Source organism: Lissotriton vulgaris, chromosome 3_2 (assembly GCF_964263255.1).
Source record: "Lissotriton vulgaris chromosome 3_2, aLisVul1.2, whole genome shotgun sequence".
Lineage (NCBI taxonomy): Eukaryota > Metazoa > Chordata > Amphibia > Caudata > Salamandridae > Lissotriton > Lissotriton vulgaris.
Window position 1 is genome coordinate 249,961,706 of NC_141690.1, and position 72,089 is coordinate 250,033,794.

The 72,089-nt window shown below is 47.5% G+C and overlaps 1 pseudogene; it reads right to left on the reverse strand.

Moving 5' to 3' along the window:
* Positions 1 to 41,445: 41,445 nt before the first annotated feature.
* On the reverse strand, positions 41,446 to 42,277 carry LOC147725605 (uncharacterized; annotated as a pseudogene).
* Positions 42,278 to 72,089: the final 29,812 nt, after the last annotated feature.

Consider the following 72,089-nt stretch of genomic DNA (forward strand, 5'->3'; position numbering starts at 1 on the left):
TATAGTTAAGGCTGTTTTTCACTTGGAGAGAACCGGTCTGGGCCAGCCCTTATCGGTAGGCTGTATTATTCTCTGTGTTGAAGACACCACAAAAGGCTGGCCAGCTGGGTGTGTGTCTTTGATGCGAAGTGGTGCAGAGATCTGGTGGGCGGCAAGCTGCTGGCTGGAACTTTCCATGAGGAAACAGCATTCTATATTTGTGAAGTGCAGAGGCGGAGTCAGTCAGTCAAGCAGAGGAGAGTCGAGGAGACAGTCAAGCAGAGGGTCAGTCCAGCAGAGAGGCGAGCAGTGGAGTGGAGTTGGCAGAGAGAGAGAGAGGGTTCAATCTGGAGAAGAGCTGAGTTGAATAGTGAGCTGGAACTGAAGGAAGCAGCCAGAAGATCAGGAGGAGGTGTGAATAGCTGGAGTCTGAAGTAATGCCTTTTAGAAGAGATAGAGGAGAGCTCGTGGATTAACCTATGGGAGCAGATGGAATTGGACATTGGCGCAGAGACAGAGTGAATAAGCTAGTGGAATGAACGGTGATCAGAGCGGCAGGAACCATTAAGATTGAAGACGGAAGGTGGAGAGACAGTTCGTGTGGGGGAGAGGAGTCCAGAGACAGAGTGATCAGCGCAGAGGTGTACCCAAGAGTGCAGGAGAGAGAGAGAGCATGAGATGAGCCAAGGCACAGACGAGAGAGGAACCCAGATGACAGCTAGAACAAGACTTCACACTAATCAGGTGATATTGTTTTCATCACATTAGCTACACTTACACTTTATGCCTAATATTTTCCCTTTCAGCGGAGTGTTCCTGTTATGTGTAATCCTTCTCTTTCAAGCGGTGTGTTCTACCTATAGTCTTTGTCAGATCTGTGTTGTGCTAATAATAAAATAACCCCAGTTTATAACAAACTGATGTGTAGCCCCTATTCTTGTTCACTGAAGGTAAATGTATCTCCTAGGTGAGTACTAGGTATGTGAATGGATGAGTAATCCCAATCAGGTAAGTGGTGATCACATAAATAGGGAGTGAGTGGACCTTTGATACCAAGAGCAGGGAGTACACGATAATCTGGAACTATATTCAAAGTTATTATTGTAGTTTCATCCCGAGTAGACAGCTGGGATAATATCCCAATATATATATATATATGTATAGGTGTTCATAGGAATGTGGTCGTCGTTGATATGCGGCGTTAGTGAGAACACTGGGGGGTCGAACCAGTGCCGATACCCACAGGATTGTGGCTTGAATAAGTGAGAACGCCAGGGAGGATACTGGCGCTTAGTTTCGCAGGATCGCGAACAGTTTGGAAAAGGGAGCATTGGGTTCTGCAGGCCCGTGTGTAGACGCACCAGATTGTGTGTCAGATCTGCCCTAGGGTAGAACGGTCTGGGTCAGGGTGGCCGCGAGACCAACTGATGTGAATAAGTGTGGTGTAGGGTATGGATATCCCTAGTAATCAGTGAGTATTCTTAGTATCCCTATAGATTTAGTGGTGTTTTTAATAATATGAGCTTGTATAATGCGAGTTCCCCATCCTCAGGTAGGTACCAGGTGCCTGGATATAGGTGGTCCTGGGGAGGGAAGGTGAGTACGTTCTGGCTGGGTTGGAGGGGCCCCTGGGGGCTGATCCCACCTACTCAGAAAATCCAGCCATTACACCTGTCCAGCCGGTATTCCCTGCAGCCGATTAGGTGCTGCCACGGGATGCCGATAGGGTAGCCGCCATCTTGCTAGAGGCGCCGGGTTGCGGACCAGTTGTTTTCATCCGCCCACCCTCTTCCTGTATTTATGGCAGGTATTTCCCGTCCGCGCAGCGGGCGGGCGCAGCGGGCCCGCCGACGGCGCGCCAAAGGCATGCCCGTCTGCGATTCTCCGCGCTTGAACGGGCCCAGGGGCCATATCCCCTGGTCCAAACCCTAACTCACTTAAAAAACTTTCCTACAGGGCCGACCAACTGAAAGCATACAGACCTCCATTAAATATGGGCTGCTGTATCTTCGAACTGTCCAGCAATTTCTCCCAGTCCTGCCTGTGCTGTTCACTTTCTCTGGAAGCTCCTCAGATGTGTCGTAGTTGTACACCTCATACCACGACCTCTCACCATATCTCTTTTAAAATTCTTAGCCTGAATTGTCGTTCTGTGCCCAAGCACAGACGTGAGATTTTCGATCTTTTGGGTGAGGAGCAACCTGAGGCTCTTTTTATTACCGAATCATGGCTCCATGATGGTTCTGGACCTGAGATTGCGGAAGCCCTTCCCTCCAACTATGTCATTGCCAGGCGTGACAGGGTCACTAAAGTAGGTGGCAGCATTGCCATCGTATTCAAGAACATGCACCAATGCCTTTTCGATCATACCACCCTAAACAACTGTGAGGCTGGGGCCTTTAAACTTGCCCTTCATCCTAAAATAACACTCACAGGCCTGTTAGTTTACCTCCCCCCTGGGCCTGCTAATGCCTGGGCTTCCCAATTGACCGATTTTATTGCCTCCATTCTCACAAATTCTAACACTCGATTGGTCGTAGACGATTTTAATATACACCTGGATGACCCTGGTAACACTACTGGCAAAACTCTGATCGCCGACCTTGAGGCCATGAACATTACTCTACATAATCACGGCCCTACCCACAAAGGTGGTCACCTCCTTGATCCCATTTTTTCTAACATGCCGCTTTTACATTGTCCCCCTGCCTCCCCTGTTCTTTGGACCGACCATTACTTAGGCAGCTTCACAGTCACCATCGCGGACGTGTCGCGCCATCATAGAACCACTCACGCTGTAAGCAGTAGGGAACAGAAAAAGCTAGACATTACCTCTCCAAATAACGTGCTTGCCACTCACCTTCCCATTGACCGACTTACGTTGGCTGACGTTGAAACAACAGCGGAGATAACTAACTCCTGGCTTCTAGATGCCATCAACACCTGCCTTCCCGCCTCTCTTAAAAAGGATGCACCCCGTAAGACTCCAGCCCCCTGGTACACCGAGGCGCTAAAAACTGACAAGTCCCACTGCAAAAAGCTTGAACGCATTTGGCGTAAAGACTATTCCCTTTCAGCAGTGTGCGCTTATAAAAGTGCCTTAAAGAGCTATCATAAAGCCTGTGCCTTGACCCGGGCCTGCTTTGTCACCAAAACTATAACAGATGCAGTTGACAAATCGAAAGTACTATTTGGCCTGGTCAAAAATCTCGCTGGCTCTTCCACCACAGCAAAACCCCCTCCTTTGTCCAGCAGCAGGTGCGATGAAATTGCTCAGTTCTTTATTAGCAACATTGACAAGATTTACCAAGATATTTCCCTGCAAAAGTGGCAGAAACAATTTTCTAGCTCTTTCCACCAATTTAGTGGGCACCGACTTCTGCTCTGTTTCCACTTCTGGTCCTTTACTTGTTTGGCCTGAATTGCTGCCTGCCGCCCTCCATGAAACCTTGGGAAAGGTCAAATCTGGCTCCCCTACTGACCCCCTGCCCATCTCTACACTCCGGTCATTAGACTCCCCCCAGCTTTCTTTGATTTGCACCACTCTGAATCTTTCTCTCAGGACTGCTACTGTTCCGGCTAGGTGGAAGCATGCTATGGTTACGCCATTGCTGAAAAAGCCTACTGCGGACCCTAAGGTCCTTTCTAATTACCGCCCCATCTCCTTGCTGCCAGCTTTCTCCAAAGTCCTAGAAAGACACATTGACCACCATCTGTCTCAGTTTGTCATTACCAATAATTTATTGCATCCCTCTCAGTCCGGATTCCGCCCAGGTTTCTCTACAGAAACTACGCTTCTGGGCATCACGGACCACCTACGGGCCATGCTAGACAGAGGCGAGACTGCCGCGCTGATACTTCTTGATCTCAGCGCGGCATTTGATACGGTCTCTCATAAAATTCTTCTCGAATATCTAGCCGCTATTGGCATTGGAGGTTTAGCCCTCGATTGGTTAGCTTCATTTCTAACTGGTCGTACGTTTCAAATTTTCTCCCACACAGCAATCACCAATATCTATCCCCAACCTCACGGTGTTCCCCAGGGTTCTATTCTTAGTCCTTTACTTTTTAACCTTTATGTTACTCCACTGGCCCACATCGCTGACAGCGTCGGACTAACCTTGTTCACGTACGCCGGCGACTCGCAGGTTGTCTTCTCTCTTTCAAAATCTGACAAGGCTTCCACTTCCCTCTTCAGTTTGGTCTGGGGGAAATCGCCAGGTGGATGAACCAAAATTTTCCCAAACTGAATGGTGGGAAGACGGAAGTCCTTGTCCTCGGGCACAAGCAGGACCTATGGACCTCTAGGCATTGGCCTTCGGAGTTGGACTCGCTTCCATCTCCATTTGAGCATGTGCGCAACCTGGGGGTGCTCATTGACAGTGGCCTGACAATGCATTGTCAGGCTAATAAAGTCTCGTCCACCTGCTCTGGCTGAAGAAGATTCTATGGATGCTGCCAGCTGACACTCAGAGATCTGTGGTGAACGCCTTGGTTACCTCCGAGTTGGACTATGGTAACATTCTCTACCTGGGGGCGACCAAGGCAGTCACTCGACTCCTCCAACTTGTGCAGAATGCCGCGGCACACCTGCTTAGTGGCTGTCGCAAAACTGATCATATAACGGGACGTCTCCGTGACCTTCACTGATTGAAGGTGGACAGTCAAGTGAAATTTAGGGCGCTCAGCTACATGTTTAAGATCAGGAAGAATATTGCTCTTAGTTATCTTCAAACACTTGTAAACATCTATTCTCCTTCTCGTTTCCTCCGTTCCTCCTCCCAAAATCTTTTTACTGTTCCTAAGTTCAGACTGTCCAGAATGGGCAGTAGGTCGTTTGCTTTTCTAGGGCCCAAATTATGGAACTCCCTTCCTCTGGATATTCGGTCCGAGGACTGCTATGCTCGTTTTCGCAAAGCCGTTAAGACCTGGCTTTTTAATCAATAACTGAGTTCCCTCTTTTGCCTTTCTGCTAGTTGCAATTTCTCAGCGCCGGGAAACCCTTTTGGGTAGCTGTCGCGCTTTAAAAGCTTAATAAATAAATAAATTCTCTTTCCTTCCTCTTTGTCGTGTGAACTTTTTTGGCTTACATTTCTATCTCTTCCCAGATGCATACACTGAAGGACAGCTGTGGTTTCTATGGTCACTGTCACCATTATGAATGTGGAATGATTACTTTTGAAAATTACGCTGGTTAAAAAAAAAGCTGTGTTCTACAGTTTGACAATATCAAGATAATACTATGCAGGATTGTAGACTTAAAACAGCACTGTGATGATTTAAGGATGAAACGTGGATATTTCTGAGAGAATTTGGAGCAAAAGGAAAGTTTTGGATCATTTACAAATTACTAGAGTCTGTGTTGATTCTTTTGTTTTTCACGTATTGAAAATTTGCCGTTACCTAGTGAGGCCCCCAGACAGGCGCATACGTGGCAACTTCTTCAAAAAGGTTGTGAATGTGCACACACCAGGCACTGTGCAATCCCAGCCTTGGTTCTGTGCCTGTTTAATATGTTGTGGGCTGCCAGGGATCTGTTGTATATCTCCAGTGATGATCCCTGGTGAGTTATTATCACGTAGACGTCTCTGCTTTGAGGAGTGAAATTTGTTCATATAAAAAAAAATCTCCTTTCCTTTTACTTTGCACTGCCCACAATCATAGTATTAATCGAAACTTTGGCTTCTGACCTTCCTGTCCTTTGTTCTGTGCTGAGGATTCCACATTGTATAATGTTTGTCTAAAATATGTAATGAGCCGGTTTCATGCCCTGATGCTATCACCCTTCCAAAGAAAGTGGTCTTTATTAGGCCTGGGCGGTAAATTCCGTTCCGTTTGCGGAATTTGGGTAATTTTGCGTTCGTGGAAAACACCAAATTGCCCAAAATACTGCGTTCCATGACTTCACTACATTTTTTGCTTGTTCGCGTTCTCAAAACGCGTGTTCGCAAGATATTTCCCCCGAGCAATTAAACAGCGATCGCGAACAGTAAAAAAGCAACACGAACAAGCAATTCCGCCTGTTCGCAGTTTCTGCATATCCGCAGAGATTTTTTACAGCTTCGCAGAGATTTGCGTAACGCGATTACGTAAATTCCACCCACTCCTAATTGCCAGTACAGCGCAACACAACCAACAAAACTGACTTGCAGAATTTCCAAGCTAAAGAAATAGTGCGATCTTTTTATTCGAAGCCTTTATATCAACCTATTTCAAAAAGCTCTCAAATTTGGGGATTAGTGTTAGGAAATTATATTTTCTTGATCATTCACCGTTAGTCATGTGTGAATGTTGGAATCAGAGACACAGTCAACATTCTAAAAGCAACAAATAGGAGGCTAGACACCTTCAGTTGCATTGAAAATGCAACAGAGAGTTCATGAAAGTGCGAATTTCATGGTCTGGCTTAATAGTTTGGCTGTCACCAATTATGATAGCACCACTAGAGAGGGACTTTGGCTCCACCCACATGTTGGGAGCCAGGAGTACATGTTTTGATTCGGCAAAAGTTGTGTTCTTCCACAAACAAGTGCTTGCCCTCCATACAGCTGCGCTCATTTTCCTTATTTATCCAGCTGTCTAAGCTTGAACTTTCAGGGGCACGCACATGACATTGGGATGCTATTAAAGTGTCTTAGATAACTAAATACATCATGTATGTTGTTTTCCTCTGGCAGCAGCACAGATGAGAGGAGGGAGGTCATTAACATACTTGAATTTTTAGGTCTAGCTGGCAATGCAACTGTCACCTGACGTTTTAATCCACCCCAATATTATTCTACAGTTCTTTGCTTCCACACACATGCTTTACATTAACATACAACATTCCTTTAAAGCCAGACCTATTGACATTGCCAATGCTTGTTGACTTTTGTGAGTGATATGAGTGTGTTATGGAATGCGAAACAGAACCACATCTACAATCCCCTACCCAATGTATATCACAACTTCGCTGATTTACCTGGCCCCACATACACCTCACTCCCAAACTGCACCCATCGCAACATCTCAATACAGGCTGAAATTTAAACGATCGCCTCTGACATCTGCTGTGATGGGCGAGTCATGAGCTCAAATGCCAACAAGGACATCTCAGACTTCGAATCCTGCTGAGGTTGGTTTAGTGATAAAGCCAATTGTTTGCTATTTAAAGCGCCTAGAAACGGCAGAGGCGCACTATAAAAAGACCTTGTTGGAACCTACTATTTTCATCTGTAATCTGTATTTCGTGTGCTTCGGGTATCAAACTCTGCAGTCAGCTGGTACATACATTTTTTTAGCACATCGCGCGCCCAAGGGACTCTTTTCCCTTCATGTGATGCAATTTTCCCGGGCAGCATCCACGGCCCCAGCAGGTGCCTCCCCGGGAGGGGTGATTGACGGCCCTCGGGTGTGGTCTGCTCTCGTCGGACATCCTCCTATCTCTGTGATTTACTGCAAAAAATCCATCTCGCTGATGAGAGGCAGGAGCCGGAAACAATCTCTTAGCCCCCTCGCCCGCCCCCTCCTGCCGGGCGGTGAGCTGGGCTGCGCGGGGGTGACTGATGGCTCCGGGGGGGATACATGCTCGTGTGGATCAGATTCCACGGCGGGGTTCAGGGGGTGACGGTGCAGCTTCAAGTGTATTTTATCGTCCCAGCTGGCTGCCTGTTTCTCTAACATCTGACGTTGCTTCATCTATAGAAAGGGTAAGTGAAAGTGTATCCATTAGGGCGCCCTGGGGGTCGGAGGGGGCTGAGCAGCAGGGCGTCCTTGGGGACAGATTCAGTATACACCCTCTCCGGGCGCCTTTATAGCCGGCTCTCCATTCACAGTGCTTTCTTCTGTATGAGGGCGCGACCAGGCAGAGTTTCCCCCTGCACCTGGCACAAGTGCCACCGAGTGGGCACAATTCAGACCCTTTGCGCAGAACTTTGTGGACAAAGAAGGCCTAACAATTCTAGCCCTAAAATCTTGGCAGTCATTCAGCTTTTTGGAAAGTCGACAAACCTTAATGACAAGGTTTTTAGAAATAAAATATTTCCACAGCATGGAGAAAAAAAACTAGTAGTTAGGTGACGACGTGATGTGCCAGGCAATCTCCTGCTGCCTTCTGTTTTTTTATTCTAAGAGCAAAGTTGAACTTGACAATCGTCTGAATTTGTAAGATACACTTTCTATGCACAGGGAATAGAAGCAGGGTCCTAGGAGATGCAGAAGTGTGAAAAACTGGGCATCAAAAGTAATTAAGAGAACTTTCGAGGATGCAAGTTAGAAAATCACACCCAGCTCATATTTGTGTGGGATCTATGGATTTTCCTAAAGTTAATTCAAAAGGCGCCTGACTGGGCTGGGATGAGATATAAGTCTGCTTGGATCACTTCTTCAGGCTTGGGAGTTGTATTTCATCTACAAACTAAAAGCTGCACTTTAACGACCCCCAACACGACAGCTACTTCCTGTTAAAGACGGGCAACAACTCAGAAACGTGTGTCCAGGGATGCAACCAGCATTGACTGTGACCGCATGATGCCAAAAATACTTGTAAATGGAAAACATGAACTACATTTACCATAATGCTTTGGGGCAATGTGTGCTGATGTCCTGGCAGTGCCCCCCCCTTTACTGATCAATGCCTGAAGGGGTGGTATTGTGGTACCATTCTGATGGAGTACATTTACAGGACAGCAATACCGCTGAGGTTGAGTGGAAAAGTACAAATCCTAGTGGAATCCATTATCCACTCTCACTGTTAGTGGAATGACTTTGAGACTTTGGGCCAGGGGCAGGTGAAATGAAATGAAATGAATCTTGTAACGTGCAACTAAGCTCGAAGGCATCAAGGTGCCTAACAGCAAAATCATAAAAATAAACACACAGTCCCTACGGGTATGCCCTTGCAAACAGCCATGTTTTCAATGCTTTTCGAAAAAGCAGAACGGAAGATTGAGATTTGATTTCATAGGGAAGGGTATTCCATAGCCTAGGGGCAATTGAAGAAAAAGCCCTACCGCCCCATTTATTCCTACGGAAGCGGGGGACCACCAACAGGTTCTTGAAGAGGAGCGTAAGTCTCTGCCCGATACATAGGGTAGTAGCAGCTTCCTGACACCCCCCCGCCCCTTTACCAGACAGAGCACTATAGGTCAAGGAGAGCGTTTTAAAGGTGATCCTCGATTCAATCGGAAGCCAGTGTAAGGCCTTCCTGGCTGCCGTTGCCGACGCTAATCTGGGAGCGTCCAGAACAAATTTGGCGGCCGCGTTTTGGGCAGTCTGAAGACGCTGTAACAGGTTCTTATTCATGCCGGTGTATAAAGCGTTACAGTAGTCAAGTCGCGAAGCGACAAGTGCTACCACCACTTGCTTCCGCGCCTGAGGGGACAGGTAATGTTTTATTTTTCGGAGTATTTTAATAATACCCCAGCAGGTAGCAACAGTTCTGTTAACCTGCAGAGTCATAGAGAGGGCGGGATCAATCAAAACTCCCAAGTTCGGTGCCGACTCCATAGTAGTAGGACAGGTCCCCAAAGAGGGCGGCCACCAATCAGGTGGCCAGATGTTATTATTAGGGCCAAACACCAAGATCTCAGTCTTCTCACCGTTCAACTTTAGTGAATTGTAGATCATCCACTGGGACACTGCTTCCATGCAGCTCCTAAAGTTGAACGGTGACAAGTTACCCAGATGGGAGAGGGACACCAAAATCTGTGTGTAGTCAGCATAAGAGACTACCTCCATCCCAAAAGATCTAACTAGCCTGGCAAGCGGGGTCACATAGATGTTGAACAGGGTCGGGCTTAATGCCGACCCCTGTGGGACCCCGCATTGCACAGGTAGGGATGGAGATCGGAACTCTCCCGGCTTGACCCTCTTTTCCCTCTGGTCCAGAAAGGAGGCCAGCAGACTCAGAGCCGCCCCTTCCACTCCTATCTCCCTCAGGCGAGATGTTAAAACCGAAGGGGATAGGGTATCGAAGGCGGCTGTTAGGTCCAAAAGGACTAGGACGGTGGTATGTCCCTGGTCTGCCTCCAAGCGGATGTTATTCAGGACGACCGTAAGGGCTGACTCGGTGCTATGATGCCTCCTGAATCCGTGTTGGGATTGATCCAAGAGACCCGAGGAGTCAAGAAAAGCCGCCAGATGTTGATTGAGGTGAGTCTCCATCATCTTTGCCGGAGCTGGAAGCAAAGAGATGGGGTGATAATTCTTGAGCACCTCAGGATCAAGTGTAGGCTTCTTTAGGAGGGGCTTGACCACCGCACTCTTCCATTGGGACGGAAAAGTGCCCTCTCTCATGGCCCTACTCATAATGTCCAGCAGTAAGGGCAGTAAGGAATCTCTGCACTCCTTCAGGACTTTAAGGGGGCATGGGTCCAATGGGGATCCCGACCTTGTCTTATTTAGGAGCAGGTCAAGTTCCTGATACGATAGGGGCGGAAACTCTGACAGAGTCATAGAGGTGGTAGATGAAATCTCCTTCGAGAGCGGAACAGAGGGGACGGGCGGAGGGGGGGTGACGGATCTTTGTAATTCAAGATTCGCATAGATGTACGCAATCTTCGAGTGGAAAAATCCTGCTATATTATCGCAAAACTCCTGGGTGCTTATTACAGGATCAGGCATCTGTAACGTACAGAGCGAATCCACTATTTTGAAGAGATCCCTAGGAGAGGAAAGGGCCATTGTCAGGTTAGCAAAGTACTCTTGCTTCACTCTGATGATCTCCAGCTTGTACTCCTTAAGGAGTTTCTTGTGTTTATCCCTCTCCAAATTCCAGCTCGTCCGCCAAACCCTTTCCTGCTTCCTGCACCCCTGTCTCATGAGCCTAAGAGGCTCCGAAAACCAGGGTGCAGAGGGTTTCTTTCTCGTAGAGTAGCAGGAAGAGAGAGGAGCCAGCACATCTACTGCTGCACTTATGGCTTTGGACAATTCCGAAGCGGCTAGATTAACATCCTAAAAAAGTTCCGCTCTGTGATTTTCAGTGGGGCCAACGAGGCGCTCGTGATTTTCCTGAGGTTCCTCCTAGATTTGGTTTGACTAGGGGCACCGATCTTTACAGGCAACGTAGCGACCCGAAGCTCCAAAGGAACGGCAAAATGATCAGACCAGGCCAGGGGGATGGGAACGTCTATTTTGGTGAGTAAAGTCATAATAGGAGTTGCTACTGGGAGTTCACTCAGTATGCCTGAAAGGGAAAAAAACAGGCCACGAGAGGGGTAATGACACTAAGAGACGGCCTGCAGGGTCCAAGATGCAGTAGAGCAGGAGGCCGAGTGAAGAAAAGGCAAAAGTAAGAGTATGGATAAGTGCAAACAGAAAACAGGGATTTAGGCTTGTTATGGGCAGGGTTAGGGCCCGGCACAAGGAAAGGATCAGGGAGCGAAGGGAAAAGACAGACTGGAAAGGGCCAAGCCCATATGGGCTGAGTGGGGTACAAGCAACATGGCAGACCACACAAGCAAGGGGTGTGAAGAGGTGCAGAAGGGTGGACTGCAGGGGAAGAGGCCTGCTGGCGCTGAGGTGATGAAATAGTATAAGAAAAGGGGTACAACAAAGGCATAAACACAATGTAGAATGCCCTAATACCTAGGCTAAGGAAAGGGGATGGCCAGCAGGGAAAGTGGGGGGTGGAGAGGAACAAGTTACAGGGGAGATAGGATTGAAGGTATCATATGGGTCATTGGTAACTGTGGGAGAAGTAGAGTGCTTGGGTATGGTTGAAGGGGTCAGTCCACCAGGCAGTGATAGTCAATGCTTCAATTGATAATTAGTCTCATGTGACTTTGTGCTGAACCTCAGTGTGATACAAAACAGAAAGTTCAGATTCAAGCACTCATTGTCGAGTCACATGCCTGTCAACGGTAACACTGTCGCTCTCCAATTGACGAAGCTGAATCGATACGTTCAGGCAATGAAGAAGGAAAAGCAGTGCAAACAAACTCATCCTTAATCTATTTATTCCATAATGAAATCATGTGGGTTCTTAGAACTTGTCAGTGGGTGAAAATAAAAACATAGGTCAATCATCTACCCCACCTTGCTGGATGTCACATAATGCGTCCTCAGCAGAATGCCATGAATCAGGGGTTTCAAGCATATTCTCAATGTAAACAAGAAGTTATCACACTCAAGCAAGGATCCAACACTGACACTAAAGGAGTAGGCCCTGCTAATACCAGTCCAGTGAGGCAACTAATGAACCATAAGAATGTCTATGGTCCAAAGGCAATGGACCACAACCACTGTTCACTGAATCCTACAAGGTAAGGTCTAACCGTGAGCCACACCCAGTACCTCATACTTCCCAGCCCCACAATCACACCCAGACTTAGATGACCAAAACACTCACACAGCTTTACCACAACATATACACAAACCTTCTGCACATCCCACACAGCCTCTGACTACAGACCACACATTCCAACTCATGATCATTAACGCTTGCTTTGTAGGACTCCACTTACCAGATATCCCAAACCTCATCAACTTTCCCAAGTTTGACCTCCTCTTCATCACAGAAACATGGTGGACACCAGCATCCTTTTATATCCCACAGGCTACAGCATTCATTATGTGGACCATGCGCCTAAGAAGGGAGGTGGCCTTGCTGTTATCCTTAAATCCTCCTGGTCCTGTGCCCTAGGCAAGCGAATCGCAACTCCATGGATCTGTTGATCTTCTTAAGTACCACTTCCCATTCTGTGCAACTCAGACAGCCACCTTCCATCTCATCTACAGGCCTTCTGGGCAGAACAAGGACTTCACTGATGAAATCTCAGATCTCATTGCCACCTCATTCATCTGACATGCCCACACCACCCTCTTAGGTGACTTCAACATCTCAGACAACACAATCTCAAAATAAACAAGAGACACCCTTTTCCTTCTCATTGACCCAGTCAACCTAATAGAGCATGTCACATAACCAAAACAATTCAAAAGACATATCTATGATCGGGTCTTCTCTACATCACCGACAAAACATTGCAAACCACCCATACCCAAGGAGTGGACTGACCTCTTCTCCATCCCTAACTCTGTGCTCATCGTCCTATCAGCAAATCAAGAACAACACAAAAGACATGACCAAACCTTCACATCCTTCAAAGATTCCACCATAGACAACCTAATGCTTGAACTCATCGCTCACCCTATCAACTCCACGTCTGTTGCCAATAACCTTCTAAACCAGTGGTCTTCAAACTGTGGGGTGCGATCCCTAGGGTGGCCTTGGAATGATGCAAAGGGGGTCGCGCCTTCACAGTGTCACTTCTGCCTCCAGGGCTTCAGCCCCCCTCCTCCCCCATCCTGTATCTCTGCCCGGGCTGCTGCAGTGCAGCTCGCGCTCCTGGGGCCTCGGCTGGGCAGTGTCTGGAGTCTAATCTCCGCTGAGTTTTCACAAGTCTTTAAGGACCATTAGCATATTTACATGCCTTTGTTAACTGAATACTAAAGATTCGTTTTTTTATGGTTCCAGTTCCCCCTGGGCCCCCACTCTGCCTATTTCTTACATTTGTCTTTTTACACTTACTGCTGTAGTGTGAGAATGCATTTAATGAAAAGAAATATAAAGTTGGGTTGCCAAAAGAAACATGCCTGGTATGTGTTGTTTAAAGATCCTGAAGAGGCGTACTCTTGACACTAAATTGAGTTATAAATAAAAAAGTATGTATTAATTAGGTATGTGACTGTTCTGTCTTTATTCTCTTTAATTATTAGTCATGGATCATTAAGGCATCCCTAGAACACAATTAAAAGTGCTTTCTATTTATATTTGCTGTTCTAAGTATTCACAGATAAGTGCAAAAATGCAGCTGTAGGTGACTGCTTATTTCTGGGCCATCAAAATAATGAGCTGGTAACCCTAATCATTAGACTGGAAGTTTGTTGCAGGATCAGCACATTATTTATTTCCTCCACCCTCGAACCCTGATTAATGCCATTATTGCAATAATTTAACTTATATCTGATACCCTACGCTTCAAGTTTTTGGGAATGCACCCTGCTTTCAGACTACTCACTTCCCATTCTCGCCTTCACTTTCACGTTCACCCTGCACTCCCAACGATCACAATGCACTCACACTGATCACCATGCACTCATAGCGATTACCATGCACTCATAGCGATCACCATGCACTCACACTGATCACAATGCACTCACACTGATCAAAATGCACTCACACTGATCACCATGCACTCACACTATTCACCCGCTCACCCTGCACTCACACTATTCACCCGCTCACCCTGCACTCACACAATTCACCCGCTCCCCCTGCACTCACACTGATCACCATGCACTCACACTGATCACCATGCACTCACACTGATCATCATGCACTCACACTGATCACCATGCACTCACACCAATCACCATGCACTCACACCAATCACCATGCACTCACACCAATCACCATGTACTCACACAATTCACCCGCTCACCCTGCACTCACACTGATTACCATGCACTCACACTGATCACCATGCACTCACCCTTGCTGCTGCCGGCCATGGCCAGGTGAGCTTCTAATGTGGCAGCGCGTATTCCTGTGGATTGGGAGGCCCTTCACAGAGGTTGACTAGACATCTTTCTGATGTTAATTGCTGTATTTTGGGTATAAACTGGTACTGATGAGGTGAAATCTTTCCTCAGTATTACTGTGTTTAAAAAAATTCTAAATAATAAAGCAATGCTATCCCAAAATACGCAGCATCACAGAACATTATTTACATTTTCTACTCACACAATTTAGTCAAGCCTGTCGCATAATTTGGTCCTCACTTTCCTCATAACCTAGAGGTTTAGAAATTTTTGTCAGGAGGGGGTCCTTACGCTTGAAAATGTTGACAGGGGGGTCTCGGCATCCAAAAGTTTGAAGACCTCTGTTCTAAACAAATCCAGTATTTTATTGGAAAACTATGTGAACATGAATGACCTAATTAAACATGCATGGGCAGGCCAAAGGCATCATTACCTTGGCATTCTGAAGACTTTGCTGTCAAGAAACGATTTTTCCACAGACAGGAACGAAAATGAAAGAAAAATAGAACTCCAGGTGGCCTAATGATACCAACGTCCCTCCGTGTAACACGCTGGCAGCTCATCACATCGGCCAAAGAAATGTACTATACCGACAGAATCAATGAAGCCATGAAAAGCTGCAAAATGCTTTTTAAGACAATCAAGCACTGCATCAATCGCCTGCTGGGCCCACCTCTCCTTAACCGCTTCGACGCTCATGACGAGCTCAGCTCGTCATGAGTTACGGATCTCGTACGCTCATGACGAGCTGAGCTCGTCATGTAACGCGGGTTTTTTAAAAAGTCAGCGCGCAGCGGGAAAAGCCACCGCATGCATGGTGTTAAGCCATAGAAAATGGCAATGTCATCCTCCTCCTCCTCAATAGGAAATACCGAATATCTGACAGTACACCGATAACATGATGACTGCTTCATACCCCTTCCTTTGGAATCCTGCAATGGTCAGTCTTCAAATTTCTATCTCTCAAAGATCTCACTAACATACTGAACTTCCACAAAGCCGCTTTTTATGAAGATGATGTACTACATTTATCCTCCATCAAACTTCTCTCAAGGAGGCTCTCTCAAACCTGCTCACCATTGTAGTGTAGTTCCTATAGTACCCATGCAGGACCTGCACGTTTGGATAACATAAACTGTAGGGTTGGTGGCAGATTAACTCTGAGCACCTGCACCAAGTATGTTAGCCTGTTTGCATTAGCTAGCTCACAGTGTCACTATAATCTCCTCTTATCGGGGAGAGAATAGTTTCTGGCAGCCTTAGAACATGACAACCCTTATCCGCCAGGATCGTGGAAATAATGTACTACCTTTCGCTCAGTCACTCGTGCTCACTTACTTTCTTTCAGAGAGTTACACAGAAGAAACACTCGGGCGTGGTTACAATAAGTATTTTTGGCACAGTTGTTCTTCTAGTGTATAATATATGTGCTGCGACAACCATTAGACAGTAGCAGAGATATATGAACAGCAGTACAGTGAATATAAAGGGATAGTCATGAACACATACATGGATATAAAATGCATGACTGCCTTGACTTCCCCAGTGGCGGTCTGTTTTTTTGTGGACGTTACATTGTTGTGTCCTGGATTCAAGATCCCAAACAGGACTTCCTACGGAGGGACACTCCCTAGAGAGCTTCTTGGCTGGTTGTTGAGAGCTCTCTGTACCCCATATACGTGATTGACCCAACTACCGCCCTTGCCTAATATCCTAGCTGTTAAATATTGCTTTAAGTTCCGTTTGTTTCTCTCCACAACCAAATTTCCCTCAGGATGGTATGGAGAGGAGTACCACAATGCTACGCCCATACTTTCCAAGCCCTCTTTGAAAGCCCGAGAGCTAAACGCCAGGCCATGGTCAGAAAGTGACATGCCAGCTGCGTATGTCCCCATAAAGACTTGCAAATCTTTGATAACAGTTTGAACGCAAGCCGAGTGCTGAGGCCAGACCCATAGGAATCTTGAGCATAAATCCACTGCCACCAACATATACTTATAAGCCCCATCAGATTGTAAGGGGCCGCAGTGGTCCAAATACACACATGCAAGAGGTTTGTCTGATTTTAATAATTGTGTCTGTGCCGGGCATGTTATATTGGATCCTTTCATCTGCTGACAGATGTCACATTTCAAGACATAGGGGCCCATTAGGATGTGTAGTATGTACTTCATATGGTTATATCATTTTGTTATACTTGCTCTTTAAGGAATGTTGTTCTTAGGTTCCTGTTCCATGTTCTTAGAATGCTATGTGTATGTCATGACCATTGCATACCTGTTAGCGAGAAAATCTGGAACTATAATTGTACCCCACACAGTACGACAGGAGTGTCCCCTTTTGTTTTACTGCGGGGTAGAATTCCCACTTCTAGATTGAACCCGTCTTGGTTGATGAAAAGTTCTCTTGTCAACGTGGATTTAGCTAAAATTCGTGAACATGTCAAGAGCAAACAGGAGAGTTACAAAAATAATTATGACAAACGCATGCATGTCACAGAAAAACCTCTTATTTCCGGTGATTGGGTCATCATTAAGAAACCTGTTAAAATAACTAAGGGGCAATCCAAATTTTCTGCTCCTGTTAAAGTTTTAAAAGTTTCTCGTTCTGCAGCTCTTTTATTTGAAAGGGGTTGGTGGAACAAGAATGCTCTCATTAAGATCTCTGATCAACAAGCTAAGATCATTTCTTCCAACAAGCAGTCCTCGGATTTGTCTGAGGATCGTGGTTCTGACTGGTTCGGTGTTGGAGAATCCTCTATGTCTCCATCTGTTCCTTCAGTTCCTATTAATCGCCCTGGCCTTGATTCTTCCCTGTTAGCACATGGTGATTCAAACGATCTTACGCCTCCTCCCAATTTACAGCCTGTTTCCAATTCCATTGGTGCAGGGGATGGTAGGGATCTCAGTCGCAGAATCAGATCTGTTCCTGTGAGACTCCATGATTATGTTTTGAATTAATCTTGTTTTTTTTTCGTGTATGCATTTTTGTTACATTACTGTTACATTACTGTGTTTTCTTTTATCTGTTATTCTTCTTTATTTATTAGGGGAAGGATGTGTAGTATGTACTTCATATGGTTATATCATTTTGTTATACTTGCTCTTTAAGGAATGTTGTTCTTAGGTTCCTGTTCCATGTTCTTAGAATGCTATGTGTATGTCATGACCATTGCATACCTGTTATTCTACTTTACTGGTCGTGGGTTGATTTACTCTAACCATTAAATCTTAATGGTGAAACCACAACTCGGACTTCATCTCTTATTTACATTACAAAGCTATACCACAGGATGGCGGGCGGATTTCCTCCGCCAGGGTAGCGGTGGCCACCGCCACCCTGGCGGAGGCAATCCGCCCGCCATCCTTCCCTGCATTCCCCCCCGCCATATTACGATGGCGGAGGGGAGCGCAGCGGTCGGAAAGACCGCCCGCCTGTTTTCCGCCCCGGTCGCATAGCGGCCGGGGCGGAAAAGGGATAACATGGTGGCGGTGTCTATCAGACACCGCCATCCATATTAGAATAGGCATTTCTCAATGCCTTTCCGTGGCGGCAATGCCGCCACGGAAAGGCATGCGGTCTTCACTCTGGGGGGCCCCTATGGGCCCCCAGAGTGACGGGCAAAGGGGGGTGGCACACGGGGGGGTACCTGTGGTACCCCCCTGCATTTGCATAATCGCAGCGGCAGGCACCGCGCGGTGCCTGCCGCTTCGAGTATGCAAATGCGTGCATTTGTTTTTCACATTGTGGCGGGCGGTGCAGTGAGCACCGCCCGCCACAATGTTACTTTGGGGAATGCGCCCGCCACAGTGGCGGGCGCATCCTAATGCCAATGTCGGGACCCCCGCCCTTTAGGCGGGCGGTCCCAATCTCCGTTAGGGTGGCGGGCGGAATTTTCCGCCCGTTATCCTAATGGACCCCATAGTCTTAAGTTTGCCTTCTTAGACCTGGCCACCAATAGCGCACTTTCAATACAAAATAGTCACTGTAACGCCTGTGTGCGCAGAGCCCAAACCTTTGTGTGCTGCAACAATCAAACCTTGTCTGGTATCCATATTTGGTATTACTCTAGCCCCCACTCCAGGAATCTGAGCATATGGAATGTTGCTTGCATCTTACTTGGAGGAGTATTTGAATGGAAATTTCTTTGGTACTGCTGTGCTGCCTATGCATGAAACAATGACAGCAACCATAATCCTACAGTCTATCCTCGGTTTTGAATGAGTGATTGCAGCTAAGGAAGCCAACTGAAGAAGACCCACAGGCCGAGGTCCCAACCACCTTTGAGCCCTATCAGGGTCGAAACGTCGACGCCATTTCCACCTTGCACCTGGACCACCCCTTGTTCATTTTACTTACCAACTTGTGACTCAGGAATTCATTTCTAGTTTTTACTGTTGTAAATCAATGATATTGAATTGATATTGCAAACACTTGCGGACAGGTGCCTACAGAGCTGGAATTGTATGACCAGTTTTTCATAAGCCATTGAAATATTTTCTCTGTGTCACCATTTTGATGCTTTCAATTCACCCTTTCTTATCACCCAAGCGCACTCCTTCCTTGCACGTTCTTGGACACACTATGTTCCTTTGTACCGATATTTGTTGAAAAAATCAAATAGTAAAACATACATCTGAAGGTAATATGATGGAGTGACTAATTAAACTCCACTTCTAAAAACTTTTGTCTTTTGGTCGGTTGTTGCATACATCTAATATTAGAGAGGTGGATTGATTCAACATGAGCCAATTGACTAGAGGCTCCCAAAAATGTAAATAATGATTGCAAGTATATATTTATTTCATGTATGATCGTTAGTCTTGGACCATTGTTTTTGATACCATATAGAACCCAGGCCCACAACCAGATATTGGGTCACCCCATTTTGATAATGGCAGTAAGAGAATTTGCCCATTGTAGCCATCTTGGATGTAAGACTTTTGCATTTGGAATTCTAGCCTTTGTAACAGCTTCTAAAGCTGGTACCGGGGTTACGACTGTTATGCGTTTCCCCTGAGCCAGTGCTCTTTCTCTTGCTACAGCGGTCTGAACTGCTGTCAGGATGTTGAAGTGAAACTCATTTCTGCATGTGTGTTCATGTGTGATTTGAATGCGATTGGTACTGTTTCACGTTCATTAAAGCGTAAGTAGGTGTACCCGCATTGACCACATGGCGTACATTTACGCGTGTTTGTAAGTGTAAGATATCATGTCTTCCTGTCGTGAACAGAGGATATTTGTGTGCACCTGTGTCCAATGTTTAACTGAGAAGAAAGGTTTTATTGAATCGTAGAAAGGTTTTACTCTTTCTGCGTAATCCAAAATGTATGTTCTGCCGAATTTAGGAATCCCAGTATTGATTGTAGGTCTTTAAATGTTTTTGGAGCCTGGAGCAGTGCACACTTTTCTAAAAAAGTTAGCTGGCAGACTTTTCCCTTCACGTGACAGCTCATATCCCAAAAATAGGACGTTGAGGTTGGCTATTTGTTTATTTTTTAAACTTACATTTGTAGCCCTCAGAGGCGAATCCCATAATAATGGTGCTCACCCTGATCAAGTGCCTCTCTAAGTCAACGTCTGTCAGATAAATGTCATCAACATAGGACAATGCTTCCTCATCAAATTTTTGGAGTAACTCAGTTACCTTTGCGAAAATACCCCGAGTTGTTCTTATACCCCTGAGGGAGACAACAAAATTGTCGCTGGGACTCCGATACTGAGAATGCGGTCAAATACCTGCTTTCAGGCACTATATTTTGGCAGAAAAATCCATTTGAGAAATCAAGTGTTGTTTTGTATTTTTTCCCCACAATGTTATTCATTAATGCGGTACTGTGTGCATTTTGGACAGCGACTGTCTTTGTGCAATCGTTTAAATGTCTGTAATCTAAACCTAGACGTTATGTATTGTCCGGTTTCAATACTGGAAACAAAGGATTGTTCATTGGTGAGGTGCATGTTTCAATGATCCCTTGATATTCAAGTTGATCTAAGATCTCCCTGACCTGTTTGTTAGCTTCTTGCATTAAAGGATATTGCCCCTGAGCATTTGGTGAAACTTTTAACGGGATCACGTGGTGGGTTGAATTTTCATCCCATCCGGCATGATTTTTGTATAATGCTGGAGCTAGGGCTACTGGCCACTCCCATGCATATGTTGCATATGTGTATTTAAGGTGAATAGGAACGTGGTCGGAGAGAGATGGAAAAATGATATCTTCTCCCCTCGGGCACTACATAACGAGTGCTGGGGACCAATCTTGTTTAGCTAAGAGGATGTCATAACAAGATGATAGGTTCTTCCAAAAGAGACCTTTTGTCTTTCTAGGCTTGTCCCCCTCCATCCAGAGTGTTATTTCATGTAACTTATGTGGGACGCTCTCCCTTTTATCTGGTGATTCCACCGTGATGTAAACATTCAAGTCCGCTGTCATCAGAAATTCCTTCAGGTTCTGGCGAGCTATTGTTACTACTGCTGCACTGTCTAGCATCATCTGAGCCCATTCCCTGTTCAGAAGTTGTGTCCACAGAATTCTGGGCATGTCTGATTTTCAGGCCTGCAACTTTCTTCTTTTTAAACTGAGGTTTAGATTTTGGCTTTTCTTCTTTTTTGGAAGTATAATCTTGAGCTTGCTGCTTGTCTTTGGTCTTTGTATGCTCTTCTTTGTGTTCTGACCGTCCTTCTCTCTCTGAGTTTTTCGATGAACCCTGAAAGGAATGAGAGGAACATGTATCAGTATCCTGATACCTGTCCGGTTTCCTAATGTTATCCATATTTCTAAGGTTGTACCTCTTTTCAGAGTGCTCCTGTGCAGGAGATCTACCTCGGGATTGAGATCTTTTTTCTGTATAGTTTTGTTGTTTTTTGTTTTCCCACTTCTTTTTGAGAAGAACAAGCAGGTGTCAGCTTAGAAGTGTCCTTTTCTGGACTGTCCATCAGTTGTGGCTTTAAAGCTTTCCCACTCAAACTGTCTCTGCCGAATTCTGTATACGCAGTTTCAATTATTTTGGGTAGTTCGTGTAGTTGATCTAACGGACTGAACACCCTTAGGCGTTGGCAGATTGCCACTGAAGCTGCTTCCTCTTTAAGATTAGCTAGTATTATAGCTGATACCTGTTCATAGTTAATTAATAACTTCATCCCTAAGTTCAGAGCAGTCTCTGCTCCATAATCGTTCTATATTTGTCTTAATACATCGGGAATCCCCTCTAAAGAAGGAATACCATGAGTTCTGGTATATATGGCAGCAAATACCGTAACCCAAGTGGTACAATCCTCTAATTGTGGTGTTATCCCTATGGGCAAGCAGATTGTTAGCATTCCGTGTTTTTCAAATGGGGCACTATCTGGGAATACTGCCTCAAGCTGAGTTATTTTCGGAGCTACCCAGAATGGCATTTGTTCGCATTTTGTGGGTATTTTGCCCCTTACTGTGTGTAATTTTAGTTGCTGTACCCTGAGATTGAGTTTCATTTGTTGCAACTGTTGCTGGTTGGACTCTGACAGTCCTCATGATGAATTGTGTAATTTTTCTGTAGAGTTTAATTAAATCTTTGTGTTGAGTGAGTGAGTCTCCGTGTGGCATTGTTTCAATGTCAGGATGAGGTGCGTAGCCTGCTAATACAGGCAATTTTGCTCCTGGTCTTCCTAACCGACCAAGTCTCACTCCTCCTCTTAAGTGGGGTAGTGTGCCTTTGAACCAGTATTGGTGTTCCTGGTAAGTGAGTGGAATCTCTATGTCTTTGAACGGACAATATTCCTGTTGTGCATCTATCTCTGTGTACGAGTGAAATGTGTGTTATTGCATCTGTTGCTGGGTATGTAACCCACGAGTTGAATACCTCTGTTTTGTTTGATTTGTGTGAATCAATCACGAAAGCTACTTTGACACCCCTAGCTTGTAAGAGATTTTCTAATAGTTTTAGGGTGATTGTACGTCTGTATTTAGGTGGAATTAGAATTTCAGTCAAATCTTCTTCTCCTTAGAGGTGCAGATCCACTACTGGGTTATAATTTTGCCATCAGTCATTTTGAAACAAAAAAGTTTGTTCAAGGGAACTAAGATAAGGTTTTCATTGCACAATTTTAGGAACACGGTGTCCTGTCAAGCTTGATCAACCGGCAGCCAGTAAATAGGATATTTTGCCTACTCAGCTGTGGCGGAGTTTGTGCCCACCCACTCCAGACGTCTCTGGTGTTTTGTGAGTAGGGGTCTCTGAGAATAAGCACAACTGAACTACTCTGATTCTACTGTTAAATAAGTACCCAACCAACCCATGGTGGTGCCATGTAATGTAGTTCCTATAGTACCCATGCAGGACCTGCGCGTTTGAATTACATGAACTGTAGGATTGGTGGCAGACTAACTCTGAGCACCCCCACCAAGTATGTTAGCCCGTTTGCATTAGCTAGCTCACACTGCCACTATAATCTCCTCTTATGGGGAGAGAATAGTTTCTGGCAACCTTAGAACATGACAAACCTGATCCCCCAGCTTCGTGGAATCAACGTACTACCTTTTGCTCAGTCACTCGTGCTCACTTAGTTTCTCTCATAGAGTTACACAGAAGAAACAGCCGGACGTGGTTACAATAAGTATTTATTGCACAGTTGTTCTTCTAGGGTATAATATATGTGCTGCGACAACCATTAGACAGTAGCAGAGATATATGATCAGCAATACAGTGAATATAAAAGGATAGTCATGAACACATACATGGATATAAAATGCATGATAAAAGAAAGAACTTGTACTCCTTCGATGCCTATCTAGATGTACCTAAGTGTACCTAGCATGTGAGTAGGTGTGAAGCCAAGAATCCCTCTAGGTTTAGTCTAACCCCATTACCTGAAACAAGAGAGTGTGGGACCTCGTCCGGGTCTCGAATTAAACACCCCGCAAGGGATGTTTAAACCTCTGTCAGCTGGAGAGTCTACATGCAGGAGCCTCAGCGTCTCTGGTCAGTGTGTCTGCCTGGAAGTCTCGGTTCCCTCTAGCTAACACTAGCAAGAGGTGCCATATTTATACAGAAAGTATCTAAGGTTCCTTTGTCCATTGTTTCTTGTATTAGCCATTGTTGGATTTGAGGATGACGTATGGGATGAACCTTCTACGTAGATATTATGCAGGTGGATGTAGCCCCAGGCTGGTTTCAAAGAACCCTTCTGAATATTCATTCATACTATGTCAGTCTAAAGATGAAGTCATAGAACGCCATTGTTCGGGAGAAACCCTCCTTCTGCGCCCAGGGCTAGAACTAGCAGGGCTAGATCTAGCCCTGGGCGTAGTGGGCGTAGTGGGGCTTAGCGGAGCTACGCGAAGTGGGCGAGAAACTACGCCCACCTCCGCACTCCGCGTAGCCCCACTACGCACCACAGGCCTCCCTCCCGCCCTCCCTAAATACGTTAAATTAAAAGTATAAAATAATTAAAAAGGCACTTACCTTGCCCGCCGCTGCCCGCCGCTGCCCGCCGCGTCCCCGGAGCTCGCTATCTTCTTTGCGGCCGTCTTGTTTACTAATGCGCATGCGCGGGCGGCCGCGCATGCGCATTAGTAAACAAGATGGCAGCAAAGAAGATAGCGAGCCCCGGGGACGCGGTGGGCAGCGGCAGGCAAGGTAAGTGCCTTTTAATCAATTTAAACGTTTAATTTAAAGTATTTAGGGAGGGCGGGAGGGAGGCGGGTGGCGGCCAGCTACGCTCCGTCTGCGGAGCGTGCGTAGTGCCGCCTGGCTACGCCCGCTACGCAAAATGCGGAGTAGACGCCACTACGCACACTCCGTGCACGGAGCGTAGCTGGCCGCCCACCCCTAGCTAGAACTAGGTAAAGGTTCAATCCTTAAAGGCTCGTTACTTTTTAGTGTAGGGGAGTTGATGTAGGTGAAATAGTATGATGTTATCCTGGCCTGTATTAGGGGGCGTTTCCATAGTTCAGTCTGCTTGTTATGAGTGCGTGGATGACGATCTTTCTGGCCTTGGGGGGGATCCACTTGAAGGCCTCGTGGAGGATGAGGAGGTGTAGAAGCAGGTGGAGGCGACCACGTTGATCTGTTCGGTCATGGTATGGGAGGAGTTGAGTATGGTAATGAGGTTTTGGGCGTGATCCGTGGGAATGTGGGGGGGGTGCTGAAGGCGGAGTGTCACCAGGAGTTGTCCCACTCAGAGGTGGATGGTCTGAGGACTAGAACTTCTGTCTTCTCCGAGTTGAGTTTCAGACAGCTGCTGCTCATCCAACCTGCAACGCCTTTCATTGCTTCATTGAAGCTGAGTCTGGTGGCCTCCGTGTCCTTCCCGAGGGAAAGGATGAGCTGGGTATCGTTGGCATAGGATACAATGGTGAGTCCATGCAGTCTGACGATAACGGCGAGGGGGCCATGTAGATGTTGAAGAGCATTTGACTGAGAGAAGATCCTTGTGGTACTTCACTGTTGATCTCTGTGGGTTCGGAGAGGAAGGGTGGGAGTCTGATCCTTTGGATTCTGCCAGCGAGGAAGGAGTGGAGCCAGTCAAAGGCAGTTTCCTGTATTCCAGGGTCATTGACTCTGGCAGCGAGGTTGCGATGGGAGATGGTGTCGAAGGCTGCGGAGAGTTGGAGTAGGATGAGGGTCGTGATGTGACATTGGTCGAGAAGCGTGGGGATGTTGTCAGTGGTGGCGAGGAGGGCAGTCTCTGTGCTATGGTTGCTGTGGAATCCCGATTGGGAGGGGTCAAGGATGGATTTCTCTTCGGTGATGTTAGTCAGCTGGGCGTTGGCGATCTTCTGGGTGACTTCGACTTCGAAGGGAAGGAAAGAGATAGTTCAGTAGTTCTTCAGGTCTGTCGGGTCTGTGGAGGGTTTCTTGAGGAGAGGCTTGACTTCTGCGTGTTTCCAGTCGTCTGGGAAAGTGGCGTTGATGGTGCACCATAGCTGGGGCACAATGGTGGGGACAGCTCCTTGGAAGATGTACGGTGGGGAGGGGTGCATGGGGGCCATTGAGTGGGTGCTCTTCATGATAGTGGTGGTATGTTTGGAGGTGACCGGGGTCCAGACGGTGATGGTGGGCCAGCTGTTGTTGCTGGAGGGAAGGGTTGTTTCTGGAGTCTGTTCGCTGAAGTTGTCATAGAGGGCTTTGAATTTCAGGTGGAAGTAGGAGCCCAGCTTGTTGCAGCGGTCTTGGGAGGGAGTGTCGTCTGTGGCTTTGCTGTGGGGCTTGATGAATTACTGGATGATGTTGAAGAATTCCTTTGAGTTGCTGGAGATGGTGAGGATTTTGTTCTGAATGACTGTCTTCTATGTAGATCTTATGCGTTGGTGGTATTCTGTCATGGCGTTCTTGTAGGTGGTCAGGTCTTCCGTGGGTTTGCTGTTTCTCCATCGTTTTTTGAGACGTCTACAGGAACGTCTGGCTTCTTGGAGATCGGTGGTGAACCAGGTTGCCTTCAGGGGGCATTGTCTGTCAGTGGTGCAGAGGCGTGCAAGCTTGTCTGCGTAGTTGTTGATCCAGTGGAGTACTTACTTGGCTGCAGAGTTGGTGTCTGTTGAGGCGGGGGTGCAGCTGAGGGTGGAGTTGAGGTGCTTCTTAGTGACCTTTCTCCAGTTCCTTCGTGGAATGTGAGGAGTGAGTTTGGGAGAGGTGGTGGTGTTGAAAGAGAAGTATATGCAGTCTTGGTCCGTCCAGAGGGACTGCGTGGTGTGGCTGAAGTGGATGTTGTTCCCACCTGTGAAGATGGGGTTGAGGGTGTGTCCTGCCTTGTGGGAAGGGGTGGTGCCGAGCTGTTTCAGTCTGATGTTGGCAAGGTTGTCCAGGAGGGCCGTGGAGTGGTCACTGAAGTTGTCAAGGTGAAAGTTCAAGTCTCTGATGAGTATGTAGTCTGTGGAGGCAATGGCGTGGGGTGGGGCGAGGTCAGCAATAGTATTGGCAAACAAAGCACAGGGTCTGGGGAGTCTGTAGGCGAGTGTGCCATGAAGAGTGGTTCTAGGGTTGGTCTGGATCTGGAAGGGAAGGTGTTCGGTGGTGGCAGAGGGGTTGCTGGTGGTGGGGGTGGAGAGTCGGAGGAAGCTCTTGTGGGCCATGGCACATCCTCCTCCTGGCTGGTTAAGGCAGTCCTTCCTCTGGATCTTGTAGCCATCTGGAATGGCAGTGGCGATGTCGGGGTGGAGAAGGCATTGGTCAAGGAACCCATGAAGAAAGCGATGATTGGTGAGAGAGTGTCGAGGAGGTCCCAGATCTCTATGGCATGCCTGTGCTGGGAGCGCACATTGAGAAGGATGAAGCATCAAGGGCTTCGGTGGTGTTGGAATCTGGTGCGGGGGCAGTGGCCGAAATGGTGCGGAGGGTGGGGAAGTTTTGACAGCAGTGGTGGCAGAAGAACTATCCGTGGGTGTAGTTTGGTGTGGACAGCTGGCAGTTATTGATCCTTCTGGGTTGAGTGTGAGGAGGGCAGCAGAGTCGTAGCGGTGGGTGGCCGGAGAACCAGGGTCCCTGGGACTGGTTTCGGACGGGCACAGACAGGCTTGCCTTTGGCGCGCCTGCTGCAAGCGTCCGTCATTAAATAGGGAAGGGAAGCGCAGCTGGGAGGTGGGAAGCAACAGGGGGGAGGGGCCGTGGGGGCAGCAGCGGCGGTAAAGGGCAAACGGGCAGAAAATAGCAGGACATACAGAGAGAGACAAGGCAACAAAAATACAAACAATACAGAGGCAAAAGACAGGAAAACAGGAAGACAGAAAAATGAAACCAAAGACAGGAAAATGACTGAAAAATGGGCACAATACAACGCAGACAGTAGTGGAAGCAGTAGAAAAGCAAGGCTCTCCTGCTGGACCACTAGGGATGAGGCGCAGCCAGGAGTCTGCGGGTGGAGGAGGGCCTTGACAAGGCAGTGCACAGGGCAGCGGCATTTAACAACGGAGCTGCAGGGGGCAGAGCAGGTCTCTGACCAGGTCAGAGGTCTTGCTAACCATCTCCTGCACGTCTACCTGCCTGGCTCCAGATGACTCTGCTGCATGAAGACTGCAACCTTACACATTGTAGACATTATCCTGGGGCCGCAGGCGAAGAATACCTCTGCCTCCTGAAATTGCTGGACCTCCCATTGGCTTTTGATATAGCCGACTATCCCACCCTCATATGCACTCAGGTGTCTTGAATGGGATTCAACAGCTGCAAGGCTGGTTCGGAGCTTGCACCTAGCGCTGTACAGACTGGACAGCGGACTGGGGTGGGACTCGGTCCCCCAGCACCGGGGCACTTCCTGTTTCAGTGTGGGAGGCGGAGCCAGCCCTCCTAGCACCACAAAAGGACGCACTCTTTCCCGCTGCCCGGGACTCATGCAGGCGCATCCGGGCCGCGCCAAGGCGAAGCCTGGAACAAGGGCGGGCCCGTCCACGCCTGGAAGAGGCTAGGCTGGGCCACCCCCCTGAAACCTTCCCTGGGAGGAAGATCCCTTAGAGACTGGGGACTGGAACAGGATATACAAGGTACAGCATTTTGCACAGTGCTACTATATGCCGTAATAAACAAAGGGGTCACCAAGTAACCAGGTTCCAGTTTGGCCCTAACATTTGGGGTGGCATCACCAAGGGTTATAATCTGGTATTGTTTCGACTTAGAGGCCACATCCAAATACCTGATACTTGCTACAATGGGAAAAAAGACATGCCTCCCCAAATAGCCAGTCCTGCCCCAGCAGCTCGCCTCCTCAGTGCCTCCAACCTCAATTGATAAGATGTTACAGAGGGCCATTGGTTTTGTGGCAACAGAAATTGAACTCACTGAGAGGCAGCTGTCCTTAACCCCCAACCTTCATTTCCCTGTGTCTGGTATGGTCTCAGAATCCACTTCTCAAACTCCACAGTCTGTTGACAATGTAAAGGTGAGAGAACTACCAACAGTTTGTCGCGCAAAGGGGTTATCGACTCCGGACCTGCCAAAAATGTGAAGTCTAAACAAACAAGTAGAACGGAGGCAAAGAGAAAGAAGCTCAATGATGGGACTCCCGATATTGGAGGAAACCTGGAGGACCCGGGTCTGAATATGGGCAATACGACAATGTACTAGTGCCTGTGGATTACCCATTATGGGTAAATAACCTGGTGGTGTACCTGCAGGCTTAATTTAGATCTATTGTAAAAGAAGAGCTTAGTTCCTTAGTAGCACGGGTAGATAAACTGACTGAATCATTTGAATCCTTGGTGGGAAGGTCACTCTCAACCACAGGGAAAGGAACAGATGTTAGCTGCAAGGCTGATGTTGATGCCCAAGCACCGGGAACCTGGTCAGAACCCCCATATCCCTCAAATGTTATCTCTACCTCTGACCTAATTAGGGCTTTATGCGAAACCAGGAGTAGAGCCATAGTACATCTTAGCACGGCAACCAAGCAAAATTATGTGAACCAGATCGTGCCTAGGCAAAGAGGGGAGAGGGCCAGAAAAGAGTCCAGTAACGAGGCTAGGGAAGAGAGTAGCGATTTGCCTTCTATTGTCCTACCCCCACCTCATCCCTGTACATTATTGTTTTAGTAGGTGTACCTGAGCTCAAACAAGATCAGAGGGAAATGCATCTTGAATTGAAGAACAAATGCATCTTTTGGTTGGCAAGGTAGAGGCAATTTACTTATGAGAATGCTGGGGAGATTCTCGTGACTCGTAGGGTTAAGTGGGTGGGTAACAGATCTAAAGATGTGCAAGGGGATTGCATAGTGCTCAATTGTCCATAGCCTTCTATGTTCAAAACGTCATAGTCAAGATGAGGGAATTAGGTTTCTGGGGTACTTCTATATTTCACACCAACTACCAGTAACTAGTGCGGATAAGAGCCATGGACAGGGGCTGTGGAAACAGATTCACCAGAATATAAGACAGTGGCACCATCCTCCCAGACCTCTATTTTAAAATATACCCACAGTAAATAGATATGGGGTCTTAGAAGAGGTTGATTGACTTACAGCAATGCAGTACCCTGAACAGGCTACCAAATACCAGGCGGAATCCAGGGAGTGGGTTATTTTAAACAAGAAATTGTACTACACAGGCACAAAATGTGGGCATGGGGTAGGTGGTTTGAAGCTGTCCCTTGTCATATTCCTACCAGGTGAGACAGGCAGGCAAGTTGTGCAGGCCTACTGCTGTTGGGTTGTCGCACAATGATGCTTTAATGAGCCCAACTACAGGATCGTTACAGACTGGGCCTCAGGCCAAAGCCCTTGTATTCTCTGTAGACTCCAACTCTCCAGTGTTCGTAGCTGAAAGTAGCAAGGTCCCTATCAAAACTCTGGTGATTAGACAAAGTGACAAACAGATGTAAGATACACCACTCAACTTCAATCCTAGGTTACCAACGCCTGTTAATCACACAGACCTAACAAAGTTAAGAGTCTTATCCTGGAATGTTGCGGGTCTTAGAAACAAACTGGAAAATCTTGACTGAGGGACCTTTGTGGACCAATCTGATATTTGTACGTTCCAGGAAACCTGGGATAAGGAGGAGGCACAGTGGAGCCACAACAACAAGTGGTAAGGGTAGGCCCTCTGGCGGTCTTAGTATCTGGGTCTGTCCCATCTGGGCTGTTTAGCTAGTCAGCTGGAGTGCATTCTCCTGACATTTACATCTAAGGTCAGAATTGCCCTGGTCAATGTCTACTCCAGACCTATAAGAAGTTTGAGAACTCTTTTGTTGGGCAGCTATTGGGTCTCTCCCTCAGCTCTCCCCTCACTTCGCTTTACCCGGATCAGGGAATAAGGCCAAATGCTGACGAAATTGCTTTTAGACCCCTAATCTTCTTGCGCCGACTAAGGGTAACCCCGGCATTGGTTGTGTATAGGGATGAGCTGAAGGTGATCTTGGACCTGCATGGTGCCGGGAAGCTGCGGTTGCTGCAAATGTTAGGGACTCATTTCTGAACATGGGCAGTGCAAGTCTATGGCACTATCCTTAGGAAGCTTGCTCTACAGTTTCCAGAGAGGAACTGGTTCAGAGCTACAGGGGGGACACATTTTCCCGTATACAAGGGTGTTCAGCAACAGGTCCATTAACAGTTGCGTTTTTGAGAATAAAAGATCGGTACAGCCTAGAGTCTACCCTGGATGAGTTACAACCTGCGTTAGAAAGGAAATTGTATATCCAATTTAGGCACGGGGTTCTCCCACTGCACGCTTTCTCCAACAAATTGGCAGGTACACTCTCTCTAGGCTGTCTGGGCTGTAACCATGGATTGGAATTAGAGACGCATGTTTTCTTCTTCTGCCGTGGCTATAGAAAATCTATACGTCTCTGATTGACCCACCTATGTCGAAATTTGGGAACCAAGCACTGTGTAGAGGCATTTAGGCTGCTGAAATACAATACTTCATCCCCAATTGTATTTGCGGTGTCCCGCTTCCTACTTTCTATGTGGTGTGTGCTCAGGTCACTTTTGAAAATTATTATAAAGAGCAAAGCTGACAAAACCTATTTTACTTTTGTAACTGGGCTCGTTCCATTTTTAAGCTACTTTTTTATGTTTGGTTTTAAGGAAGTGCTTTTTTAGTATTTTAAAATTACAAAATATATCAGCTCTAGTTGTGCTCAATAACTATATATTTTTGTATTAATCTGGTACCTTGTATGTGCTGCTATGCATTTTGTACAAATGTTGGGGTGTTAAAGTTTGTAATTATAACCTGGGACTCTGGGGCTTCGGGTTCATGCAACAGAGAACGTTTCTATTTATTGTTAGTATACTGCACTTTAACTTTTATGGTCTATTAACTGCTATAAAGTATTTTTAAGTGAATTGAATTCAATGGATACACCAGCTTTTGACTGATTCTCCTGCGACCTTTCCAACTGGTGTTTGTCCAAATTGGCATTTAAAAGACCAAAAGATCCCTTTCACCTGTGGAGACTATACTTTCCCATGTTATTTTCAGCCTCTACTTGGAGCCACTTGATGCTCTTCTCACAGATAACTGTAAAAATAACAGGTGATGGACAGAATGCAGAACAATGTCATACATTCTCCCCAGTACAGAGATCTGGGCCTAACTCCATAGTTTGTTTGCTCCCAATGATATTCCAGTTTAAACCCAGCCATATGTAAATGAGTCTTGACCCTGCTTCACATGGGAACAGTCCAGCACGAACTGCCAAGCATTTCCTCCCTGGACCAGAAACAAGCATCCTAGGACAAGTTTTGAGGTTTGTCCCTCACCTGCCAGGCTAGCTTGACTCTAGTGATACAAAGAGCACAAAGACCACGTCTGGGCATACCCTTCCCACTCGGGGTGACAAATGCACAAAGAACAATTGATCGACAGAATGTTGAACAATGTCAAACATTCACCCCAGTACAGGGATCTGAGCCTAAATCCATTGTTTTTTGCCCCCGATGCCGTTCCAGTTTAAACCCAGCCATATGCAAATTAGTCTTGACCCTGCTCCAGATGGGAACAGCCCGAACTGCCGAACTAGGCCCTCCCTGGACCAGAAACGAATCCTGGGACCGGTTTTGGGGTTTCACCCCTCATCAGCCAGGCTAGTTTGACTCCAGTGTCATGGAGGGCACAGTACCCGCGTCTAGGCCTGCCCATACTCCGTAGCATTTGTAAGCATTCTCAGGTCTACCATCAGGGAATGGGCCAACATCCCTGGGTGGCTGCATGGGAACACCCACCCTCCACCCATGGAACGCCTCCCTGGGGCAGAGTAACGCAAGGCAGTGACTTGCGCTCCATCGCGTTACTCTATGATTTATCAAACCATGCAGTGCCACGCAAGGAGGCCTTGCGTCGCTTGATAAATCTAACTTAAGAATTGTTTTGCTCTTGCACCCCAGTGCGTGGGGCAAAGGCGAGGCAATTCTGTAATCAATATGCCCCATGCTTTCTTCTGAGCATGTTGTTGAAACAATGTTGTTTATCATTTCCATTAGCTTTATAAAAAATCTGAAATAAATAATTAATAATCTAATTACTGAAACAATATGAGTTGCCTACAGGTAAAAGGGTGCAAATAATTTTTGTCCTGTATGTACAAGATTGCTGATCTGGAGTGGAGCACACATTCTTCTAAGAAGGGTTTTGCACTTCCACACTCTACAGTTGTTAAAAACGCATTAAATAACTCCCTACAAACGAGGATGAATATTTGAGTTATGAACCATTTTTCATGCAATCCATAAATAGGGCCAACAGGTTTAGAAGAGAATCAGAGGAGTTTTTTGTGCAAGATGTTTTTTAATAATGGCCTTCAGGGCCCCACAAGTGACCCTCTTCTTACACTGCTTTCCTTTTCACTATGGTCTATTAACAACCTGGGAAATGTTACCTTTTTATTATCAATCATGAATGAGGCTCTTGCTGTTTTGCACAGACCTTCGCCAGATTTATTTCAAATGTTGCTGTCATATTAATATAGATTGAGTTGAAGAGTACAAAGGAGCAGAACAGGTTAAACCAAATAATACTTCAGGTCCTCGGGGTTAATCCTAGTAAATGTGTGCATTTGTCCGAATAATGTACGCATTAAACCTGTTAGCAATAGCAAAATATTCATATTGGAAAATGTTGTTTTCGTGCAACTTTTGTAAAGCTGGAAAGATGTGAACAAGAAATCGAGGCTGTTTCATGTTTTGGAAAATTGCTGCTGCTGGATGGATACAGCTGTGTTCCTTAATTCATGAGGCAGGGGCTAAAAATACAGCATGACGCAGGGGAGGGGAGTATGGTCCCAGGGATCAGAAGAGATGCATGACATGAGGACTGGTGACGAGCAAAATATGATTCATTGTGATGAGAAAACGACGAAGCAGAACGTTCAGCAGGGGCCATGTTTCTATAGATATGCAGATGACTCTCAACTCCTACTTGCAACCACTGGTGACACTAAAAAGTGCAAACTCACACAGGGTAAACACAGTTGAATGAGGATCTAAGCACTAGCAAAACCGGATTGGGGCTCAGAAGGCCATTGCTATGTTACAAAATACATGGCCTTCTTCGCCCATCTACCTGACCCTAAAAATGAAAATGCTTTGATTTCGGTTTGACCCTCAACTCACCGTGGAAAACCAAGGGCCTTATTTATGGGGTTTTGGCATGGGGCAGCGCTGCAAGTTGCCTTGCAGCGCTGCCCTACGTCACAGTGAAAGGGCAGGAATATAAGTATTTATCCTATATGATTCATTGCTGTCCTTTCCCCATGCGCAGGCACCGTTTCAGCAGCCTAGCGCTAAGCCAGGCACCCTTGTTTCAAGGTGCAAGGATGCCTGCGTTGGAGGTAGGATTGTTTTTGTGCAGTAAGTGGCACCTTCCTGCAGGAATAAATCCACGGTGGCGTTTTCATCCTTCCTAGTGTGCTGCAGAACGCATCACACATAGAAAGAGGAAAACATGAGAAATGCAGATATTTCTCCTTGTTGCACATGCCCTGGGGAGGCGTAGCATCTTGACACATTCTCAGGTGTACAAATCTTTGCAAATCTGGGAATATGTCAACACACCTTTGAGTTGCATAGGAACACCCACTGCAACACCCATGGAACGCCTCCCTTGTGCATAGTAAGGTGATGCAATGATTTGCACTTTGTTGCCTTGCTCAAGCCACTCAAAGATATGCAATGATGCTTTGCGTGGCCTCATAAATATGACTCAGAGCCTTGCCTCACGCATGTGCCACTATGCGTGTTACAAACTTGACATAAGGCTCTCATAAATATGCCCCCACGTCTGCCAGTTTATTTGGAACTGTATGTGTCATTTTAAAGTATTCATCAAGCTGTACCTATTATGTGTTTTTTTTTCAGTTTTATATTGCGTGGCTCAATGGCATCGGGGCGCTATAAATGAGCACCAGATTACATTACACAAGGTCAGTTTTATCTTTGTTAGACATGGGGAGAGCAAGTGATTTGCCCAGAATCACATGATGTTGAGCAGATGCGGGAAATGAATCTTGTTACCCTGTTCCAAAGTTGGCAGCTGTTAGACCACATCCCCTCCATTAGGGAACAAGCTAGAGCCGGCCTAGCCCGGGCTTTGGTAGTATCTCACTTACACTACAGTCAATCAGTGTCCATTGGGGCCCCTACAAAGTTATTGAGCCGCCTCTGGGCAGTACAGAATAATGGGGTTAAGAGAATTCTACGTACAGCCCATGGGGACCTTATCTATGTTGCATTGAGGAGGCTAAACTGGTTCCCATTACAGAGCCCATGAAGGTTGGAACTCTTTCAGAGGTTCAAAGTTCTGTAGATCCACCGTGCTCTCAACACTGCAAACTAGGGGCCAGATGTAGGTTGGCAAATACCGGTCGGTAACAGCCGATTTCGGCCGTTACCGGCTGGTATTTGCTAATGGAGAAGTAGGGGCCTTAAAATATACCGAATCGGTAAATTTACTGAATCAGTAAATACAGATGTAGGTGGCACTGGAAACAGTGCCACAGGCCATTACCGATTCGTTATTTACCATGTAATACTATTCCATGGTAAAAAACGAATTCCAGTGTACATGCACATCTGTGCATGTACAGCTGTGCCATGTGGCACACAGACATGCCCTAAGGGCATGTATGTGTGTCACATGGCACACAAGCCAGCAACAGGGGTGCAACAGGGTGTCAAAGTGACACCCTGTCCCCCTTGTAAAATCAGTAATTTTACCGATTCGGTAACTACCAAATCGGTATTTGCTATTGAATCCTAAGGGCTTCAAGGCCCATAGGAATCAATAGCAAATACCGATTCGGTAATTACCGAATCGGTAATTACCAAATCTTACCGATTCGGTATTTTTACCGAATTTTTTACCTACATAGCAATTACCGAATAGTAAATACCGAATCGGTAAAATTCCGTATTTACCATTCGGTAATTTGCTATTACCTACATCTAGGCCTAGATTGGAAAGGTAAGTCCCGAGTGGAAATCTTAGATGTGCTTCTATAGACCTTCTAATTGTCTCATTTATCTCACGTACCATGGGAGGGAGACTGCGCTACTTTGTGGGGGCACGAGTTTGGTACAAGCTTCCCTAGATAGCAATGATTTGAAAAACCCTACTCCTTTCACAAAGGGCCTAAAGATTTTTCTCTTTGATAGTGCATAACGTGCTCTCCTTGCCGCATTCACCTCATTTTCTGTTGATGTTTTCTCTGTATGAATCTTTGGGCTTTGGCATACTGAATATGGCTTAGTTTGTGTCTATGTGGCACCCTTCTGCAAGGATGCTCGAGAAATTAGCAAAAATGCATCATTATGTTGATACACTACTCTATAACATGCCAAGATCTAACGCTGATTGAAAATGTAAATTAGAGTAATGTAATGTCGCTTATCGTAATGCATTCTCAAGATTGTCAGTAGTTTTATAACTTGATGAAGTCAAAGAAAATCTGGCCATGTGCTAATCTAAGACTGAAAGTGTTTAATAGTAAAAGAAAAATGCATTATCTGTAAATCGCAGATTAGGCCGGCAACCGGTACTCTGTAGGCAAAAGCAAGCTTCTCATGGAGATGCATGACTTTGTAAAATAAGGGGAGTGCATAGGTGCCTGAGCCTGAGACCTTGAGAAAGGAAGAGGACAACCTTTTATTTGTAACAAGAATGTAAACTTTTTCGTCTGGACATGCTAATAAAACACTTTTTTGTCTCAAAAGCCAAGGTGTCAAAGAAGGGATTGAAAGGTCATAGACGATCTCTTCCTCTAAGCCAGGTGAGCATGAAGAAGAACACATGGCTGCAACAGTTACAAGCGTGAATAAGAACACACACATGGCTCTAACAGTTGCAAGCATGAAGAGGAACACATGGCTGCAGTAGTTACAAGCGTGAACAAGCACACACATGGCTGCAATAGTTACAAACGTGAAGAGGAACACATGGCTGCAGCAGTTGCAAGCGAAAACAAGCACACACACACATGGCTGCAACAGTTGCAAGCGTGAAGAGGAACACATGGCTGCAGCAGTTACAAGCATGAACAAGCACACATGGCTGCAACAGTTACACGCGTTAAGAGGAACACATGGCTGCAGCAGTTACAAGCGTGAATAAGCACATACACATGGCTGGAACAGTTGCAAGCATGAAGAGGAACACATGGCTGCAGCAGTTACAAGCGTGAAGAAGCACACACACATGGCTGCAACAGTTGCAAGCATGAAGAGGAACACATGGCTGCAGCAGTTACAAGCGTGAAGAAGCACACACACATGGCTGCAACAGTTACAAGCATGAAGAGGAACACAAGGCTGCAACAGTTACAAGCGTGAAGAGGAACACATGGCTGCAACAGTTGCAAGCATGAAGAGGAACACATGGCTGCAGCAGTTACAAGCGTGAACAAGCACTTACACATGGCTGCAACAGTTGCAAGCGTGAAGAGGAACACATAGCTACAGCAGTTACAAACGTGAACAAGCACACATGGCTGCAACAGTTGCAAGCTTGAAGCAAAACACATGGCTGCAGCAGTTACAAGCGTGAATAAGCTCACACGCATGGCTGGAACAGTTGCAAGCATGAAGAGGAACACATGGCTGCAGCAGTTACAAGCGTGAACAAGCAAACATGGCTGCAACAGTTACAAGCGTGAAAAGGAACACATGGCTGCAGCAGTTACAAGCGTGAACAAGCACACATGGCTGCAACAGTTGTAAGCATGAAGAGGAACACATGGCTACAGCAGTTACAAGCATGAAGAAGCACACATGGCTGCAACAGTTGCAAGCATGAAGAGGAACACATGGCTGCAGCAGTTACAAGCGTGAACAAGCACACATGGCTGCAACAGTTGTAAGCATGAAGAGGAACACATGGCTACAACAGTTACAAGCATGAAGAAGCACACATGGCTGCAACAGTTGCACGCATGAAGAGGAACACATGGCTGCAGCAGTTACAAGCGTGAATAAGCACACACTCATGGCTGCAACAGTTGCAAGCATGAAGAGGAACACATGGCTGCAGCAGTTACAAGCGTGAACAAGCACACACACATGGCTGCAACAGTTGCAAGCATGAAGAGGAACACACATTGCTGCAGCAGTTACAAGCATGAAGTGTAACAGTTTCAAGCATGAAGAGGAACACATGGCTGCAGCAGTTACAAGTGTGAACAAGCACACACACATGGCTGCAACAGTTTCAAGCATGAAGAGGAACACATGGCTGCAGTAGTTACAAGCATGAACAAGCACACATGGCTTCAACAGTAACAAGCGTGAATAAGAACACACACATGGCTTTATCAGTTGCAAGCGTGAAGAGGAACACATGGCTGCAGTAGTTATAAGTGTGAACATGCACACACACATGTCTGCAACAGTTGCAAGCGTGAAGAGGAACACATGGCTGCAGCAGTTACAAGTGAGAACAAGCACACACGCATGACTGCAACAGTTGCAAGCGTGAAGAGGAACACATGGCTGCAGCAGTTACAAGTGAGAACAAGCACACACGCATGACTGCAACAGTTGCAAGCGTGAAGAGGAACACATGGCTGCAGCAGTTACAAGGATGAACAAGCACACATGGTTGCAACAGTTACAAGCATGAAGAGGAACACATGGCTGCAGCAGTTACAAGCATGAAGAAGCACACACACATGCCTGCAACAGTTGCAAGTATGAAGAGGAACTCATGGCTGCAGCAGTTACAACCGTGAAGAAGCACACACACAGGGCTGCAACAGTTGCAAGCAGGAAGAGGAATACATATCTGCAGCAGCTACAAGCATGAACAAACACACACATGGCTGCAACAGTTGCAAGCATGAAGAGGAACACATTGCTGCTGCAGTTACAAGCGTGAACAAGCACACACACATGGCTGCAACAGTTGCAAGCATGAAGAGGAACACATGGCTGCAGCAGTTACAAGCGTGAACAAGCACACATGGCTGCAACAGGTACAAGTATGAAGAGGAACACATGGCTGCAGCAGTTGCAAGCGTGAACAAGTACACAGTCATGGCTGCAATAGTTGCAAGCATGAAAAGGAACACATGGCTACAGCAGTTACAAGCGTGAACAAGCACACAAGGCTGCAAAAGTTACAAGCGTAAAGAGGAATACATGGCTGCAACAGTTGCAAGCATGAAGAGGAACACATGGCTGCAGCAGTTACAAGCGTGAACAAGCACTCACACATGGCTGCAACAGTTGCAAGCGTGAAGAGGAACACATAGCTGCAGCAGTTACAAGCGTGAACAAGCACACATGGCTGCAACAGTTGCAAGCATGAAGCGAAACACATGGCTGCAGCAGTTACAAGCGTGAATAAGCTCACACGCATGGCTGGAACAGTTGCAAGCATGAAGAGGAACACATGGCTGCAGCAGTTACAAGCGTGAACAAGCAAACATGGCTGCAACAGTTACAAGCGTGAAGAGGAACACATGGATGCAGCAGTTACAAGCGTGAACAAGCACACATGGCTGCAACAGTTGTAAGCATGAAGAGGAACACATGGCTCCAGCAGTTACAAGCATGAAGAAGCACACATGGCTGCAACAGTTGCAAGCATGAAGAGGAACACATGGCTGCAGCAGTTACAAGCGTGAACAAGCACACATGGCTGCAACAGTTGTAAGCATGAAGAGGAACAAATGGCTACAGCAGTTACAAGCATGAAGAAGTACACATGGCTGCAACAGTTGCAAGCATGAAGAGGAACACATGGCTGCAGCAGTTACAAGCATGAATAAGCACAGACTCATGGCTGCAACAGTTGCAAGCATGAAGAGGTACACATGGCTGCAGCAGTTACAAGCGTGAACAAGCACACACACATGGCTGCAACAGTTGCAAGCATGAAGAGGAACACACATTGCTGCAGCAGTTACAATCATGAAGAGGAATACATGGCTGTAACAGTTTCAAGCATGAAGAGGAACACATGGCTGCAGCAGTTACAAGCGTGAACAAGCACACACACATGGCTGCAACAGTTTCAAGCATGAAGAGGAACACATGGCTGCAGTAGTTACAAGCATGAACAAGCACACATGGCTTCAACAGTTACAAGCATGAATAAGAACACACACATGGCTTTATCAGTTGCAAGCGTGAAGAGGAACACATGGCTGCAGTAGTTACAAGTGTGAACAAGCACACACACATGTCTGCAACAGTTGCAAGCGTGAAGAGGAACACATGGCTGCAGCAGTTACAAGCAGGAACAAGCACACACACATGTCTGCAACAGTTGCAAGCGTGAAGAGGAACACATGGCTGCAGCAGTTACAAGGATGAACAAGCACACATGGTTGCAACAGTTACAAGCATGAAGAGGAACACATGGCTGCAGCAGTTACAAGCATGAAGAAGCACACACACATGCCTGCAACAGTTGCAAGTATGAAGAGGAACTCATGGCTGCAGCAGTTACAAGCGTGAAGAAGCACACACACATGGCTGCAACAGTTGCAAGCAGGAAGAGGAATACATATCTGCAGCAGCTACAAGCATGAACAAGCACACACACATGGCTGCAACAGTTGCAAGCATGAAGAGGAACACATTGCTGCTGCAGTTACAAGCGTGAACAAGCACACACACATGGCTGCAACAGTTGCAAGCATGAAGAGGAACACATGGCTGCAGCAGTTACAAGCGTGAACAAGCACACATGGCTGCAACAGGTACAAGCATGAAGAGGAACACATGGCTGCAGCAGGTGCAAGCGTGAACAAGTACACACACATGGCTGCAATAGTTGCAAGCATGAAGAGGAACACATGGCTACAGCAGTTGCAAGCGTGAACAAGCACACAAGGCTGCAAAAGTTACAAGCGTGAAGAGGAATACATGGCTGCAACAGTTGCAAGCATTAAGAGGAACACATGGCTGCAGCAGTTACAAGCGTGAACAAGCACTCACACATGGCTGCAACAGTTGCAAGCGTGAAGAGGAACACATAGCTGCAGCAGTTACAAGCGTGAACAAGCACACATGGCTGCAACAGTTGCAAGCATGAAGCGAAACACATGGCTGCAGCAGTTACAAGCGTGAATAAGCTCACACGCATGGCTGGAACAGTTGCAAGCATGAAGAAGAACACATGGCTGCAGCAGTTACAAGCGTGAACAAGCAAATATGGCTGCAACAGTTACAAGCGTGAAGAGGAACACATGGCTGCAGCAGTTACAAGTGTGAACAAGCACACATGGCTGCTACAGTTGCAAGCATGAAGAGGAACACATGGCTACAGCAGTTACAAGCATGAACAAGCACACATGGCTGCAACAGTTGCAAGCATGAAAAGGAACACATGGCTGCAGCAGTTACAAGCGTGAACAAGCACACACACATGACTGCAACAGTTGCAAGCATGAAGAGGAACACACATTGCTGCAGCAGTTACAAGCATGAAGAGGAATACATGGCTGTAACAGTTTCAAGCATGAAGAGGAACACATTCTTACATCTAGCTGCAGTTCAACTAGTCGTTACAAGATGTCCCTGACAAGTCAAATGCAAAAACATTTTAAACCCTTTCATGAAGCTTTTGCATTTGACTCGTGAGGGACATCTAGTTGAACTGCCGCTCATTGTAGAATTATTTTGATATTGGATGCCATAATATTCACTGCCCACTGCTAATCTTGACCCATAATGCTTTGCAGGGCCTTTGGTTAGGATATTTTTTTTGCCAATAACTTTGCTTGGGGTGGTCCTAAGAGGATGGGACAACCACCGAATGGTTCAACAAGATGTGCTTTTTGTTGTCAAGGCTTCTGCTTTGTTCTTTCCTTAGGTTAGGGAAGATCCCAAAATCATCACCACTCTCACTGATTGCTAATGTATCAGTTTCACTTTTGTGAAAATACTATATGCTCTTTAGCATATAAAGATAGAGATACTTTATATGTATATCACAACTGGCACTGTGCAAGATGCCATTTGCAATTATTACACAGTGCAGACAAGTACACAGTGCCATCAGCTACGCGCTATGCAGTTTGTGTACTTCGTGTAGTTCAAAGTATACTACGTGCAGCTAAGTGTAGTGCTAGTATGCAAACTACGCCCAGGGTTATCCCAGATACCGAAGCCCGGAGCTTCAGGGAGCCATTGTTTGTTCCAGCTCCATTAGCTGTAGAGTAGTCTCTGGTGAAAGAGTTCTGGTGGCCTATTGCAGAGAGCCGCCCCCTGGTGCTTGCTGAAAGCCTGTAACTCATGAAGAGCACAATGGTAGACTCCCTGAAAGCAACTGTCAGGAACCCGTGGTGTGTTGGGTGGACAGCAGCGCCCACAACTGTATCTGTGGAGTCGCTGATCATGCTGTTCATTCTCGCTGTGCTGAAGCTTGGAAGAGAGGATGACAAAGGCCAGTGATCGGCTGAGGCAGCACGACTAGGAAGTTGCAAATAGAGTACCCTCAGTGCATCTAACGTATGACCAATGACACCCTCCTGCCCTTTCCAATGTCTTGAGACACTTCCCCCTACTCTAAGTGCTCAGTGCCACTTGCTGGTGCTTACGAACTGCTCCCTCAACTCAATCTCCCATATATCCTGCTGCCTGACCTAATGACTTCACATCCCAACTAGATGAAGAGTGATCTTTTTTCCGGTTGGCAGCTCCAGACTGCAGCTCTTGAAATTCTCTTAGCAACCCCAATAAAAGATTTTCCCCCTACCCTACCTCTTTGGCCACTGACAGGTCTTTGCATAAGACTCCTCCCCAGTTCCTAGGGAGCACCTTCTTCAACCCTAATATTCCCCTCTGGTGTTCCCGGGCCCCCTTTACACAGACAACTTGGTTCCAAGGTACCGGGACCCACAACAACCTCCGGCCGACCTCTGCCATTATTCTTGAGCAGCCGGCATGCAGCACCGGCTACGCCCACCAATCACAGAGCGAGTAACAAACAGGAAACACACGGTCTCCAGTGACAGCCAATCATGATGAGGTAAGAATGAAATGCCGCGCAAGCCAACCATAATGGAAAACGCTAGACAGTATTCTGAAACGTCACGCTAAGTGAAAGAAACGTCAGCAGCACAGCTGGTATAAAGATCTTTTAACAACGCTTACGCCATAGAGGACTGGAAGATGACGTCACCCAGTGTGACAACGTTCTTTCGCTTTCTGCTCTTTTTTTTGTTGCTATGCGATATAGCGCAGGTGGCCCGAGGGCCTTACAGCAATTTACATAAGCGCTAGACCAGATTACACAATTTTCCTTGCACGGGGGAGGATTATTTTTTGTCCAGAATGACTGGATTTTGTGCCAGATTTGAAGCCTTTTTCCCCAGTGCCAAGCTCAGCAGTTCCAGCCATAAGACACATCTCTGCCTCTTTAAGGGGCTCTCCGCATCGTTAAGGGGCTTCCGTATTTTAAACAAGCACAAGTGCGCGATTCCTCGTGCGACGGGAGGGGAGAGAGGAAGGGGCTCGCGCGATTCTCTTGCAGAAGCGAGCAGCAAGGCGCGATAATTGATAACATATGGTGCTGCTGCTCGCTCCTGCAAGGGAATCGCCAAACGTGCAGGTGTTGCCATTGAAAGCAATGCAAAGCGTGCACCTTTTTGGCCTCAAAACCAACTCGATGGCTAAAGGTCTTTTTCCTAAGCAGTGCTTGCGCGCTGCGTAGGGGGAACCTAAAAAGCACACACAGCTGCAACAGTTACGCGCATGAACAAGCACACATAGCTGCAACAGTTACAAGCTTAAACAAGAACCTGTAGCTGCAACCGTTGCAAGCATGAACAAGCAAAGATAGCTGCAACAGTTACAAGCATGAACAATAACATATGGCTGCAACAGTTACAAGCATAAACAAGCACACATAGCTGCAACAGACACATTTATGCTAAGGCAGTAAGTCACATTCTAGAATTACTGCGTTAGTTGGGAGATCACAGTAGTGGACTTTTTTTTTTTAGCTATTTCCGCTTTAGAGAGGAGGCGCATTAATGTCCAGTTGTAAGCTCCCACTGTGCAGAGACGTTTTAAGGCATGAGCAAAGTGGGCAAGTGACCAGGACCCCAGCTTTCATGGGGAGCCTTTGGAACGTGAACTTTCCATCTATAGGATCTCTGTATATTTGATTGTCTTTCAAAACCTCTCGTCCTACCTCTACTGCTATCTTCGTTTCTCTACCAAGTGTCCTCATAAGGATTTTTTGGGGTCTCAGGCGAGTCATATTTCAACTGTTTTTGTGTGAACATCTTAAAGTTTAAGCTATAATGTACTACTGTTCAGCTACATGCAGGATTGAATAAGCAGGAATGGGTAATACAATTCAAATTTGTTCTATACAGGGCCACCTTAATTATGTCTTGCCTCAGACCCCCAAATTCCTTATGATGACATTGTCGTTCTGGACTGAGAAGGTATTGGTCATTTTGTGATTCAGACAGCATGTATAGATGCCAGCTCAAACCAGACTGCAAGGAGACATCTACAGCAAGTGGCTAACAGAGGTGCTTGAAGCAGGATTCTGAGAAACAAAGCGAGAAAAGGGAGTTGTTTTCTCAGAGTGGTCCATGAAGGCTGTATAATCCTTCAAGCTCAAATACAACAGTATCCTAGAAAGATTATTTTGTTTCCCGCTCACAAATCATCAGTGTCTTGGACAGAGATTCCTGTCAGTCTTTTTATTGGTCTGTAGCCTCATTCATAGTAGTGTACATAGGCGCATTTGTGGATGGGTAGCATGCTACTCTGTGAGAGTGTTTGCATGCAAGAGTGTGTGTTTGACATGTGACCTTTTGCAAGAAGTATTTGATTATCTTAATTAGGATAATAGGTCTGCTTGTGTTTTTTTGTCACTTTCATGCATGTGGTGGAGCTAAAGGAGTGAGAGAAAGGGCACTTATGCCTATTAATTAGTAGAATATGAATTGAAAATGAAGGCTTATGGCTTATGGACCCAGGGCCATATTCACAAGGGCATTGCACACCCGGAGTGTCACTTTTTGCACTGTGCCATTGGCGCTGTGCCCGGCTCCATATTTAAAAGGTGGCGCTAAGCCACTTTGCGTGACCTAATGCCACCTTGTATATATGGTCCTCCTCGATGCAGGTTTCTGCAGCAAAGGGGCATGCAAAAGGTGTTGCTGTGGGTCATCCACGCAACACCCATTGCTTTTTGACATGGCTTCAGGATTGCAGGGGTCTGTATATCTGAGGCAGCGCCTAAAATATGCGCCTCCCCAAGGCAGGCATAAGAGTGGCGCAATGAGGGGAAACACTTTTATTTCTCCTAGTTGTTTGGTCTGCAGCACACATAGAAGGAGCAAAATACCATTATTGTTTGTTTTTATGCCTGCTTTTTTTGTGCTGGCGCAGGGGTGAGTACAGGAGTGTGGCGTGTTTTTGTAAATAAGCCACATTCTTTCAATTAGTAAATGACGCAGCTCGGCGTAGCAAAATTGCTTGCTGCACCACACTGCACCATTTTCTTGTAAATATGTCTCCAGTGTTTTGTTGTTGCATGTGTATGGCAACCTCCTCCTAAAGTACTGCTGTAAATGCTGTAAATGTAGAGCTGCGTTTACTTGAAACCTGAAATAAAAAGAGGTAGCCATACGTGAACGTGCACGCGTGTAGCTATAGTTTTGGGTGGGTGGGTATCACAGTGACTACTGTACTGTCCATCCCCTACTAATGATGGAAGCTATGCGCATCTTCTTGTTGATGGGTCATCTTAGAAAGAGGTTCTCTGCCTTCGTGAATTCTGGGTTATGTTGATGTTTATTTTCTTAGCTGGAAGAGAATTCCAAATTGTTCCTGCTTTTATGGAGAAGGATGTTGTACCAGTGTGTTTTGAGACTGTGTTGCCATTCTAGAACAGGGGGTTCTCCCCTCTTTACAGCTTTGCAATTTTTCCTAGATGAAGAATGGGTCTTTGCTCTGGATATCCCTGTCAGCGCGTCTTGAATGTATTGATGCTATCTTTGATAACCTGATAAAATAGTGGATATATGCTTGACACGATAGGGAACCATGGGGCATATTACCAAACAATAGCGATAATTATCGCTATTGCTTGGTTAGCGAGAAAAAATTATCGCCGAGCTGCAGCGATTTTTATCGCAGGTAAACCTTGGTATTACCAAGGTTTATCGCAAATGTGATAAAAATCGGCAATAATGCATGAATATTGCTGAAAAATCAGCGATATTCAGGCATTACCGAGCTAATGCGTTTAGCCATGTTATCCACCTCCCATTGGATAACATGGCTAAGAACTGCTCCTGGGCAGGTGTTAGCTTTTGGAGATATTCGCGCTTAGCGCGAATATCTCCAAAAGTTGGTAATAGGAGATAGCGATGTTAGTGACTGTTTCCAGTCGCTGACATCTTGGCATGCCCACTTTGCATGTCATTAGTGATAAATTTTCCTGACATGCATATCGGGGCCCAAGATGGTCGCTATCTCCTACTAGCTGGTGTTAGCGACAGCTAGGTAATAGGGAGATAATTTTATCTCCGCTTTCTTGTCTTTTAAAGCCAAAAAAGCGGAGATAAATCCCTTGATAATATGCCCCCATATTACTTTCGAGAATAAATGAGGTAATGTGCCCCTCACATATCTGAAATGTCAATAAAACAGGTAGAACAATCAATTAATAAGCCTTTTCAAAACAGGGTAAAGGTTAGAAATTTTGAAGGTTTATTAAAATATTTAAAATTCATTACAAAAGGCAAACATATAGTTCACTAATTAATATAGGGAATTAGCATAAAACTCAGTCAAATGCTGCATAAAATCTAATAATTACTCTAAGTCCTAAGCCTGAGACAGACTAACATCGGTCTGCTTTCTATGAATAAAGAGATTGACTCTGGGTCGCCTCCCAAAGGAGCCCTTTGTATATGAAAATACACAGTGAAATTTACAGTCAGCATGGGGTGAATAAAGTGTTACATAGGTTCAGCAAATCAATCAACATATAATGCTGCATCATCTAACACCATCCCCTAAATTAATAATAATAAGCCCCTTTTGACATAAAGTCATTGGATGTAGCAGTGAAAATCTAGCTACACGAATACTAATGACATACTCATGGAAAGAATAGGCTCTCTGAAATAGAGGCAGGACCTTGAACAATTATATTTTGACGAAAGGCTTCCTTTGAGTTCACCGAAAACAACACATGATCTCAAAACATGTAATTTGTGTGCATTTTACTGCCTTTGGGCCCGATTCACAGAACTAACTTAAGACAAAATCCTAAACTTACTACTTTTGGTATTCACAGAAGGCATTTAGTAGTAGTAAAGTTAGGATTTTGTCTTAAGTTTGTCTTAAGTCAAACTTAAGACAGACTTAAGACAGACTTAAGACAAACTTAAGACAAACTTAAGACAGAATTAAGACAGACTTAAGACAGACTTAAGTTAGGATCTGTCTTAAGTCTGTCTTAAGTCTGTCTTAAGTTTGTCTTAAGTCAAAATCCCAATTTTACTACTACTAAATGCCTTCTGTGAATACCAAAAGTAGTAAGTTTAGGATTTTGTCTTAAGTTAGTTCTGTGAATCGGCCCCTGTGTGGGGAGATATGAAGACACAGTCATGTTTGAAAACCAAGATGGAGTTGGGCCTAGTTTAGGCCTCCTCTGGCCAACCTAATGATTGCATGCAAACTGATTTAAAGTTCGGCGTACCGGTTACTCTATCACAAATATGAAGGATGTCCAGTCTGCCCTGCATTATATCCTACAGCACTTGTAATACATCAAACAGGACATCCGTCACATTTGCGACACAGTAACCTGCCCACAAAGCAGGCCCATAAATCAATAAAGTGCACTGTAATCATTTTCAATGGAAAACATTATGACGTTAAGCAGCCATTCTTTCTTAATCAGAAATATCTTTTACATCTAATAATGGTAAGCCAGCAGACCACTTTGAGGGCAGGAGGGATTTGGCCACTTGGATGTTGACAGTTGGGTGGAGTTGTCTTGCAGTAATATTCTGAATTGTTTGTAGTCAGAAAGCTCTCCAGGTACAGTGTATTTACATAGTCAAGGCATGATATATCCAGTAAAATGCTCATTTATAGCTTCTGTGGAAAGCCTACATGCCGGAGAAATTCCCTGGGAGTGCATATTTCTGTGAATTGATTTACTTTGGGAGTTAGGGATAAGCTACGGTTCACAATCACTCCCAGATTGCTCACTTCTGTAAACATTGTTGTTGATGCAACAAATATTTGGGCCCCATGGATGTTAGTCATCAATTTTGCAATCCCTCCATCAGGATCTTTATTATGCAGAAGTTAAGTTTAAGGCAGTTGCTCAGCAGGCAGTGGTTAATGGCTCTGAGGCAGGCGTCTCTAGTGTTTTCCTGCTTCTTGATGATTTTATTGGAATCCGCATATTTGTAGCATGTTAGGTTGGAGGATTTGCTGAGGTCTAGTAATGACCTGAGGTAGGCATTGAATGGAGAAGCAAGATGCTCAAGCCTTGGTGTGGAGCTAATGAACTTTGGGCTTAAATGTTCAGGGCTTTACAATTTTGCTGTGCAATTCCTGTTCTATAAGTTAGGTCAACCCTCTACTTATTTCCTCACATTCACAAGATTCCACATGGCCGTGATAAAGTTCACGAGGAAGTCATGTTGTGGCTAAGAGGGGAATTGTCTACTGCACTTTCCATGTCCCTTCCATACATAAATAATTTCTTGTGATGCTGAAGCCGAAACAAGAGCGGATAAATATAAGCAAATGACTAAAAGCTCATAAAAAGCCGATGCATTCATCTCATTATTGGATGTAGCTACCCTCGGCTTAGCTGGGCCTTTAATCTGGAGCCCAGGCAGACCTTCTTAAGCCAGAAAAGCAGGAAAGTCATTATGGTGCTGTAGGAGCCAGCCCGCCCGCCCCCGGCACTTTGCAACACACTTGGCTGGGGATGGAATTCCAGGGTTGGGGGTGTCCACCTCAGGACCAACCAGAACCCTGACCCGGTCTGATATTTTTAGCTTTTTTACTCCGCCAACCAAGGAAGCCTGCTCTTGGCTGGTGGGACCACATCCTACACTCTAAGTGACACGGCGGGCCTCAGCAGAGCTTAGGCTTCCACCACTTGGGCCAGCCAGCGGTCTCACTTGCGGCCCATTCAGAGCTTCTAACGCCCACCCAGCAGGGGAGCCTTCCCAGTGCATGAGAAACACCATTGCTGGCACTTTGCAACACAGCAGGCTGGGGAAGGAAGCCCAGGGCAGGGGGCTTCAACCCACAGGCCGACCGAAGCTCTAAGCCACTACCCGGCCAGTGCTTTTAAATCCAGCCAAGCTGGGGTTCACTCCAGATTTTTAATAAGGCAACCCTCTTCTTCCATCAGTCTCTTAGGAGTGGAAGGTGCCACCAAAAAGAGATATAACCCAGTCTCTTCCACAACACGCTCATGTCAACACTCCTTCTGCAAACCCTATTTTTTCTTACCAGCCAACAACTTGCACACGTGTCCCTTTTCCTTGCTCTTATCGGCTTTATCAGCCGTTCGCATTCATGCAGTGCCTCAACTTCTGCTGGCCAAGGGCACTTCTTCCATTTATTCATGCATCTTCACAACTACTTTTGACATTTCATCTCAAACTAACCATTCGCCGAAAATCACAATATTGTGTCCTTCTTAGTGAGCTCTTGCAATCCTTACAACCACAAACAGGTAGGCATACCAACATGTATCTACATTTCATGTGCTAGTGTTCCCCCTGAAGGGAGGGAGGTGGGTGTACCGCGTCTAACCTGCCTTTACTGTTAGATTTAAACAAGACTTCAGATGGAGGAACCTACAACCATATTTCCAACCTCTAAGGGAGAAACCTGCCACAGTTCATCTATCTCCTCATCCTGTGAGATTACCTGGGAAGCAAGAAGCCTCTAAATTACACCTATGCCTCTGTTGTCCAATGAACTTTCACATCCTAAAGCATCTATTCCTCCAGCAGACTTACTCTTATACCTGAGGGGAACAGCACTCCTCTGAAGGAAAACACACACTCCTTTCCTTTACCATTTCACCCTTTTATATTTACCACATGGTTTTGGGTAAGGGAGAAAAATGTGACTAAACTTTGTACCTCTCACTGGCGACCTGATTTCAGTCTATCTATCTGTTCCTGTGTTAATCTGTATTCCCTATTCACCGCCCTACACCTCTAATAACTCTAAAAGAACTACTAGGGTTAGGCAAGCAGTTACCAATAAAGTCGGGCCTGCGTGCAGAGGTTTAAATAAAAGGGGGATATCCCCCAGTGGGGGGACTAACCTGTTTAGGCAGTATGCAAGTGACATCACGAGCCCGCAACATCACGGCACGTGACATCACCATAGCATCACAGGAATTGACATCATAGAATGTGGTATCACAAGCCACGACTTTACAGGAAGCGGCATCACAAGAAGTGACATCTGATCTAAAGCCCTCCCATATATGTTTAGCAGGTCTATCATGTGTACGTTTGAGCGCATTGAGGACAATAGCACAGTGAGCTATGGAAGATGATATGTGACTTCTACCCCTTGCAACCCCCCAGTTTTATGTAACACATCCTGTACATTCATTTACCAACTTATATAATTTATTGTACATGTAATATGCACGTGTTTATGTAAAGCGCTTTGACACCCTGCATTGGAATGAGTAGGGCTATACAAGAAAAAATAGTGGTACTTAAATTATTTTAACGCCTCCTCAGGGGAAGTAAGCTCTTTATAAATGCAATTCACTTTGTATAGATACTGGGAAAGACGAAAACATCTAATATTCTTACAGTGCATGCATATCTCTTAAACAGGGATTGAACAAAGTGAAAAGATGCCTCTCCTAAGTATGTGTGATGTGCTAACAAGGTGCGAGCCTTTGTTTCCCCTCCGCTTCATTTGCATTAGGTGTGAGGCTCCTGACTGCTTCCAGCCAAGAACAAAAGGATGCCTGATGCTCACTCGAATTCGGCCTTTGTTATGGGCCCAGCAGGAGTCTTAAATAAGAAAGACCCGTCTCCACGTTGTTGCTTGTTGCAGATGGAAAGCAGACAACGTATAGGAGCTGCTGAGAGTGTCCCGGTGTTTGGAAATTACACCGGGGTGAGTTCAGCACATTATTCAGTGGGGCCCAAGTTCTTGGCAGGGTGGACGGCGCTCACCCTGTGAAAATAGTAGGCGGACGCCATCCACCGGTGTGTACCACTGACTCGTGCCCTGAATATCCCTCTGTTTGGCTCGCCATCCTCATCTGCAGGATAACAGCAACTTGGCTGCTGAGTATGTCCCAATCTGATGATAATTGCTGATGGCGTGCCTTCATTTTTCGAACACAACTGTCAACGCCCGCACTCTCAATAAAATTCGGAACCAGGATTGTTTTTTGAGAATGATGTTTTATTTAGCTGAATGAAATAGAAACTCCTTGAGCTCCACAAAAATGTCTGACAAAAACTCTAAACAAAGGTAGTATCAGGTTTCCTTGCCCATAATGCTGCACTTCACCTGTTTTTATAGACTTAAGGCATGCCTGTGCCTTCAAGTAGGACTCAGCATGTTTTTAGACAGCTTCCTAAGAAGGGAACCACCTCTTGTAGGGCCATTCCTAGCACCACATTGATCAGACTACAAGTCCCAGGATTCCAGGGCAGCGGCCATCTTGGGTGTGGCCCATCATAAATAGAAGCCTTCCACGTTGGTACATGTTTAGTCTAGAGAATAATACGACGCAAGTGATGCAGTGAACAACTCTGTGCCTCCAGAGTCCGTGATTCAGTGACTCAGTACAGGGGGACTCCCCGCTACCGTGGTATTGCGTACGTGAGGAGCTCCAACTGGTGTGGGAGGAGCAACTCAGTCAGGTTAGTAAGTAATCTAAGAACATCATTAAAAAAATAACCCTTGTTTAAACAAAAAAAGAAATAACACACAGGTATAAACATCCTCAAATACTGAATACAGTGTGTACAATCTGAACTCTGTGACTTTAACAAGGATTGGATTATGTATAGAGAAAGAGAAAGAGTCTCTAAGTACCCAGAGACTGCCTTATGTTGTTTGAAGTTGCCTGAATGGTTTGACCCCAAGAGGTTATGCTAGCTCAATCAGGAATAATGAAAAGCAGCAAGGGCTGTTCACAAGAACCAAGAATGCAGGTAGGCCAGGGATTGTCACGGTTAAAGAATAGGAGAACGCGTTAGTCAGGAGGCTTCAGTAATCATTTCTCTCTTTGTGTTTCAGATCTCTGTCCCAGCTCCACCCATTCCCCAGCCCCTTCCCCTCGCCTGGCCACACATGGAGCCTGCTGCAGACAAAGCCAACTCCAATGGTGCCTGTAGAGCGGCCCCGTACAAGAATCGAGTAACTCCTGAGGAAGGTGTATGTCAAACTTTTGGACCTCTCTCAGGTAGTTATAGCCTGGTCCAGCAATGAAACGGTACTCAGCGGTTCAGTTCTCAGGCTAGACTTCCCATGCCATCCGAAGCCGAGTTCTGCAAACTATCCTCACTTATTATGCTTTGAAGCTTTAGCATGTTAGTGCTGTAGCAAAGCGTTCATGTGACACTAGCAAGATGGAGTTGGTTTCTGTAGTGATGGTGTATGAATCAGGAATTGGACGAAGTAGTAGGTTTAGAAGTCTATTCCAAGTAGGAGATAGAAGCATATGCCGAGACCCCACGAGGAGCAGTATGTTACTTGCTCAGCCCAGCTCTCAACTGACTTCTAGAGTCCAGTATCCCAACATTCCAAGACATCACATGAATGTTAACACTCCACGGGATAACTAGACTGGCTAAGCAGAAATGCAAGACACTACAGTTTCGTTGTTGAGTTTGCAGCCTAGGCACTTACACAGACAACAACCAACTGAAATTCCCACCTGTCAAGTCCATAGATGCTAGGACAGTTGCTGCGTCTGCCAAAGGAGGGTTTTAGGTAATACTTGTCCTCTTTCTGGCCAGAAAATTGGTAAACCAGCCGGACCACTTCGAAGCACAATTCTGAAAGTACACACTCATGTTCCCAGATTTAAATGACTAAGACTTTGACTTCCACTGACATGGAGATGCAAATTTATCTTCTGAAGCACTTCTTTTTTGCACCACTTCCTCCAGGTCTGCCCAGACAGCATCCTGCCCTGAAAAGGTATATGAAGATACAAAGCCTTGTGGCTAGTATTGTTTTGCAATTCACTGACTCAGATCTTATGCCACAGTAGAGCCATCAGTAAAAGCTGCAGCCTGATTACAATCAAATTAATTGTTCAGCCACAAATCCTCCAGTTACTCCTTGAAAGAAAGAACCTCTTAACATTTGTATCAACTCAAATAGTGGGTAAATAGGCTTCAGAAGTCTTGTTTCAAAGATTTATCCACATAACTTGCAGACGTAGTAGTTCTTAAAAAAGATAAGGGTTGCAGTATGCACATGTTTCAGTGTGGCATCCACTTTAACCAGAGCCCTTTGGAGCTATGTAATCTGCTGCCATAGAATCTCTCCCAGCCAGATAAGGAAGCATAAAATAAACAGGCATTGGTAAAACCCCAACATCTCGCCGGTTGCAGCGGGGGATCAGGAGTGCGAGTGACTGAAAATTATTTTGGTCACCCATACTTCTATAGGCAGAGAAAATTTGGGAGCCAGACCAAATAAACCACAGCTTAAAGGTAGTTCTGAGAAAAAACGCTGCGAAAAACAGAAAAATAAAGAAAAGGCTGAATCAGGGGGTGGATCTCCGCAGCTGGAGTTCCCCCAAAAGTGCTACAATTTAAGTAACCATGATAACTTTAAGCAGCTGGATAGGAATCAGCATTCTGATGCACGTCTTTCTTGCTCTTTTTAGGACTCATCAGACAGAAGATCAGAGGGAAGGGGTGATTAGAGCTCAGACAAGAAGAGTATGTGAATCCAAAAAAGACTCACAAATCTCATCAAAAGTAAGACAAACTTCCAGAACAAAAGTACAATTCAAAAAAATTGCAGGAATTTTTTGCAAAATATGCCACACTTTCTGAGAACTCTCCTTCAGAACAAGGCCAGTGACTCTGCTAGACAGCGCAGCAGAGGTCATGATATTTTTCCAGAATCTTTAAGAGTTTTTGGAAGTGAAAGCAATTAGCGACTTTATAGAAGTCGAAACCCCAGATCAACACTTCAGCCCTCCGGACAGACTTTATAAACTAAATATACAAATTAAGGGTGACAAACAGCATGATTAAGTGTAATATTCTGGGGAAACTTAACACTTAGTTATGACATTATCTTAGCGGAGGTAGATTGGCCCCCGGCGTTCGTGAAAACAGCGCCAAAAGGAGAGGAAGTAACTTTACCTTCATTTTCATTGCTTTGCGCCGATGAGGTTAAACAAGGTTATGCTTCCGAATGGGCTCTTGCACAAGCGCCAGCATTATTCTGCAACCATTTTGGCTGGCGTAGGACTTGGCCTTTCTGGCTAAAGTACCCTAAACGTATTGCTTTCCCCCTAGACCGTTTTCCTGACATAGAGTTGCCAATTTAAATGCTTTGCGTACTTTGCCACTGCTGATCAGTGTCAAAGTACAAGCGTTCCCTGTGTAAAGTGTAATGGTAATTGGTTGGCCATGATTGGTATGTTTGCCTTACCAGTAAAGTCCCTAGTGGTGTGCACTGTGTGTGCCAGGGCTAGTAATGCAAGGGCGCCTGGAGAAGGGAACTCAGGCCTGCAGTTTAGGACCTGCGCGCAGTTTGCTAAGTTAGCATGTTGTCCTGACAAGTGCAACCACTTGTCAGGCCTTAATTTCCCTTTTACGTACACCGTGGGCACCCCTTTGGTAGGTCCCGGGTAACCCCTGGGGGCAGAGCGCAGTGTAAGTAAAAGGCAGGTCATATACTGAGAAGTGTGCTATGCCTGACAGTGAAAAGCACTCCATTTCGTTTTCACTGGTGGAAAGCCATCCTGCCCATAGTACAGAATGGGGGAGGCTGGATATTTTGTTTTGTTAGCCTAGTTTCCTATAAGTTTAAAATGGAGAGGTGAAGTTTAGTATGTATTAACTCACAGTGTCATAACACATCTTTCTATTAAAGTGGTTTTGTCACTGTGTGTTTAGAAACCACTCTTTTAGAAAGTGGCTGAGTTTTTTTGCTTAAGCATTTCTGTGTGTCTCTGCTGAATGTGGATTGATGGTCTGGATCTGTGAGGTGAGAGGAGCTGGGGAGGTCTTGACCCAAGGGAGGGGTTGAGATGGCACCAGGCTGACCTGCATCTGGAGAGTAGGCGGAGGAGAAGCCCAGGAAGGTGAAGAGGCCTGGGATGCTGCTATAAAACAATTGACCCATCTCCTGCTGAGTAATTAAGGATCCAGACCCCAGTATCAAAGGGAGAAAGGTGACACTGGGAGGGAGACTGATTTAGGCAAGAGATCAGGGACCCTGAGCACAAAAAACTTCAAAGACATTGAGGGATCTAACTAAGTGACCTGAGACCCCTGAACGTTGGAATGGCACATAAATGGATTGAGACTGAAAAGGCTTGGACCCATTTTGTGGTCAAGAGAAACCTCTGCTAAGGAAAGAAAAACTGAAGAGACTGCTGCGGAAAGAGTAGCCCTTGCTTCGTGATCTGGGGCTGGTCTGCAGTTTGCTCTTTTAACCAAGGAAGAGGCTGTTGGGACTGTGCTTGGTGCGATGGGTCCCCTTGCTTGACAAAGACTGTGTTTTGTGCTGTGTCTAGTTATCCCAAGGGCCCGAGGTGAGCTGACTCCCTGTTTGGAAACACAGGAACATAAAAGTTTCCTGAGAAGTTTCCAGCGTTGTGCTGGACGTGTGTTGTGGCAGCTTGAGACTCTCAGAAGGTGTGACCTGTGATCTTGGACACACGGAAGAGGAGTGAGACTCGGACACTGTTAGACAGGACCTGGAGGGTCGGCCGAGGACAAGGGGAGAGGCCTCCGGGGAGAGCCGCCTCCTAGCGATCGTACAGACAAGTAACTTCCCCCCCACAGATGGACACCACACAAAGATAAGGTTAGCGCTTTTTATATGCAGTTCTTGAAGTGAGGTAATACGGTACAGTGAGATCAGGATACGAGGATCCTCTCAATTCTAGTCGCTGGCAGGGAAAGGGGGTAGCGGGACAGTCTTGTTACCAATCTGGTATTGAGGTGGAATGATGATAGCTCACAATCCTCGAGCTCGGCGTTCTGGAGGGTCGGGCCGCGGCAGCGCCAGCAGGTCCCGAGGAGGTCGTAGATAGCAACGAGCCGCGGCAGCGCCAGCAGGTCCCAACGAGGACGTAGGTTGCAAAGGGCCGCGGCAGCGCCAGCAGGTCCCTACGAGGATGAAGGTTGCAGAAGGCCGCGGCAGCGCCAGCAGGCAGGACGACAGTTCACAAGGCAGGGCTGCGGCAGCGCCAGCAGTCTGTCAAGGATGAGTTCTTCACGGTGTCTCTCGACTCCAGGATACAACTGCCTTCCTGCTCTGGAGCTGCCTCAGTTATAGGTCTGGCGCCCTTTGATGTCCGGACCCTCGCACTTGGAGGTCGGAAGGTCCAGGATGAGGGAGTCCAGACACCCAGCAGGGGGGTGGAGCCAGCGCCCGGGGAGGCTGGGGGCGATCGGCACCTGGCGGGGGAGAGCCATCGACACTCCTCTCTCCCATTGACCTGCCAAGTGGTCCGTTCACCTCCTGGGTGGATGGTGGTGCCGGGATGTCGGAGCCTGGCCAGGCCCAGGGTTGGGGTCGAGCTGAGGCCACGCGGCCTCGTGGTGCAGTGTCCAAGATGGCGGCTGGGCCTGGGCAATGGTGCTGACGGTGGCCCGGGCCAGTGATACAGAGATGTTCGGGGGCAGGCGTCCCGTAGGGGACGGGTTGCGGGTTGCTTCTGTGGGTAGCACCTGGAGAGCCGGTGTCCGGGCTCCGTCATGCGGGGAGGGAGCGAGCCCTTCCTGGGGCCTGTCCAACATGCGTCCCCCCCAGCTGAAGGCGGGGAGAGTCACCCATCCTCTTTGGGACTCTCCTCGTCGAGGCGGAAAAAGCGTGACAGGCCATCCGCGTTGGCGTGGTCTTGGCCCGGGCGATGCTCCACAGTGAAGTCCATCCCCTGCAGGGAGATGGACCATCGCAACAGTTTGGGATTCTCCCCCCGCATCTGCATTAACCATTGCAGGGGCCGATGATCTGTTTGTACCCGAAAGTGGGACGGAGCTTCTTGAGGGCCCACACTACTGCAAAGGCCTCCCGCTCGATGGTACTCCAGCGCTGTTCTCGGGCCAGCAGGCGTCGGCTGATGAAGGCCACTGGTTGGTCGACTCCCTCGGGGTTCAGTTGGGAGAGGACGGCACCAATGCCATGGTCTGAGGCATCAGTCTGGACGATGAACTCACGGCTGTAGTCGGGGGCCTGGAGCACAGGGGCGCTGCACATGGCGGCCTTCAGCTTCTCGAAGTCTGGGGTCCAGTTGACTGTTTTGGGGTGTTTCTTGGATGTGAGTTCCGTGAGGGGCCCCACAATGCTGCCATAGTCCTTCACAAACCGCCGGTAGTATCCGGTGAGCCCCAAGAAGGCTCGTACCTCGGTTTGGGTGACGGGGGGCTGCCAGGACTGGATGGCAGCGATCTTGAGCTGGAGAGGGGCCACTAGACCGCTCCCCACTTGGTGCCCGAGGTAGGTCATGGACCCTTGCCCAATTTGGCACTTGCTGGCCTTGATTGTGAGGCCGACTCATTGAAGGGCCTGCAGGACCTCTCGGAGGTGGCGGAGGTGGTCTGCCCAGTGGCGGCTGTATACCGCGATATCGTCCAGGTAGGCGGCGCTGAATTCTTCGAGGCCCGCCAATACCTGGTTCACAAATCGTTGAAAAGTGGCTGGAGCATTTTTCATGCCGAATGGCATCACTGTGAACTGGTAGTGTCCATCCGGGGTGGAGAAAGCGGATTGTTCTTGGGCCCTGGGGGTGAGGCCGATCTGCCAGTAGCCCGCTGTCAGGTCGAAGATGCTCAGGTAGCGGGCAGCCCCCTTGCGGTCAACCAGTTCATCTGCTCGGGGGATGAGATGAGCGTCGGTTCAGGTGACAGCATTCAGACCCCGATAGTCGACGCAGAATCGGAGCTCGGGGGTGGTGCCCGGGGCAGCCGCCTTGGGGACCAGTACGACTGGGCTGGCCCAGGGGCTGTCTGAGGGCTCGATGACTCCGAGTGTGAGCATTTTGAAGACTTCTTCTTGGATGCAGGCGCGCACCCGATCTGGTACTCGGTACGCCCGGTGTCGGATAGGGGGACTGTCCCCGGTGTCCACGTCGTGAAGGCACCAGGGGGTGACCCCGGGGGGTGAGGGAAAACAGGTTTGCAAATTGCTGCAGGAGGGCCCGACAGTCTTGGCGCTGCTCCGGGGTCAGGGCATCGGAGAGCCGGACCCCGTCCACCGAACCATCTTTTTCACGGGTCCTCAGTAGGTCAGGGAGGGGCTCGGAGTCTTCTTCCGCCCCACTGTCTGTAGCCATCAGTAGGCTGAGCTCCGAGCGCACGAAGTGCGGTTTGAGTCTGTTGGCGTAGAGGACCCGGAGGGGGTTCCGGGGGGATTCCATGTCGATGAGATAGGTGACAGGGCCCTTGCGTTCGATCACCTTGAAGGGTCCTGTCCATTTGTCTTGCAAGGCACAAGGCTCGGTGGGGGACATCACCCACACCTGCTGACCAGGCTCGAACTCGATGGAGGAGGCATGTTGATCGTACCATTTCTTCATGTCCTCCTGACTGGCCTCAAGGTTGGCTTTAGCGATCTCCCTGAATCGCCTGGTCTGATTGCGGAGGGTCAGGAGGTACTTATAGACGTCTGGAGGGGTCTTCAGGGGGGCCATTTCCCATTCTTCTTTAACTAGGCTGAGGGGCCCTCGGACAGGGTGTCCGTACAGGAGCTCGAAGGGGCTGAAGCCGAGGGACTTCTGGGGGACTTCTCGGTAGGCGAAGAGGAGGCACGGGAGTAGCACGTCCCACTGGCGGCGTAGGGGTTCCTCTAGCCCCATGATCATCCCCTTGAGAGTGCGGTTGAACCGCTCGACCAGTCCGTTTCCTTGCGGGTGATAGGGGGTTGTGAATCGGTAGGTGACTCCGCACTGCTGCCAGAGGGATTTAATATATTTGGAAATAAAGTTCGTGCCTCTGTCGCTGACGACCTCCCGGGGGAAGCCCACTCGAGAGAAGATCCCCATCAAGGCTCGGCCTACCACTGGTGCTGTCACAGTTCGAAGGGGAACGGCCTCGGGATAGCGGGTGGCGTGGTCCACCAGGACCAGGATGAATCGGTGCCCTTGTGTTGTTCGGGGGTCCAGGGCCCCACAATGTCTATTCCCACCCTTTCGAACGGGGTGGTGACGACGGGGAAGGGTTGCAGGGGTGCCTTGAGTTTTCGGCCGCTCTTTCCGCTGGCCTGGCAGGTGGGGCAGGCCCGGCAGTGGTTGGAGACGTCATTTCGCATCTTCGGCCAGTAAAAGTGGGTTACCAGGCGGTTGTAGGTTTTGTCTTGCCCCAGGTGCCCAGCCAGGGGGACATCATGTGCCAAGTTCAAAAGGAAGTCTCTGAAGCGGAGGGGCACCACCAGCACCCGACTGGCCCCCAATTCCGCTATTCTTTGCTCGCTGTACAGTAGGTCATTGTCCCAATAGATCCAGTGGGCCCCTGTGGTGTCTCCCGCGCTCTGGGCGAGTGCTTGCTGTCGGAGTCCCTCGAGGGAGGGACAGGTCTTTTGCTCCTGCCGGAATTGTTCCTGGGTGGGCCCCCCCTCTTGACGCCACTGAGCCAGGTCTGGAAGGTCTTGGGGCCCTTCTTGGGTTTGTTCTGGGGGGTCAGTCTGCACGGTGTCTTCCTCTGGAGTGATCGGGGGAGGAGGTGCTGGCCATTCGGGTTCTTCGGGTCTGGGGATGGCGTGGGCGGCCATGGACCGGGTTGTTACGCACGCCCAGTCCGGGAGGCCCAACATCCCCAGGTGCTCTCTTCTTTCAACGGCCGCCCACGGGGAACTCGCGAGATCATTCCCCAGGAGGCAGTCCACGGGGGCATCATCGCGGACAGTCACTTTTAGCATGCCGGACACTCCTCCCCATTCGAAGGGGACGCAGGCCATCCGACACAGGCTCTCAGAATTGTCGGCCGATCGGACGGGGCACAGAACGTTTGGCAGGATTTGTTCTGGGGTCACCAGGTGACAGCGGACGGCCGTCACACTGGCCCCCGTGTCACGCAGGGCTTCGGCCTTGCGCCCATTTATGTTCACCCACTGGCTGTATTTTCTGGTGTTGGCGGGTAGGGGGACCCGCGGGATCATGTCTCTTCCCCCTAGGCAAGCTACGACCATGGCGGCAGGTTCCCATTTGGGCTGCTCCTGCTCGTACTCTTCATGCTCTTCGGAGATTTGCTCTTCTCCTAGGGCGGCGGCAGCGACCTGGCGGGGCCCAGGAGTCTGGTTCTTTGGGCAGTTCGGGTCACTGGCATAGTGGCCGATTCGCTGGCACCGGTGGCAAGTAACGTTGGCTCGGAACCCTGGGCGCATCGGGGGGTTTCCCTGACCGGCCAAGGGGCAGGGTGGTGTTGGCGGGAGCTGCCGGGACGGCATCTCTGCCCCGGCCCTGGCCTCCTCCTCCTCCTCGGGGACGATGGTGACCTTGGCTGGTTCTGTTCTGCTCGGTTGGCCCACTCCGGACCACTCGGGTGCTTTCCCATCGGTCAGCCTCGGCGGCGAGCTGCCGTGGTTCAGTCAATTTACTGTTGAGGAGGTGCTGCCTGAGCTCGACAAAGCAGTTGTTGGAGAGGTGCTCCCACACAATGAGGTTGAAGAGTTGCTCGTAAGTAGTTACGTGGCTCCCCTTTATCCATCCCTCGAAGGCTCGGCTGAAATAGTTCACATATTCTACCCAGGTCGTACCCGGGATCCGTGTGCAGTCGCGGAACCTCTGGCGGTACATCTCGGGCGTGAGCCCATATCGAGTGAGGAGGGCGGCCTTCATGTGGTCATAGGACGTCATCTGATGGTCCGGGAGCTGTAGCAGGGCATCGCGGCCTTCATTGACGAACCTCCCCCATAGACCGGCTCCCCAGTCACTTCGATCGATCCGGTGGGAGGTCATGGCGATCTCGTAGGCCTTGAACCACTGTTGTATGTCGGTGTTCCGATAATATTCTCGGACGACATCTTTAGGGATGTGGACCTTTGGTTCTGTAGCGCCTGGGGTGCGCGGTTGCTCGGGCACCCCTAGTTCTTTGTTCTGTTTCCGCATTTCTATCTCTGCGAGCTTGCGCTCGTGTTCGTATGCCAGTCTTTTCTCTTCGAGTTCTCTTTGTCTTTGCTTTTCTTCCCGCTCTTCTCGGAGCCGTAAGTGTTCTAAGTTTATCTTTTGTTCTGCCAATTTCAGCTCTCCGTCCAACTTGAGCCGTGCCAACTCTAATTCGTGGAGTCTGCTTTTTTCTCGTTCTTGGATCTCTTCCCGGGAGAGACCCGCTCTTCTTTCTTCGGTCGGAGTGGTGTTTGTCTCTGGTACTTCGACGTTTTGGTCCCGGGGTCTGGCGGTACCTGTTTCTGCCCAAGATTCTAGGGCGTGTTTGAAGTCCTCTTTCGTGCTCAGACCGGTGGTAGCAATGCCTAGTTCTATGCAAAATTGTTTTAGCTCTCGATGACTGTACTCTTCTAGTTTTTCCATCTGGAATTTCTCTGTGGATCCGCTCTCTTTGGTTGACATTGTGGTTTAGTCGTGGGGTGAGTTACTCTCTGTACGATTACGCGTTGGTTCGGATCGCGCCGCAGGCCACCAATGTTAGACGGGACCTGGAGGGTCGGCCGAGGACAAGGGGAGAGGCCTCCGGGGAGAGCCGCCTCCTAGCGATCGTACAGACAAGTAACTTCCCCCCCACAGATGGACACCACACAAAGATAAGGTTAGCGCTTTTTATATGCAGTTCTTGAAGTGAGGTAATACGGTACAGTGAGATCAGGATACGAGGATCCTCTCAATTCTAGTCTCTGGCAGGGAAAGGGGGTAGCGGGACAGTCTTGTTACCAATCTGGTATTGAGGTGGAATGATGATAGCTCACAATCCTCGAGCTCGGCGTTCTGGAGGGTCGGGCCGCGGCAGCGCCAGCAGGTCCCGACGAGGTCGTAGATAGCAACGGGCCGCGGCAGCGCCAGCAGGTCCCGACGAGGACGTAGGTTGCAAAGGGCCGCGGCAGCGCCAGCAGGTCCCTACGAGGATGAAGGTTGCAGAAGGCCGCGGCAGCGCCAGCAGGCAGGACGACAGTTCACAAGGCAGGGCTGCGGCAGCGCCAGCAGTCTGTCAAGGATGAGTTCTTCACGGTGTCTCTCGACTCCAGGATACAACTGCCTTCCTGCTCTGGAGCTGCCTCAGTTATAGGTCTGGCGCCCTTTGATGTCCGGACCCTCGCACTTGGAGGTCGGGAGGTCCGGGATGAGGGAGTCCAGACACCCAGCAGGGGGGTGGAGCCAGCGCCCGGGGAGGCTGGGGGCGATCGGCACCTGGCGGGGGAGAGCCATCGACACTCCTCTCTCCCATTGACCTGCCAAGTGGTCCGTTCACCTCCTGGGTGGATGGTGGTGCCAGGATGTCGGAGCCTGGCCAGGCCCAGGGTTGGGGTCGAGCTGAGGCCACGCGGCCTCGTGGTGCAGTGTCCAAGATGGCGGCTGGGCCCGGGCAATGATGCTGACTGTGGCCCGGGCCAGTGATACAGAGATGTTCGGGGGCAGGTGTCCCGTAGGGGACGGGTTGCGGGTTGCTTCTGTGGGTAGCACCTGGAGAGCCGGTGTCCGGGCTCCGTCATGCGGGGAGGGAGCGAGCCCTTCCTGGGGCCTGTCCAACAGACACGCTGGGTGCGTGTCGTGGTGTACACGAGGCACAGGTGAAGAGTGCCTGGTCGGGGTGTGCATCAAAGGTGAAGTGAGTCTTGGATGTGCTGGGTGCATGTCGTGGTGCACTGAAGGCGCTAGTGAAGAGCGCCTAGTCAGTGTGTGCACCGAAGCTGAAGTGAGTCTCAGACATGCAGGGTGCATGTCAATGTGCACAGGAGGCTTTGGTGAGAAGCGCCTGACCAACCTGTGCATCAAAAGTGATGTGAGTCTCAGACGCGCAGGGTGCGTGTTGTGGTGTGGTGTTGGTGAAGAGCGTCTGGTCATCGATTGCAACGAAGGAGAAGTGAGGCTTGGACACAGTGAGCATGATGTGGTGCAGCCAAAGGCGTTGGTGAAGAGCGCCTAGATATCGGGGCACCGGAGTTAGAGTAAGTCTCAGTGAAGCAGTGTGTATGATTTGGTGCAACCTAGGACTGTGGAGGTGATCAGCTGATCATCGTGTGCACTGGAAGAAAGTGAGTCTCTGCAGCACGGTGTGCGTGTCTAGGTGCCAACTTAGACCGCAGGGAGGAGTGCCTGGTTACTTGGATCACCCCCAGGTAACGTGGATCACTACCTGGGCGGGGTGCGGGCTCAGAGGGACAATCTCTCGGCCTCTCAGTCCTACTGACGGCGTGAGCCTTTGCTTCGGCACAGATTGGGGCTCATACTGACAAAAGGAGTGGCAGTCCTGGGGCTCCAGTAAGAAGCTGTACTTTATGTCATTGCTGATACGTGTGGGGGGGCAACTGTTATCGAAGAGGCTGATTGTCATAATAGACATTCCCAATATTCCTGCAAACGAACTACCGGACTGTTTTATGACACCTGACAATATTTCTGCCTAACGAAGTACACCATTGTAGCGCGATGCATTGCATTGTTTCTCCATTGCAAAGTACAGGATTGTAGCTGCCCGTATTGCATTATTTCTTCATTGCAAAGTACGTGATTGTAGTTACGCATTGCATCATTCCTTAATTGCAAATTACATGATTGTAGCGGCCCGCATTGCGTTTATTTCTTCATTGAAAAGTATGTGATTGGGGTGTGACGCATTCCATTATTCCTACATTTAATTTAATTTTAATTTAATTTAATTTCTTCTATAGCACTGGAATCAATCCCGTAAGGGTATCTCCGCGCTTTGCCAGCTATAGAATCATCAGATAGTGCATCATGAGGAGTTAAAAAGGCAGAAATGCTTCTTGATAAAGAAGGGTTTTTAATGTCTTCCTGAAGGACAGGTGGTTGGTGGTCGTTCTAACATCGGTGGGAAGTTTGTTCCATAAGGCAGGTCCCACTGAGGAGAAAGCGCAGTCTCCTTGTCTAGATTTCTTTGTGGCAGGGGGTTTTAGAAGGGCTTGGTTGCTTGAGCGGAGAGATCTGCTGGGCTGATACAGCTCCAGGGATTGAGACAGATATTTAGGACTTGCTCCATAAAGGCATTTGTGAACCGTGCAGCAAATCTTGAAGGTGATGCGCTGCCGTATGGGAAGCCAATGTAGCTCTTTCAACAAGGGCTTAGAGCATGGGTACTCACAAACTTTCTCTCGGGGGCCAAATTTACAGTGTGGTTTGTGTCTGAGGGCCGCACCAGTGGGGGCGGGGCCAGTGGGGGAGGGGGCGGGGCTAGACCAACCAAAAAAAACTGACCATGAGGTTGATCACTGGTCCCTGCAGCGGACACCTTCGTCCACTGAGCCACCAGATCCGGCATACCCACCTCTCTCTCTAGCTCTCTTTCTCTCTCTCCCTCCCTCTCCCTCCCTCTCTCACTCTCCCTTACTCTGTCCCCCTCCCTCTGTCTCCCTCCCTCTGTCTCCCTTACCCTCTCTCACTCCCTCACTCTGTCTCCCTTTCCCTCTCACTCCCTCACTCTGTCTCCCTTTCCCTTTCTCACTCTGTCACTCCCTTTCCCTCCCTCCCTTTCCCTCTCTCACTCCCTCACCCCCTTTCCCTCCCTTCCTTACCCTCCCTCCCTTTCCCTCTCTCACTCCCTCACTCTGTCTCCCTTTCCCTCTGTCACTCCCTCACTCTGTCTCCCTTTCCCTCTCTCACTCCCTCACTCTGTCACTCCCTTTCCCTCCCCCCTCTCCCTCTCTCACTCCCTCACTCTGTCTCCCTTTCCCTCTCTCACTCCCTCACTCTGTAACTCCCTTTCCTTCACTCCCTCACTCCCTCACTGTCACTCTCTTTCCCTCCCTCACCCTCCCTTTCCCTTCCTCCCTTTCCCTTTCCCTCCTTCCCTCTCACTCCCTCACCCAGTCTCCCTTTCCCTCCCTCACTTTGTCTCAACTTCAGGGATTCCGCACTCCTTGATTTGGTCAATAATTTGCCTGCAGTAAGAAGAATTCACATTTATTACCAGTGTATTAGTATTAGGCAGAAACGATTCTTGAATCAAAGCTAATAGGGTCTTGAATGCAGTAGACTCAAGTGCAAGGGACCCTCCTAAACTTCACATGGTTAAATATGAGTAAAGATAAGCATTTTAAAATTCGTAATGCCCCATAATAACTTTATCCGCCTACTCGAACAGGGGCCACCCACATTTAACCAACAACCCAGTTTCTCATAATCCATCATTCCATCTTTAGCCATTCCATTCATTCATCCACTCTGACACTAATCCATCTACCTACTCATCCATACTTCTGTCTGTCCATCTATCCATCCATCCACTCTTCCATCCATCTTTCATTCATTCATCTATCCACTCTTCCATCCGCCCATCCATCCATCTACGTTTCTATCAACCCATCCCTCCACTCTGCCATCTAGTCACTCATCCTTTCACCAACTCATCCACCACCTTGCTATGCCATCCCATCTCATGTCCATCCACATATTAATCCCTTCATTCTCTCATCTTTCACCTGTCCATCCATCTATTCATCCACCCCTTTACTCTGCCATCCTTCCACCTGTTCATTCACTTATCCATTAACTCACCTATACATTCACCCATCCAACCCTTTACTCTCCCCTCCTTTCACCTGTCCGTCCACCTATCCATTTACCTATCTAGTCACTCATTCATCCATCCATCTGCCATTCTTTCACATATCCATCCACCTATCAATTCACTCAACCTTTCACCCATACATTTACCCAGTCATTCATCCATTTATTCATCCACCTTTCAATATTCCTTCCTTCTTGCATTTACTCATCTTTCTTGTTTCCTTACACCTGCTTGCGTTATTTATGAGCATTTGTCTGCTGAGTTTCAGGCAGAAGAAACCCCCCAAAAATCCCACTCCCAGTGTAACTGCAAAAGCGGGGGTTCACAACGCTCCTGCATGTGATATGTTTAAATGTTTGTCGGGCGCATGGTAGCATTAGATGTCTTGGGGCAATCTATACAACTGATGATTAATATCATTAAGAGATCTCCTGCTCATTAATGGCAAACAAAGGTAGGACGCAAGGCAATAGCACACATAATATTCAGACAACATTTGAAGGAAGTATAAGGCAGTGCGACATGGTGTGAATTTATATTTCTCCATAAGCGGGAGAATGTACTTTTTGTGATACACCGTATAAGATTTACAAAAAAAGATGAGGTGCAAATTAGATTGTGGTGAAGTTCCATCGCCCGGGTGGAGACAGCTTCGGAGCACACACACACAGCCGCACCGAGCGCATTAACAGGTCTTTAAAAGACCATTAATATGTTAATGAGGCTGTGTTGTTCACCTCTTAGGCCCCTGCAGCTCCACTCTAAGTATGGCAGGAATCGCCCGGCCAGCCCCCACAGAGCAGCAGTCTCCAAGTCGCGCTGCTGCAACTTGTGTTGGCAGACACTCTTTAAAAACAAAAAAAAAATTAAAACACGGGTACGATATGTGCTAGGTCCGCGGGCCGCCAGGGAAGGCTTGCCGGGCCGCTGTTGGCCCGCGGGCCGTACTATGAGTACCCGTGGCTTAGAGGGAGTCCTGGCTGGTGCACTCATGACCAATCTTGCTGCTGTGTTCTGGACTACCTGCAAACGACCTACTGCATCTGCGTTTGCTAATGTCAGCAGGCCGTTACAGTAGTCCAGGCGACTAGTCACCAAGGCCTGTACAAGTGTCTTCCTATAGGTGGCAGGGAGATACGGGAAGACACGTCTAAGTAGGCCGATGGTGTGGAAACACAACCCTGCGATGTAGTTGGTGTGTTCCTTCAGGGTCAGCTTTTGGTCCAACTTCACCCCTAGATTCTTTACATGAGGTTTGGATGTAGGTACTGGGCCAAGATCTATTGGCCACCAGTCTGGGGACCAGAGGATACTCGCCTTGCCAAAGAGCATGACCTCTGTCTTTGTCACGTTACATTGGAGGCAGTTCACAGCCATCCAATGTGACACTGCCCTCATACCCTCAGCAAAGTTCTCCTTGACTTTGGGGCCAAGGGAGCTGAAAGGGTAGAGGAGCTGGGTGTCATCAGCGTAGGAAACCAGTATGAACCCATATTTCCGCACAATCTCAGGAAGGGGGGCCACATATACATTGAACAATGTAGGGCTAAGGCATGAGCCCTGTGGCACCCCCTTCGTGAGCACCCTTGAGGTGGAACGAAAGGGACCCAGGCTGATGGATTGTGATCTCCCGGAAAGGAAACTCTCCAACCATGATAGTGCTAAGCCTCCAATTCTTACTCCCTGCAAACGGCTGAGAAGGATGTTATGGGACACGGTATCAAAGGCTGCGGACAGGTCCAACAGCACTAGAATCATGGAACCACCTCTGTCCTGTGACATTTTGATCTGATCTGTCACAGAGAGAAGGGCTGATTCAGTGCTGTGGTTGGGCCCGAACCCAGATTGAGATTGGTCCAGGCCCCCTGTCGCCTCGATAAAGCTGGAAAGGGTGGTGTTAACGTGTTTCTCTGCCAGTTTGCTGATGAAAGGAAGGAGAGAAATCGGGCGGAGGTTGGAGAGTTCTGACCAGGGCAAGGTGGAATTTTTGCGTATAGGGTTCACTACCGCTTCCTTCCAGGATTGTGGGAGTTGACCCTCGGCAAAGGAGAGATTGAGCAGTTTCTGAATAGGGGGTCCTAATATCTCGTTTAGAGGGGAGATTAGTTTGGCGGGTATCAGGTCAGTAGGAGAGCCGGTCTTTATTTGATTGATGAGTGCAGTCAGGTCTTTAATGGTTATTTCTGGAATTACGTGAAGAGTTTTTCCAGAGGTCACCATTGGGAAAATTTCAGGGGCCTCAGTTTCCAAGGGACCTGAGACTGCAGTGATTTTTTTATATATCCCTTCTATTTTGTCCTCAAAGAACTGGGATATTTCATCACATAGAACTTGAGTGAAGGTGTCAGGGCTCTCACACACTTCAGGGTTGGTGAAGGTCTGAATGATTTTAAATAGCTCTCTTGTAGAGTTGCCCGCCTCTGCAATTTGGGTGGTGAGGCTTATTTTTCTTGCTTTTTTTATATTTTTATAATAGGAGGTCATAGCCTCCAAGTATCGGTTCTTGTCTTCCCCATTGCCTGTCTGTCTCCAAAGTTTCTCCAGTTTTCTACATCCCTGCTTTTCTGTTTTAAGGGCCTCAGTGTACCATGCTTCCCTTTTAGTTGTGGTAGGTTTTTTCACATTTTTCTGAGGAGCTAGAGTGTCAATGGCTGTCATCAGTGTGGAGTTAAACTTAGAGAGAGCAGTATCGATGTTATCAGAATTAGAGAGTATAGGCTGTTTCCATGTTTGTGTAAGCCTGGCAGGAGTAATTTTATGCCATGGTCTACGTTTAGTGGACTGAGTGGCAGGGCGATTTATGGGATTGGATAAGTGTGGTAAAGAAAAATCTATCATTTTATGGTCAGACCAATAAATGTGCTTAGGGGGATGGCAGTGGACGTTGGGATGGGTAGTAAGAATCAGATCCAGAGTGTGACCACCCGAGTGAGTAGGTCCACTATTTCGCGGATGTAGACCTAAGAGAGCAAGATCTGCCAGGAATACATTCGTATCCGGGTGATCATCAGTGTCGATGTGAAAATTAAAATCTCCAAGTAAAAAAAAGTTCCCATTAGCTTTCATGTGGGGGGCTAACAATTCAGTAAGGGCAAGGGAGAACCCAGCATTGGGTCCAGGCGGGCGATAGACTAGTGCTCCTTCCAATGTACCTTGGGACTGATTTTTAAATGAAAAATTAGTACTTCCATGGTAGGTAGCATCACTTGTTCCAAGACTCTAATATTCAATGTGTCTCTATATATGATAGCAGTCCCGCCTCCTACCTTCTCAGGGCGGTCTTGACGAAGAGTTTTATATCCCATGGGTATCCCTAAGGTGATAGTGGGGATAGTGTGGAGTTTCAGCCATGTTTCAGTCAGGAAGCATATCTCAGGCTGAATGCTGTGAATGGTGTCCCATAATTGTATATGGTGTTTAGGGAGTGATCTGACATTTAACAAAAAGCTTTTCCAGCCTCCCTGTGAGTCTATACTGTCTGTGGGCCGTCCGGCAATGATACAAGAGTGAGTAGCTTGAAATCCGCATTTGATGCAGGAAAAGGGACCCTCTGGACATCTTAGCGTTCTATTAGTACAGCTATGTTTCCCCTGGGGTTGCAGCGCCATGAGAGCATGTGGTGCATACCTGATACAAGGGGTGAACATTGGGCAGTCCATAGTAGCAAGGGCAAAGTGGGTGGCCCCTGGCCCCGTCCTGTCGCGGACGGGCGCAGACGGGCCACTCTTTGGCTAGTCTTCGACGTTGTCTTCGGCTCTCCTGCGCGCGATCGCTGCGCGCTCAGGAGGGGGCGAGGGCTAAATAGCCCCGTCAGCCCTGGCCGCTAGAGCGCTAACCGCTCAGCGAAACCGGAAGTGGTGTTCTCCCTCCCCGGAACACAATCACGGGGAAGCGAGCGCTCAGGTGATATTTCTGCGTGTATGTGTGAGTGTGTGCACTTTTTAAATTCTAGTGTCACAGATGTGATAATTATTAAAATCAATTTCCACAATTTGCAAGTTTAAAATATCATGCATACGCAACACGTGATTACAGATGGCACAGGCTGATCGTCCCAAGCAGGCCAGCGGGTCCGGGAAACACTGCCACTGTCCCCCTACCGCAGCGCGGGAAAGCAAAGCTCAGCCTAAATAGCCCCGTCAGCCCTGGCCGCTAGAGCGCTAACCGCTCAGCGAAACCGGAAGTGGTGTTCTCCCTTCCCGGAACACAATCACGGGGAAGCGAGCGCTCAGGTGATATTTCTGCGTGTATGTGCGAGTGTGTGGACTTTTTAAATTCTAGTGTCACAGATGTGATAATTATTAAAATCAATTTCCACAATTTGCAAGTTTAAAATATCATGCATACGCAACACGCGATTACAGATGGCACAGGCTGATCGTCCCAAGCAGGCCAGCGGGTCCGGGAAACACTGCCACTGTCCCCCTACATTGCGCAGTACATGCTTTTAGAGGTACGCAGACCTAGTCTGGTGCCTGATGCCCTAGTCTGGTGCCCGCGGCATCCCAGACGGGACGCCGCGGGCACCAGACTAGGTTTGCCGCAGAGGATTCCACACAACCAAATAATACACGGGAGAACCTCTCCCCGCGCCCCGATCCTCTGGACTAGAGCCCCTAGCGAAGATTTTTCTCGCTTTCCTGCAGTATATATAAGTTGAACAACTGCGCTTTTACCCTTTTCCACGCACCTTAGCGCGTGTGTAGGATAATAATCCCACATGGCACTATTTTTTGCCACTCACTACCTGGTCCTGACGAAAGTCCCGCACACTTTTTCCTGGGACTGAAACATGTAGACCGCCAACACTTAAGCCAACTAAGTAGTCTTAATTTTTCTACTTGTAGTTGCATCACATACTTTTATCTCACACCCTGGTCCACCATGAATAAAACATTGGGCAAGGATCCCCAGAGGTGTATTTTACTACTCACCTTCATCCTCATCACACTACTACACCACACCTTCTCCGCTGTAGTCAGGCGTTGAAGCACAACCAGGCGGCATTCGGCTGCCTGGTTGGACCCCAATGATGAAGCATGACACCAACCAGGTTGGTGTGTGAGGGGTTTATAAACAAACTTTATTATGCCCAGCTCACAAGCTCATGCTACAAGTGACCTGGAATATCAATCAATATTCCACTACTTCCACACAGTGGGCCAGTCCTAATTGTTTTCATTATCATATATTCAGGGATGGGACTTGCCCCCTAAACCCTCGCTCTCCGCAGTGATTATCTCGTTACATTTGGACTGCCACCTCATTACTTTTCTTACTTCTTTGGATTGGATTTGTGACTATTTTCTTCTTGCTAATAGATGAACACTGTCTCCCAGAATGCTCTGCTGCTGAACTGGTAGTGGAGGTACTAAAACCTCATTATTCTTCACATAAAGTGCAAAGAGACCAGTCCATTATAGTATTGTTTGGGATATGGCCCCATATGATATTTTTGGTCCTACTGAGACACTGCAAATACCTTATGTATATAAGGTGGCAATAGTTGATGTGATCCCCTCTGGATTTGTTTCTGATGATTGGGATGTAAGAACTGTGATATCAATGTTCTCAGAGCTTGAGTATTATACTGTATCTGAAAGTGAAGATTTGCACCTAAACTCTACTAATTATGGAGAAAGGTATTGTTATCATCACTATGCACATCATTATTTACACAGAGCTTATATTCCACGAACAGTTTACAATTTTACAGAATGAGAACAGTGCCCCCAGTGGGTAGCTCCAAAATATACATGGGCAAATTTGCATCCTTTTATAGCAATAACCCAGACACTCGCTACTGCGAACCCGGATGCCTGGCCTCAGCCATGGTATTCACCAATCATGAAGTCATATGAAACAGTTTATCCATGGATGGTCAAACAATAAAACCATGTGTTGCTCTCCTTCAAAATGTTATGGGAGCATACAGGGTGGAGTCATAAATTATGGGATAGTAAAAATAAATTAAACTCCATGGATAAAGCCAAGGAGCTGCAAAGGCCTCTTTCAGATGACCTGCTGAATCAGTCATGATGGGAACGAGGAACAGAATCATGTGGCAATATAAGCATTTATGCATTTTGGAGTGATGAGCAAATTTCTAAAATGCAAAATATAACTAACAAGCAACTGAACAACTTCGTACTGAAACCTCTTTTCTCAAAATATTTCAAACGTAGGAGGACATGTGGAATAGAAGCTGCACAACCAAGTGCTTTTGCCTTGTCTAATTCATTTGTGAGGCTAAATTACAATTGAAGGAAATGAAATAACACTACTGTGTGATCTGACCTCAAAGTATCATGAACATGCAAATCACCTAAGACTTGGATGCCATCAGAGCTTTTGAGGCATTCGCTTTAATAAATGTAACATAAAAGTGAGGCAAACATCTACACATTGGTTGGTTTCATCTTGCATAAACTCCCACAGACAGGCACATTTAAAAGACAAAAATATCGCTGCTTCGTATTTTTTAAAATGCGCAGCTATGTCACGTTACGGATCCATATTTCAATTGAGCTAACAGTAATACAAAGCACAGTTCTTTTCACACTGCCGATTTACATTTCAACAGCAGGTGCAATTTTGGGTTGTTACTCTGAAAACATCCATGACCAAAAGCAGTTAAGCTACATTTCAAGTGAATCCAGAATAGAGACAGTATACAACTTCAAATTGCTAAAGATGGTTGCCTCACTATGATGTTGTCTTAATAGTAAGACCTGTCTTAATGACAGAGTGTGTGTTGATCCTGTAAATTACAACTACACTTGGTAAGCCAAATAATGCTGTTCACGCATTATTTAGCATAATAAATGCAAAAGATAAAT